Here is a 72,089-nt window from a genome sequence, read left to right as displayed (position 1 = left end):
GGATTAAACTCTGATGTTATTGAAACTGTGGTGACTACGTTAAGGAAGATGCACCTATGCAGGGGGAGCATACTCAAGATCCTACCACATCTCAAGAAACATCCGAACATACATCTGGCTCTTCAAGTTCTGATTCGTCAAGTTCTGATAAGCCAAGTTCTGATAGTGCTGAAAATCTAAATACTGAAGAATCCAACTCAGAGAGCATAGTTTCAGGGGGAGCATCAGAAAATGAAAATGAAGATAGCATGGATCATGGGGGAGCATCCAGTTCTAGAGAAAAACCTTCCATCTGCAAGGAAGTGGACAAAATCACATACACCTGATTTGATAATTGGAAATCCTGATGCAGGTGTCAGAACTAGAACAGGTACTTCAAATGAGTGTCTTTATAATTCTTTTCTCTCTCAGACTGAGCCAAAGAAAGTGGAAGAAGCTCTTCAAGATGCTGATTGGGTGCAAGCAATGCAGGAAGAGTTGAATGAATTTGAAAGAAACAAAGTCTGGACCCTAGTACCAAGACCAAAGAATAGATCTGTTGTTGGTACAAAGTGGGTATTCAGAAACAAAACTGACAGTGATGGCATAATTACAAGGAATAAGGCAAGGCTGGTTGCAAAAGGATATTCTCAACAGGAGGGAATTGATTATGATGAAACATTTGCACCAGTTGCTAGGTTAGAAGCCATAAGGATATTTTTGGCTTATGCTGCTCACAAAAAGTTTACTGTCTTTCAAATGGATGTGAAAAGTGCTTTTCTAAATGGAGAATTGGAGGAAGAGGTATATGTTGAACAACCTCCAGGTTTTGTAGATACCAAACATCCAGACTATGTCTACAGACTTGACAAAGCACTTTATGGACTTAAGCAAGCTCCTAGAGCATGGTATGAGACTTTAGCTCAGTTTCTTCTGGAAAGTGGATTCAACAGAGGGATAATAGACAAAACACTGTTCTACCTCAACCATGGAAAGGACTTACTTCTGGTCCAGATTTATGTTGATGATATCATTTTTGGATCTACAAATGACAAACTTTGCAAGAAGTTTGCCAAACTAATGCAGTCAAGATATCAGATGAGTATGATGGGGGAACTTAGCTATTTTCTGGGCCTTCAAGTCAAGCAGAATGAGGAAGGCACTTTTATTTGTCAAACCAAGTACACCAGAAACCTGCTAAAGAAATTTGGAATGCAAGATTGTTCAAGTGCATCCACTCCAATGGCCACTGCAACAAAACTGGATAAGGATACCGGTAAATCAGTAGATATTACTGACTACAGAGGTATGATTGGCTCTCTACTCTATCTAACTGCTAGTAGACCTGATATCATGTATGCTACCTGTCTTTGTGCAAGATTTCAAGCAGATCCAAGAGAACCTCACTTAACAGCTGTAAAAAGAATCTTTAAGTATCTTAAAGGGACAGCTGCTCTGGGATTATGGTATCCTAGAGAATCAGATTTTAAACTAATAGGCTACTCAGATGCAGATTTTGCAGGTTGCAAAATTGACAGGAAAAGCACAAGTGAAAGCTGCCAATTTCTTGGAGGCAGATTGGTTTCTTGGTACAGCAAGAAACAAAAGTCAATTTCCACATCAACTGCAGAAGCAGAGTATATTGCTGCAGGAAGCTGTTGTGCACAGATTCTTTGGATGAAGAATCAGTTACTGGATTATGGGTTAATATATTTCAAAATCCCTATTTACTGTGATAATCAAAGTGCTATTGCTATAACAGGTAATCCAGTTCAACACTCAATGACAAAGCACATCAGCATCAGGTACCACTTCATCAGGGAACATGTGGATGAAGGTACAGTGGAATTGCATTTTGTTCCCACAGATCAACAGTTGGCAGATATCTTCACAAAACCATTATGTGAAGCTACTTTTACAAGATTGGTAAATGAACTTGGAATTGTTTCAGGTTCTTTCTCTAAATCTGCTTAGACTTGTTCTGTGTTATCAGACTTTATGCTCAGTATTTACAGAATTAATCTCATTGTGTATTCTGTGCTTAATTGATAAATGTCTTTAAGTACTGACTGTTGTCTGATATATGTTTCTAAACTCTGATAAGTGATATATCTGTTCTAGTACATATTCAATCCTATGAGGATAACTGTGCTAGATACTGACCTAGTACTCTTCAATAAATAAATGATTCCATGGAAGAAGTAATTATTTCAGTGGAAATCTTATGACACTAGCAAATTCTGATAACTGAGCTTAGTTAAGTTCACTTTGTATATCTTATTACTAAGTCACAAATTAGAATAATGCTACTCATCTGTTAAGTTCTGATACTAGTAAAACTGCTGAATGTACTAAGTGCTGATAGACCTCTCTTATCAAAAGAAAAAGCAAAAAGATCAAAGATTAAAATCAGGTACTCCTTTGAGATCTAGAGTAAAAATATGGAAGGGACGACCCAAGTGCATTGCTGGTATTAAGTAAATATGCATCAGAAAAGCTAAATATTTTCTTGGTGACTTTTCACACTCTATGATTACTGGAGAAATACTCTGAAAATAGCATAAATTCTGATAAACATCCGTGACTCACTTACACTGAGAAGCCACTGTAAAATAGAATTTCAAAAGATGCATAAAATTAGCACAAAACAGTTGAGGTGGACTCAAGCATAAACTCATTCTTCAGTAGGTTTCAGGACAATGACAGCTCTTTAGCAAAATTTTAGTTATGCCTTATTTCTAAGATGTACTAAAGTGAATCAGACTTTACTCTTTGTCTGTTTTTTAGCTTAATGCACACACTAATCACTCCATCTGAATGATGAAAATTTCTGTGGTGGTCTATGTTATTTTAGATAAACAGTCATTGTGTCATTATTGCACAAATTCTGAGGACAAGTTCTAAGTTACACGTTCTGATGATTAAGTCCTGACGTCCATAACTCAGAACTTGTATGAGTATTTACTAAGATGGGCATTCCTTTTTCGAGTTAAGAAATTATGTTCTGATGACTGTTAAGTTCTGGTATAGGTCTAAGTTCTGATTTCTCAGTCTAATCCTTTACTTGGCTTCTCTGTGAATAAAATTTGATAACAGTCTCAAGTGGAAGATTAATAGTCACTATGATTAGGATTAATGGTATTCGTACTTGAACAGTCCACTGTTTCTTGTGTCTTGTGCGGTCTAGCCATGCTTCCTCTTTCCAATGACTGTTATTCTTTTTCAAAGTCTAGGGAGACGAGGTAGAATTAATTCTACCTGTCAGCATTAAATATCTTTGCGTCTCTTGGCATTCTCTTGCCTATATAAGCAACCACTTCACATCAGTCTTTCCATCACATTCTTCTCACACACTTATCCTCCTTCTTCTATCAAAAACACAATGGTTCGATATAACATGTTTTTGAACAACCAAACCTTCACAATGGAGCTAAGTTGTGCCGACTGGCAGCAGGAGTGGCATGTAACAGCCATTCCTGAGGAGATCTGGGATTCTGTCCCACAGGAGGTGCTAACTCACCTCCTATTCTTCTATATGGATTACCATCGCCATCTGGAGCGATTGGAGGAGGAAAGGCGGGAAGCTATCCGTCAGCAAGAGCGAATCATACGACTCGCCATCTTGTTCGTCGAAGATAGGAAGAGGAAGATGACTTAATCTCGTCTTCTTCCTGTTCTTCTTCATCCTCAGCTTTGTCAGGCTTCTTAGCTAGGACTAAAGCTGTTGATGTTAGGGTTAGAAGCTTAGGGAAAATCTTGTATTGATGTAATTTCCATTTCATAAATGTATTGATTTGATAAATTAATGAAAACTGTTTTTACTTCAAGATTTTGTCTCTGAGTTATTTTATCTTGTGTTGATAAATCCTGATTGATATTCTGATGACCATTTAAATTTTGTTTTTATTTAAGTTCTGATTCTCTGTCAGCACTTATTCATCGAAATTATCTCGGTCATTTTTAACATGATTTATTTTCAGAATATTAATGTTGCAGTGACAAATAATTCAATCAGTGATAACGAGTTAAAATTTGAATTGTTTCCCTTGATAAATGGAACAGTTTTTCCTTGAAACTCGGCAAATGGGTAAGTAATGATTATTGTTTTCTCGAGCCCAGTAACTATCCGTTATTACTGCATGTCTGACAGGTGTCCAACGGTAATATTTTTTTTGTATAAGTACAGCAGAGAGAAGATTTCTTTAATCTTTTTAATTTCTTCATCTTTTATCTCTCTTCTTACTTTTACTCTCCTTCACTTTACTATTTCCGTTGTTTTTATACAGATATTATATCAAATACCTATCAGGCATACTTAATTCTCAATTTTTTTTCACATGGCACCAAAGGATTTAATCATTGATGGAGCTAAGTTTGTTCCAAACAACTATGCTGCAATTCTTGATCATGCTGAAGCTCCATCTGAATTGCACTTTGTGCAAGATCTTCTTGCACATAGTGAGGTTGGGTACGCCTTAACTCAGCCTGAATTATTTTCAAGTCAACAAGTTCTGAGGTTCTGGAGGACTGGCATTTTTGATGATGGTGGTAACCGTGGAACTCCCAGTTTTATCTTTCAAGTGGGTGATTCATCTTTTGTAGTCACTCCTGGTACAGTACGCAGGGCTTTACATCTTCCAGAGGATTGTACTTTCTCAGTTCCAGAGGACTCAGCCCTTCGGGAGTTAATGGCTGAATTGGGATATGAAAAGAGTCTGACGAAACTTGGACAGTTGAAACGGGCTAATATCAGAAGAGAATGGAGTTTCTTCTTTGATTGCATCACCAAAGCCTTTGGGAACAAATGTTCAAATTTTGATGCCATCCCAATTCTGAGTCAGCACATAGGGTATGCCATTATCCATCAAACTCATTTTGATTTTGCAACTGGAATAATTGGTTTTATTGGGGATAGGATGACAGAGGATAGAGATGTTGTTTATTTTGCTAGATTCTGTCAACTTATTTACACTTACTGTACTGATGAACCTCATTTAGTCAGCACTCAAACCCCACCTTTTAAGGTTGCAAAAAGGTACTTTAATGACCTGGTAAATGCTGATACTAAGAAGAAAGTGGTTAGACCATTACAGATTCCTAAGTCTGTGAAACAGATCCTGGTAAATGCTGATCCTGATACTTATAGATCTGTTTACTCTGATGTCCAACCACCTCCAACCACCCAAAATCCATCAACCTCAGTACCTACCTCTCATTCTACTCAACCTACCCTCAGAACTTATCTCAAATCCTATCTCTCCACTTCACAGACTGCTCAACCTTCTTCTTCAGCACTTACTGTGAAGTCTCCATCCTCTAAGCCAAAGAGAACAAAAACTGTTCCTCAAACACCTCAAAAGAGGAGGAGATTTACTTTGAGAGATGAATCAGATTCTGAGGAACAGATTCCTTCTTCAGAACCTGTGGTGATTGAAGCTGAGAAAGCAACTTCTCAGAAGGATTCTGAAATTGGGGGTTCTAGGCTTCTCAAGAGGCTTAGACGTATGATAGTTCCTGAAACTCCCAAGGAATCCAAATCAACAAGGAAGTACAAGAAACAGAGGGCACAAAGGCCAGTTTCAGATGATGAGGAGGAAGCAGCTAAGGAAGGGGATCAGGAATCTCTGATCTCACAAGGCAAGGAATTTGCTCCAGTCACTTCTTCTCCATCAACTCCATCTCAGGAAGCTGTATCCGACAAGGCTAACTCACCATCTGTGTCTCTTGTTGATCCAGGCACAAGTGCTGAAATTGATATTCAGAACTTGGTTGTGCCTGCAATTCTTTTCTTAGAAGCTCCAACAGCAAATAATCCTTCCACAACACCTGTTACTGATGCTGTTCAAGCTCCAGAGTTATCAACAACACCTTCTCTGCATCAAGATGTTGATGATCAGATTTTAGGTGAGCATCAGGATATGGCTGTTGATCAGAACTTAGTCTCAGCTCAGCAATTAGAGGATGCTGAAGCCTCCATTGCTACTCACACTGTTGTTTTATCAGAAGATACTGATTCTTTAAGTTCTGATGCTGCAAATGTTGGAGATACTGGTGAAGCTGTTACAACTGTAGATGCTGATGAAGCAGGTCCTTCAGGACTTACTCCTCCACCGACTCTTCCTAAGTCTGAACTGGTAAAGGAGTTTGTTATCAGGGATGCACCAGTGCCTTGGAGTGAAACTCCTGCAGGTCAGGAGTGGACTAAGGAATGGAACTCAGTTTCATGTGTTCCAAATGCTTTACATCTTGCTGAGCACCTGACTAAAGCTGATGAAATGTTAAATTCTGATGATTTTAAAACCCAGCTTAGAGTCACTGCATTGAGTACTAAACATCTACAAGATCTTCATTCCAATACTCATGCCGAGCTACACAAGATTCAGGAGAACTTTATCAAACAGGAACAAGTTTGGAAAATTGATAAGAAAAAGTTCTTCCAACCTACCATTGACAGGGTTGCTTATATTGAGAAAACTCAAGAGAAACAACAAGCTCAGATTGATCAAATTCTGAAAAATCAAGCTTCTCAGCAATCGCAACTTACTGAAATCCAGACCTCATTGGAACTACTTATCTCTCTTTTATTACCTGCTGATGCCAAAAAGGGGGAGAAGGTAATTAAGTCCAAATGCACAACCAACAAGACACTGCAAGGAAAGGATGATGGAAAAGATGACCAAGGAACCTCTGGAATGGGTAGTGGTCATAGTCAAGGTAGAAGGTTTACATCAAGACAAACTAGTCACAGAACAAGTTCTGATACAGGGAAAAGAATAAGTTCTGCTGCTGGTAAAAGGATAAGTTCTGATGAACTTCTAGATCTTGATGAGGAAATGTCAAGACAGATATTTCTTCAAGAAAAGCCAGGGATGGACTTGGAAAGTTTAAAGGAAGAAGAAGCCAGACTTAAATCAGAGAAAGTCACATCTAAATCTGAAGCTTCTAGTAAAAAGTTACTTCCAAAACCTAAAGGCATTGTGATCAAAGAAAGGACACATACTGAAGCAACTTTGGCTAGATCACAACCACATATAGATCCAAGATCCAAGGGTAAAGAAAAGGTTGGTGAACCTATCAAGCCTTATGTACCTCCTATGGAAGAAGAAATTACTTATGGAAAAGATGATCTTGCTCTGACTACAAGAAAAGTTCTTAAAACAACCTCTGACATGGCTCAAGTTGTTCAGAGTCAAGAAATTGTAAGTTCTGATATTCAGAAGAAGCAAGTAACCTCTGACAGTGCTCAAGTTAACTTGATATCAGAAAATAGATCAAAGACACTCCTACTAGGATTCACTAAAGCAAAACAGACTCAATCTTTGAAGACTACTGCAAGTGGTTTTGAAGTAAGAGTAGTTACTGGAAAGGAAGCTAGAGATAAAACTGGATTGGGAAGTGCTGATGAAAGAAGAGTACACAACACTACCAATGATCCAACTTCCTTGAGTGAACCAGGTATTGGAGCAACTCCTGAGAGATTGAATCAACTGGAATCTGTACAGATGGTTTACCATACCTACTTGAAAGAATACATCATGTTGTATTTCATGACAGATGGTAGGGTTTATCATATAAGACAAAATGCCATTCCTTTGAAGGATTTTGAAGAATTGGAGCATGTACTTTTCTTACTTCAAGTGGATGACAGAATAACAGAGACTGCTGCAAACTACTTAAAAGAACAGATTCAGAGATAGAAAAGGCTTTATTCTGTTAAGTCTGACAGTAGATATGTTCCAAAGTACAGAGATCACAATGGTGATATTGTTGATATGAAGCCTAATACTGCACATATCAGAACGTATCTTGGTATTAAGGGACTTGAATTCAATCTTGAGTCAGACAAAGCTTATGTCATAAGACTAGATCAGGAGTTAAGAAAAGCAAAGATTAATGATCTCAGAGCTGCAATCTTTCAAACTGGTGAAAATACTGCAGAGCTTAAATGTGTTAAAAAGAGAATGATTGATGAACTAAGATATGCTGAGAAATGTTTGTTGAAGAACTATCTCAGAACAACTCCTGACATCAGAAAGATCAGAAAATGAAGAAGCCAAGTCGAAGATCTACAACTGCTTAAATTCTGATATTTATACAGATTGAAGTTGTTATCAGAAGTTGAAATTGGTAAAAACTTTAAGGACTGTAAGTTGTAGTTATCTAGTCTATTTCTCATGCATTTGTACTTAATGTTTTTGACATCATCAAATATCTTTTAAACTTGTATATTTTGTTAATTTACAAGTTGGGGGAGATTGTTAGATATATTTGATAATGTCATGGCTAATATGTTTTATGTTTAGCTTTCAGATCTTACGTGAACAGGATAAATCAGTACTTAACTATTGATCAGTACTTATACTGGAAGTCAGGACTTAAGGATATCAGTACTTATATTATCAGGAGATAATCATCAGAAGATAGATATCATAACTTAAGTGCTGAAGGACAATCAAATAAGGACAGTAGCTGGTTAAAGGAGAGAAGATTGAGATAAACATAAGAAGAGATATGCATGAAGAAGGAATTCCGTAAAGAATGGAATACTTGGAAGAAAAGATATTTGATTGATATATTTTAGGAAGCAGAATTATATTCCATATCAATTAGCGATTATCTTGTAACTGTGTAGTATATAAACACAGACATAGGGTTTACACTATAAGTGTTATCATTATTAGAAAAGATTATTCATTGTAACCCTAGCAGCTCTCGTGATATTTGTTCATCACTGAGAGGTAACAGTTCCATACTGTAACAGAGTTTATTGTTTCAATAAAGTTTGTTTTCTGTTACTTAAGTTCTTAAAGTTCGATTTGAGTGTACTATTCACTGTATTCACCCCCTCTACAGTGTGTGTGTGACCTAACAGACTGTATGATGAGAGCATTTCCTTTGCCCCTCTTTGATACAACCACTTTAGGAGCTTCCTCCTTAGCTTTAAGAGCAACTATCTTTGACTTTCTTCCATGCCTTTTGATCCTTTGATCCATCTCAAGTTCATGAGTCTTGAGCATACCATAAATTTCATCAAGAATAGTTTCAGTAAGGTCATAGTTGTCTCTTATAGTAGTAGACTTCAAATCCCAATTTTCAGGAAGAGCTAAAAGGAACTTTAAATTTGAATCTTCAAGATCATATTCCTTATCCACCAGTGACAGATCATTCAAGAGTTTGGAAAACATGTCATATAAATCAGTTAATGACTCTTCAGCTTTTGAGTCAAAGTGCTCATACTCTTGTGTGAGTATAGTCTTCCCGCTCTTCTTGATTGCATCAGTTCCCTGGCATCTTGTCTCCAAAGCATCCCATATCTCATTAGTAGTCTTGCATCCAATTACCCTGTTTGACATGACATTGTCAACTACACTATGAAGCAGATGCCTTACCCTTGCCTCCTTGGCAATAGATGAGATGTCTTCAGTTGTGTACTCACTTTTCTCCTTTGGAATCATCTTTGTTGGTTGATCAGCAACTGCAACAGAAAGCTTGGTAGGCCTCTTATCAAGGTATTCTGGATCTGTGGCTTCCAGAAATATAACCATCTTTACCTTCTATATAGGATACTCAGATGCTCTCATTATGGGAACCCTAATACTCTCATATCGACTGTGAGTTTGATTGTTTTGAGTATCTTGAGTTTTGGTGGGCTTAGGTGGGGTTTGTGTTTCTTCAAACATGATTGTAAACTGGATCCTACTGTTTGTAAATCAACAGAGAGGCTCTGATACCACTTGTTAGGTCACACAACACTATAGAAGGGGGTTGAATATAGTGTTTATACAATCAAATCGATTTCGAACACAAGTATGTAACAGTAATAAGGTATATTCAATATAATAAACTTTGTTACAATAAAACAGTTGTTCTCTCTCAGTGATGAACAATATCACTAAGAGTTGCTAGGTTACAATGTATAATCTTCCTCGTGAATGATAACACTTATAGTGTAAACCCTAAGCTGTTTTTATATAGTACACAGTTACAAGAAATCTTCTAATTGATATGGAATATAATTCTGTCTGCTAAAATATATCAATCAGATATTATCTTCTATAAGTCTTCTAGTCTTCTAACTCTTCATGCACATCTTCTATTGTTTTAGTCACGATTCTTTCCTGTAAGTCAGCTGCTTTCCTTATCTGAAGTATCCGCACTTAAGTCCTGACAAAAATCCTGACGGCCTTAAGTTTGGATATAAGTTCTGACTTCAGTAAATTCTGATTTCCAGTAAGTCCTGATATTAAATTCTGAAACTAAACACAACAGACTAGACATGACATCTCAAATATATCTAACATATACCTCATCATTAATCTACCGAAGCTCCTTATAAAGAAAGGCTAGAACAGTAGCCAATGAATAAACTCCCATACCAGTAATCAGTTGTAATATCCGGGATATATCGTGTAATTATTTTTGCTAATAAATAATTATTATGTATGTTCAGTATTTATTCTGTGAATTATTTGTTAAGTGTTAAATGTGTTTGGATGTTTAAATATAATATTAATTGAGTATTTTAATTTTTATATGTTCAAAATAAAATATAGATAATTGTCATATCTTTCTATTTATTTTTATGTTGATTTATGATTTTAGAGGAAATATATGGATTTTATAAAATCTTTTTCCGAGTATTTAAAAACTATTTCTATAATCAGGAACCAACCGACGTCATCCGTTTTTACGTTTTTATAACCCGAAACTCTTCCGAGAACTCCTTCCTAACCTAATTGCAATATTCCAAGCATTTTCCATGTTTCGACTTTTTCGATCCGGCGTACGGTTTGTCCTGTGCGGGTCCCGGCGCAACATTTTCGATACATTATCTGTTTTGGTAAATCAATAAAACTCGTATTTTCGATAAACGGGATCTTTTTATTAAACTATCACAATTATCACCTCGTAATACGTGTAACCAGACGCTGAGACCAAGACCGCAGTACAAATTGTACTGGTTTGGATAATTATCCCAAAAACCGGTACCGTTTGGATCAGTTTTTATAAATAAACGTACCATTTTATATCTGGAATGATCCAACGGGATACTAATTTTCCATAATTATAAATAGCCTTTACCGTATTTTATTTCGTACCGAAAATCATTTGCAGACAGTAATTATACAAATTTTCAGAGAAAATCTATATATTCATATAATCTTTTAAGAATCAAACAGCAATTTGAGGGTGTTAGTGATCTCTGTTTTCAAAGCTTGAGTAACCAAAACGAAGGTCTCGGAGTGTTCTATCAGTTTCTTCAAGTTCCAGAACTGCAGAAATCAAGGTTTATTTTCTATATTTTTATTTATTTTCGAAATATTTTGATAAAAATATGAATTTTTGTTCGGATGATTGTTTGAATGATTTGATGATTGCATGTTGTAGAGCTTGTTTTCCTGATGATTTTGATATATTATATGACTGATTTGGAGTTCAATAACATGTTCAAAATTGAGTTTGATTTTCGAATTTTGAAATTAGGGTTTATAATTCGTTTGAATGTTCTTAATTGAATTTGGGGGTTTCTTATTTCGGGATAACCACATGTTCTAGAGGGGTGGGTTTTGTTCCTTATGAAATTTGCAATCGAATCGTATAAGTCTTGCTAATTGACGAGATCTGTAGAGGAGGGAGTTGTGATTTTAAAGTTACGTCGAGTTCGCCGGATACCGGCGAACTTCCCGGCCATTTTCTGGCCAATTCAGGGATTGTTAGGATGAATTAATGGCATGGTTTTGTTCCTGGTGTTGTGTAGATGTAATCTGGAGGTGGTGGTGGCCTGAGCATCCTTGGATCGATTTCTCCGGCGAAACAGGGTGTTTTTCGGCAACCCCCCTGTAAAATTACAGTTTAGTACCTGGACTTTTGGGGATGATGCAGTTTGGTCCCTGAAATTTCCAGAGTTTGCAAAAATAGGATTCCTGTTTTAAAAAATGTTTAAAAATCATATTTTCTATTTATTTTAATTATAAAAATCCGTTTTTAATTTCTGAAAATTCTAAAAAATTATTATTTTAATTCCAAAAATTATTTTTAATACAAAAATAAATATGAATTAATTAGTTAATTAATTTCGGTTAATATTTAATTGATTAATTGGTCAATTAATTTGAAAATTAATTGATTAATTGATTTAATTAATTATTAATTGATTTTAATTAATTATTTAATTAGATTTAATTCTTTAAAAATAATTTAAAATTTCTGAAAAATAGTTTCGAGATTTAAAATATTATTTTAAATTGTTTTCAAGGCTCGATAATTATTATAAAATTGTTTTGAAGCCAGATTTGGCCAACCGAACCATGTTTATTACTCTGAAATTGATCCAACGACCCGTTTTAATTCCGAAAAATGTTTTAAAAATCATTTTAAATACCAGAAAGCCTGTTTATGACCCGAGACTTCTTTATAAATGATATATCACTGACTGTTTGACGTGTTATATGTTATATATGACTCGGTGGTTGACTGTCGGTCTATATGTTCGGTGTTTACTTGTTTATAGCGAAACTTTCAATCCGTTAATCGAATTTGGGTGAAACGAAGGGTAGATAGAAGTATGTTTCGAATAGAATCGTATAAGTTGAGTATTGATAGATGCTTATGATATGTGAGTAGAAGAGGCAAGGCGTAGGAAAGGGAAACAGATAGTCGAAGAGTAGACGGTTGTGATTGGAAGTTAGTGCTGTATAGCAAGCTAGTACCAGGCAAGTGTTCTGAACTTTCTCAAGATATATTGTAGTTGATTGATAATCCTGTTTTATATTGCAAGTGCTTTGAAGCACTGAACCCAAAACCCTGATTCCAGTTATTGATCTTGAGTCGTAAACCTTATTCTTTCTAAACCATTGATTGTTGTACACCCAAATACGAACCACAAATATACGAGACTACTCCACAAATACATACAAACTAAATACCAAACACTGAATCGAATTACTTATATATTCAAACTGTTGTACCTTATGCTTGAAAGACCAAATCCTTGTAACCCTGAATCATTGATTCCTTTGTTATACAATCTTTTATTACCCAACAGTCAAGCTTTGAAATTGCCATACTGATCCCTTGTAAAGATTGAAACCATTTCCTTATCGAACATCCAATGTTGTTTATGATTCTGTTTATTGCTTTACATTGTTTATTCTGTTATTATGTTATAATTGGATTGTTTTTATAAAATTGTGGACCAGATTCGTGGTCAGACCAGATTAATGGTCAAGTTAGGCCAATGTGTGCCTTGGATCCAGTAGTTAGAGCAGTGATGTTTGCTTTGCTCGGGGTTAGTGTGTGACTGATCAGCAGCCTAACCTTGGTTTTTAAAATGCAAAAATATAATATCCAATTCTAAATCATAATTCAGTGTTCACTTGATATCATAACCCTTTTCACTTGATGATCAATATTCTCAGTTTTGTCATTATGACTTGCTGAGCTAGTTAGCTCATTTGTGTGATGTTGTTTATGTTCTTTTCCAGTTAAGAAGGAACCAGTTGGTAGCGAGGATCCCCAGTTCAGCGCGAGAGCTAGGGGTTCAGGTTGATCGAGTTAAGCTAGTAGGCATCTTTTGGAATAATTTATGTTTGTAAAAGTTTGTAATAATGTCTAATACTCAGTTCTGAGTTTGAATAGTTGGGATTTGGACGGTTTGTAATATAAGTGTGTGGTTGGCTTGTGTGCATACTTTAATCTGTTGCGGTCCGTGGTAGTTGGTAAGTAGGGTCACTGAATATTATTATTATCTTTATTATTGTTATAAGAAGGTTATAAATAAGGTGTGTGTGTGTGGACCCCAAACTTCAGACCCGGGTTTGGAGGGCGCCACAGGTTTGGTATCAGAGCTACAGGTTATAAGTCACTGACACAAGCCTAGGTTGACGGGAATGGGTAGAGGGTTAGGATTAGAAGTAAGGAATAGAAAGATAGAACGTCGAGAGGTTGAGTGCTACGGTATAATAGTTATTAGTATGATTCGCGTCATGGTTCGAGATTCTTATATTGCGATATGATTTAAGATATCAGCGATGGCTGACTCTTTCATCCCCGTATCAACTGATCACTCAGAGCCCTCAGTTGGAGTACCATCCTCAGATCCACGTCCTGTTGTTCCACCAGTGTTGGCTATTCTACCTCCACCCGTGTTGCAGCCCGTACCACTGCAGGCTATTTCACCCCCAGGCATGAGGCCACCTATCAGAGGACCCCCACCAGCTGATTCAGATTCCACTGGACATTCAGTTGTGAGTGCCCCATTCCAGTCTACATTGCATCCAGTTCCTTATTACCGGTATGAGGCTCTTTTATTGGAACGTGATTCCTTGTTGGCTCAGATCTGAGAGCTACATCATATCATTAGGACTACATATGTTGATCATAGTGTGAGGGAGCTTCGAGAGGAGATCCATGTGACACAGAAGATTCTTGAGGCTAGGCTACATGGAGCTACACTACCTGGTCGAGGCTCTGATGCACTTATGGGATGGGCTAGTGAGGTAATGGAGGACTTAGAGAGGCTAGGAGGACCCGAGTTTCCATGGAGTTGAGCCAGAGATCCAGAGATAGAGATGATGATCAGAGCTGTTATGGTTGTGTAGTATGTACAGTTGTGTGTAGTATGTATCAATAGACTTTTGGGTTGTATTTATAGACTAGATCTGCTGACTAGTGAGTAGGTTTGTTGTACCCTTTTTGCTTTTACTTCTGAAGCGTCTTTACGCTTGTACTACCTAAAACTTTTGATCTATATATATCAGTACCTTTTCTTTTCCAGCATTATCATTTACTTTACTACACCTATTTTACTTTACCTTATATATTGCACCAGATTTACCTCTGTGATACCATGTACCCTATTCCCATGACTGTTTAGATTCTGTAAAGAAGCATGCAATTTACTTAGTTCAACTGTTACAACTGTTTTTAAAAAAAAGAGATATTTCTGTTTTACAAAACTTTTCTTTTATGCAAAGAATTTGATTTAAAAGCTAAATAAGTTATTTGATTCTTTACAGAAAATGCCTCCCAGAAAAAATACCCGCACCAACACACAGAATGAAGAAACCAACAACAACAACAATAACAACCAAGATGATACAAACCAGAATGCAAACCCAGGACCCATAGACCCAGCAATAGCCCAGATTCTCCAAATCTTGGCCCAATAAACAGTTCACCTAGCACAACAACAACAAAGGTAGACCAATCCCCAGGTAACTTTCAAAACTTTTCAGGCGGTAAACCCACCAGAATTCAAGGGTTCCTTAGAACCGATTAAAGCAAATGTTTGGTTAAAAGAAATAGAGAATTCATTTGCCTTAGTGAAGGTGAAGGAAGAACATAAGGTTGAGTTTGCAAGCTATTATTTGAAGAATGAAGCCACCTATTGGTGGGAAACTGTGAAAACATTGGAAGGAACATATGTTATTACTTGGGAAAGGTTTAAGGAATTGTTTTTAGAAAAATATTTTCCCCAATTTGTTCAGTATCAGATGGAGCTAATGTTTTTATAATTAAAGCAAGGAAATATGTCGGTGGCGGATTATGAGAGTAAGTTTGAAGAGTTATCAAGGTATGTGCCGTCATATGTGGATACTGACAGGAAGAAGGCTAAAAGATTCCAGCAAGGTCTGAAGCCATGGATCAGAGGAAAGGTAGCATTTTTGAGTTGGATACCTATGCAGGAGTTGTATAGAAGGCCATGATTGCAGAGACAGAGAGTGAGATGTCACAGAAGGAAAAAGAAAGTAAGAAGAGAAAGTCCGAAGGGAATGAAGGTTAGTCACAACCAGGGAAGTTTCCAAATTTTAAGAAGGGCAAGTTTCAGCCAGAGAGAAATTTTAACTTCAGAAGGCAAAATGCAGGTAACGGAGGCCAGGGCAACCGTCCATCCAATGTAAATCAGCCGAATCAATTAAGGTTAACTTTTCCAGATTGTCAGGTATGTGGGAAGAAGCATGGAGGAGTTTGTAACAAGTTGAATGTAGTTTGTTTCAAGTGTAACCTGAAAGGGCACTATTCGAGAGAGTGCCGAAATCAGCCAGTAAGAGAGCCAGCAAATGAGGATCAGCCTATCCGGAATCCAGTAGTGAAGGTTCCAGCCATTGGATTTATGTGCTTTAAATATGGAAAGCCAGGAATATAGCCAGGGATTGCAAGACACCAGCCTTAGTTAGTAATGCATTGAGGATTATGGGATCTACCCCAGCAGTGAATGAGACTCCAAAGGCTAGAGTTTTTGATATGTCTGTGAAGGACGCTATCTAGGATACTGATGTCATGGCAGGTACGCTTAATGTGAATTATTTATGTGCCAAAGTGTTAATAGATTCGGGAGCAACTCGATCATTTGTTTCACAAGATTTTGTTAGTAAGTTAAATTGTCAGTTGAGTATCTAAATGAAATAATGACTGTGGAATTAGCAAATCAAGAACGTGTATTTGTTAATCAAGTTTGTGGGAATTGTGAGGTTGAGATTTCTGGTAGTAAGTTTTGTGTAGATTTGATACCATTTAAGTTAGGAGAATTTGACATTATCTTTATTCAATGCTAAGACGAATAACAATTGGGTTTTTAATTATAACTAAGAATTAAACTAACAATTATAACTAAGAGAATAAGAATGGTTGAATTAATATATATGACAAACATGGGATTCTAGCTTTATTAAATACTTCATTCAATAGCCTTTTTGTTCTTAACCTTAGCATGTAATGGTGATGACACTAATCAGATAACACGAAACTGATAAACGCCAACTTTCGTTGCACGAATACCATACTACCAGACATCCACAAAATAGATAGAAGCTGAATAGACACCAATTATATTGAGACCCTATATATCTATATAATTTGACAACATAACGGTTTAATGTACAAGTTATCTACCGTGATTACATAGGGCAAGTAAGATGGTTAAAATTACCTACAAATCATGCATAACAATAACACATGAACCTATGCTAGCATGACAAGTTCTAAACGCTTAAATTCACTTTTGCTTCATTAAGAATTAACACACTATCTTATAAGTTTGCGACGCTCATAAGACAAATACGCACAACCAATACTAGGTTATCATACAATCACCACACACTAAGGTATCGAAACAAATTAACTAAAGAAATCCATAAATAAATCCGCTAGAATCCCACAATAATGATTAGCCCATAATCGGACTCATCATCAATGTGGGTTCCGATGAAAGCATGGTATAATAAACGTAGTCTTTATATTAAATAAATAATAAAACCAAGTACGAAAAAAGAGTAAGGTTCACGCATAAGAAAACTAGCATCCAAGTTAAAACTTAGAACAAAGATTCACAAGTAAAAACAAGATCTTCTTCGTCTTCGTTGAATCGTGCTAACACGGTCTTCTTACGACTCTCCTTGTGCTCTGATGTATCTGTCTCTCTAGAAAATGTCCTTTATTTAAGTATATATAGCAGCCCATGCAAGATAGAAGTCCTCCAATTGTAAATCAATTAAAATAAGGATTCCGGAATCTCGACCCGGCGCGGCCGCGCGATTCATCAGCACGGGCACGCTGGCTCTCTGATAAATGGGCGCGGCCGCGCGCAAGACTAGCGCGGGCGCGTCGTGCTTTTGGAAAAACTTCTGAATTTCTTTAATTTCCGCTGCAATCGAGTTGGCTTCCGAAGCTTTATTCTTTGGACATCATCCTAACACCATATTACCACCAAAACAATGTTAATTCACCTAATTCTTAGAATAATGCCTGAAATGCAAAAACACTAGAAAACACATTAAAATACCAACAACTTGAGCATATTTACACCAATTCGAAGCTTTACGGAGCAAAATAAAGTGTCATAAACGCCACTCAACAGTGTGGCCCTGATTGGTCTATTTCTAAGCTTAAAAATTAAAGAAACTAAAGTACATATCGACATCTAGGATGATATCATGTTTTTATCAATATATAGCTTATTTTTTTGATTTAATTCCAAGGCAATGTCGATGCCTAGCTCCTATTGGTCGATGCCTAGCCCCCTTTGGTCAACATATGATCAAAGCAACATGATTGGCTATTCAAATGAGTGGACTACTAGTTGTCACATCACCTTCCTTCTTCTTCAAGCTACTATTCAGATTTGAACCTACATAATCAATCAATCAGAAGCTAAGAAAATCACTTATTTTCAACAGCTTAACTAAACTCTGTTGTGACGCCCTCCAAACCCGGGTCAAAAGTTTGGGGTCCACAACACACACACCACAATATTTTAAACATGTATATAAGGTATTATATGCATTGACCCTTCTTTACACAACCACGGATCGCAACAGGTTAAAGTATGAAAATAAGCCATAATCTTAACTTTTATTACATCGTACCAAATCCCAACTAATTCAACTTAAAATGGCTAAGGATACCGTACTTACAATCTTACAAAACTTATCTATAATATAAAGCTTCTTCTAGCTCGATCCAACTTAATCGGAAATCCTAACTCGCACACTGGACAGGGAATCCTCGTTACCAACAATTTCATTTTCAACTGTTAAAAACATAAAAAAAAATGCAAGAGTGAGCTTACTAGCTCAGCAAGTAATAATAGCAGCAATTAAGGTTAAACAATCACCAAATTGAAATGATTCAGAAGAATCAAGTTTCTGAATAAGCAATGATTAGAATTGGATATTCACTTTTCATTTAAAAAAAAAAACAAGTTTAGGCTGCTGATCAGCCACACACTAACCTCGAGCAAGGCACACAGCTCTGCTCTCTATACTGGATCTAAGACACGCATTGTCCTACTATGACCACGAATCTGGTCCGACCACGAATCTGGTCCATATTTATAAACAATCCAATTCCAGGATAATAATATGATAAACAATGTAAATCAATAAGCTGAATCATAAACAACACTAATCTTGAAGCATAGGGTGATTTACAATACCATGAAGGTATAACAAGGAATTCAAAAAGATTGGTTTTCAATCCAGGAAAGAATCAGAAAGTAGAAGACCAAGGGTTCAAGGGTTCCAAGGATTGGTCTTCTGTTGAACAAGGAATAAGGGTTGGTATGTCAAGCAAATCAATATCAGAAATCAGTATGTGGTAGATATGTATTTGTGGAGTAGCATCGTATGTGTCTGACTCATGTTTGGGAATTTAACAATCAATGGTTTATGAAGAATAAGGCTTATGGCTCAAAATCAATAAGAATCAGGGTTCAAGGTTAAATAGTTTAAAGCGCTTGCAATATAAAACATGAGTTATTTTGAATAATAGCGACATGTTATGAGACAGTTCGAAAATATTTGTAATATATCTTGAAGAAGGTTCAGAAGTACTTGCCTTATCATCGACGATTTCAGCTTTACTTGTGCTCATCTAATAGTTTTACTCATCAACCACCTTCCTTCTTTTTTTATGCCTTACTTCTATTTATTATTCACTTGCCTTCCCTTTCTACGCTTCGATTCTATTTATGGATTACCGGTTTCTTTTTTAATGCCTAGCTGACTCTGCTAGGCATCACAAGTATCTATCAGTTCTCAATCTCATATCATTTTAATCGTTACATAACCTGATAAGCTTTTATCTACCCTTCGTTTTACCCAAATCCGATTTACGGATTGAAAGTTGTGACTGAAACAGTCAAACAATATCCACATAGGCATACAACACATCAATCAGATAGCACGTAGCACATAGCACGCAAAGTATTCGATCAAAATAATTTTTCAAAGAAGATTCGGGGTTAAAATGATCTTCCAGGTATTTAATACGAATTTTTGAACATTTTTCGGAATTAAAATTGGACCCCGAATCACTTTATAATTAAATAATAGGGTTCAAATACCCGATTCTGACTTTAAAATAATTTTATAATAATTATCGAGCCATGAAAATAATTTAAAATAATATTTTAAAGCTCATAACTATTTTTCGGAATTTTTAAATCAATTTTAAATAATTAAATCTAATTATTAAATCAATTAATAATTAATTAATAATTAATTAAATTAATTATTCAATTAATTTTAAATTAATTGATTAATTAAAATTATTAAAAACTAATTAAAATTAATTAATAAAATAATTTCGATTTATTTTTGAATAAATAAATATTTAAAATAATTTTCTGAATTTCAAATGATAAAATAAATGTATTTTTCTGATTTTTAAAATAATAAAAATACAATTTTTGAAAATTATTAAAACAGTAATCAGGTTTTTGTGAATTTTAAAAATTACAGGGACTGAAATGTAAGGGTTGCAAAATGACAAGGATTAAACGGAAATTGTTACCGTCTTCTTCCCACTTCGCCGTCCCCGGTGATCGGCCGCCATTGACGGCGACCACCAAGCTTTTCCGGCCACCTTGCAAAATGCCCAGAACGACACCAAAATCACAGCGAATGACGTAAAGACTTCCAGAAACATAACAGCCTACTTCAAATCGTTAAAAACTTTGTTGATTAACCGGAAAAAGACGCCGAAGTTTACGCCGCCGTTTCTCGGCTTTTTTCGGCAAACAACTTCCAGGCATCCTCGAATCAACTTGTACACACCAATCGACTCATTTTCAAACGATCTATACATTGGTACTACTCATTTGCACCCAGGTTCAATAGAAATGAAATACCCAATTTCAATTTAGAACATTCAAACGATTTAACCATAATTTAATAACCCGAGAATCAAACATCAATTTGTATATGTTATTAAACTCTATTTTTGACATATAATATACCAAATTGACCAGAAAATTATTATCTACACGATGGAATCATCAAATCATATCAACAACATCAAGAACGAAAATTCATAATTTAATCCATAATTAATTCGAATTAAAATAATTAAATCAGAAAAATACATTGATTCTTGCACAAAAATAGACGATTGATTCAGGAAGAGGTTTTCGAGAGCTTCATTTTAATATGTTGCACGCCTAATTCGGAGTTCGATAACGCCTTCATTCGTGCGTTTGATTTATAAGAACGTATCGTTTTTAGGGTTTTTCTTTGTAAATTACTGGTTCTGACTGACTAATTGTGATTAAACGATTAAAATGAAATAATAAAAGGACTATATATATTTTTGGAATATTGGTTCGTTTTGGATTGTTTTGGATCGTTAAATTAGATACTTAGCCGCTAAGTAACTGCAAAAACGATCCGAGTTGATATCCGTATTGGATAATTATCCAAACCGAGCTTTTTATAAAAACTTTATACGAAAATAATGTAATATTATCCCGTCTTTTGAAAATACGGGTTTTGTTGATATATCGAAATAATTATCGTATCGAAAATTGTGCGTCGGGCCGCGCACGGGTCGAACCGTAATCCGGATTGAAAAAGTCAAAACACGGAAAATGTCCGGAATTACCAGATTGGGTTAGGAAGGAGTTTTCGGAAGAGTTTCGGGTTGTAAAAATGTAAAAACGGTTGAAGTTGGACGATTTCCGGCTTTATAAAATAATTTTGTAATTATTCAGAAAATAATTAATAAATTCATAAATCATTATAAAATCATATAACAATCCAAAAATTACCAGAAAAATACCGTAATTATCCATATTTTATTCTGGTCATAATAAAATTAACATACTTATACTTTTTCACATATAATCATCCACATATTCACACCAATCATTAGATAATTCACCAAAAATCACATAATAATCATATAAAATTATTTATTGATAAAAATAATTACACGCGATATCCCAGATATTACATCCTTCCCACCTTAAAAGGATTTTGTCCTCAGAATCATACTAAGGATCAGATAATGATACATCCAAGTATCTCACTTTCTTTTTCTCGGGTTGATCTCTCAACCTTACAACTTTTCATAAACTTTTACTCACAACATCAATCGTTACTTAACAAACTCTCGCTGACCTCATATTCTATCTGTTGCTTATATAACTCAACTCAAGTCTCTATTTTATACATAATGGAGCTAAATTACTCTTCCTGAGTATACACGTATAAATACGTTAAGAATCTGCTAAAAGTGTGGCGGTGAAACCAACTTACTTACACTTATCCTGACTATTTTACTGTCTCAAAAGGACCAGCGTAATTCTTACTAATTATCTTTTCTTTGCAATTCTAGTAATTCGTGCTCATGAACGTTTGTAATAGCTACTTGTTATTGAACCCCATTCCCACATGTTTCTCTATTTAGTTAACTTAGTTCATAATCGCTTCCAATCGCATTCAGGCTCTTTAATCGTTCTTTTAATCCTCTCGTCCATCTGCAAATGATATACTAAAACCATGGCGTATTTGATTTCCAACATTTTTGAGATACTTCAGAGTTAAGAATTTACGAGAAAATCTCGATTGAATATGACTGACGCACAAACTTATCACCATATTTTATTTTCCTTGAATCACAATCGAGTATATTTATCGAGCGAAGATCTCTTACCATTTTGAAGAAAGTACACTAACCGGGAGGCATTACCGGCATATTTTTAACCCATATTATCATTTATTTTGGTTCTAAGGAGTTCCCATACGAAACTGACTGCAATGCTTTCCTTGACGCCTAATCACATATAATGTTTATTCTTTCTTTATGCCATACTAACAGAGAGTCTTCTTTAACATCTATGTTTCGTATCATACCCTCGGAGTAGCTTGAATCTCTTGAGTTATCGTTGTTCAACCAAATTCCTATCTTTTTAGTTCCGCCTTACTTAATATCCGTTCATCTAGGAGTAGTACATACCATTCTAGTTCGACATAATTCATCGTATTCTGAATACTCTTGTCAAATTTCAAATTACACAATATTGATCATCTACAATTAGTTTCTGGATCTGATGACGTACCACCATTTCTTCAAGCAGCAATTAACCCACTTATGGGATAAACTATTTATTACTAAATGAGAATAATCAGGTTTAAATAACCTATCAATAATAATGCAATTAACATTTTCCTCACCTTTGGTTCTCAAGCGGCATCACCATGACATTTCTTGGCGAAATATATCCATCTAGTCTATGTCCCGCCTTAACTCCTTGATACGTGTAACATTTGCTAATCTATCCCGCCATTTCTTTTTTCATATCTCGCCACCAATAATTTTCCTCTAAATCTCTATACATATTGGTACTCCATTGACGGATTTAATATCTTGAGTTGTGAGCTTCTTGTAAAATTCCATTCTTCAATTATGTCACTGGTGGAATCCCATATTCTGAAATAAAATTTGAGAATGCATTGATCATCCTTTTGAGTATATGTATATATTCTAACGATAATATCTTGATCTATTATTTCCCCTTGACGTTTCTTTACCTTCTTTAGCAATTATGGCTGAAAAGTCATACTATACATCTTTGCATTATTAGGTTTGCAAACTTTGGCTTCCAATTTTAACTTTTGAAATTCCTTGTATAATTCGTCTGACACTGTCAACACGTTCAGTCTTTCCTTTCTGATTAATGCATATGTTACTACGTTTACTTTTCCTGTCAACTTATGAAGTTTCTTTATCACCCTTTTGATTCCACTTCCTTTTCTATCTTCGTTCTTTATTCCCATAGCTTATTCAAAACCGAACTCTTGACATTAATACTCATTTTGTTGTCATATCAAATTTAGATATTAATACGAACTTTGATACTCACAACATCCCATTCTGAAGTAAACATCAATCATCTGTATTAATACCACTTTCGATATTTAACAACAACCTAAGTATCAACATCAATCGAAAACTGAATTAAAACTGTATCTCACACTTTATCCAAAACAGAAATACTTGACAAATCATTTATTGTAGGATTATCACAACCATTTAGAAACAAGATGTCCTTTGATAAAACTTTGTTGCAGATGATAACATCTCCTTGATTGTCTTATGAAATCCATATTGGTGTAGTTATTAATCTTTGCTTTATTCCATCTCCCTTCTTCCTTTCTTCTCGTTGCTTCATCTTAAATCTTTAGCTCTTGAAAATATTCTCCTCACTTGTCCATACAAATGACTTTTATTTCTCTTGTCCATTATGAAAGGCATATTCACCCAAGCAAAAACTTACACATTTGCAGTAATTTCTGAATTCTACCAGCGTCCTTACTTCTCCCCAATTTCTCATTGTTTTAATTTCTGATTTGAAAGTCACATCAAAATTTGACTTAATCTAATTGGAATCGATCTCCATGTAACTGGCCATTAATTGGTACAATTAGCCAATTAACTTACTTAATTGATCAATTACACCAAGTGATGACTAACTAAATGAAATCAAAGACCAATTATATATAGTCGAATTGGATGTAACAACCTCTTTCGAGAATCGAGATCACAATAAATTGGAGTATCAACATGAATATCTATAACACACAGAAGTATACTTTCCATTTTTAAGAGTAGGGTATTTTCCGGAAAATTTGGGCAGTATCTCCTTTATATTATTGACTACCAATCGGACTCAAACCGACACCAACAATTAATCAAATAACCAATAATCAACCCTCAAATATACCGGTCCACTTTAATTTTCTAAACTCACCATTTCACTACCTCATGTAATATTAATCAGTACAACCCATGTCTCTAATTCAACTTAAGATTATAGCGAACAATTCTTATTATACCATACCTTTTTCTCATATTCTCTGATTATAACAGAATATCACTACTGAGTACAATTACCATTTATTCTAAAATTCTTCTAGCTCATGTTTCAATTCAAGCTCTCTACTTAACAATTCATCCATCATTGGCAATATACACTTGTTCTTATTAATTAACTTGTTCAACCTCTGATGACCAACACCTGGTCTTAACCAACACTCTTATAATCTTGCGAATGAGTTCATTTAGTTTTAAAGCTTCACATCTTAAAAATTGTTGCAGTCAAACCACCATACCTTCATCTTCCTTTATGTCTTTCCATATTGAAGCTTCTTTGTCGACCCTGCTATAAGCATAAATTTTACCACAACTCACTTACTTGAGTGGGAAAACCCAACCATCCCTTGATGAACACACTTAAAGTTTATTCGTAACTAGCATTTCTTCGATCTTGAATCTTTATGACAAATATCTCCCACATGATTGAGATAAGCTTCATTTTCACAACATTTTAATCGATTATCTGGTTAATATTAAGAATTTCTTCATTCGCCTTCATTGTCCAATCGATCATTTGCCTCATCTGATACATGCAGCTTTACTTTCTTATTTCTCTAGTTAATTTGCCTCATACAGTTTGCTAATTACTCCAATTCACGCCAAAATCTCAGACTCGAAACGTATCATGTATATAGATTTTCCACCTTTGATTTAATATCATCGCAGCAATCCTGTTATCGGCATAATGATTCTTTTCTGCACGTAAATGTCCACCATTCTTCGGCTTGCAATTGCCCACATAACTCCCTCTGCTGTATGGGTTCATTTTACTTCCTTTTAAGATATTCAAAGAATAGATCTTATATAAGAAGAAATTTGTGTATCTAATTCTGATTGGAAATTTTTTGATAAGGGATAAGAGTACAAGGAAACAATCGGAGAAATTCATGAATCAACAAATTAGGATTTAAGAAGAAAGAATGAATAATGATTTGAATAGGAATGGGACAATCATATTAGTACTTAAGATGGCCAGTCTTTCATACCATAAGGCACACAACGCATGATTAGGTGGCGTCCCACCAGACTCTTTGTCATTTCGACAAATTGTCACACCATAACACTACTTGTCCCAAGTAGGAAACAATATTTTGAAGAAGGAATGATTTGAAAGGGATTCAACAATCACCTTATAAAACTGATCATGAAAGAAGTTCATACTTTACTCGAGATTTATAAGAATTATAGGAAAGAATGATAGCATTGGTCATTATCCACATTACATCTGTTTACAGCTTCAACGCTTGCTCGATCAATAGATCCCATTCCAAGTCATATATTAACTTTTGAAAGTTCTCTGAATTGCTTTTTTAAATCGATCAATAAAATAAATTTCCATGTACTGAGTCTTGTATCTTACGCGCTATGCTTCCATGTTTATAATTCGACTTTATTTGCAGTCTTACGAGATTTACACTCATAATTTTAAATTTCGCTTATGTTGCTGATCGTTCAACTTATCGCCTCTTTTGCTAGTAACGTTCTTCCTTTAGAAAGTCTAAAGATTTCCTTAATCTTCTTTGCTTGTACTCAGCTTCTCGTGGATTGACATATTCCTTGTACTCTAATTGCCTCAGAAATTGGATGAACAGTTTTTCCGTAATAGCGCTTCCACTTGGCCTTCTAAACAAACCATACTAATTTCTAAAACAAGCATTCGTCTGGATAATCTGAATCTTATAACAAACAAGAAACTCAAGTAGTAGTTTGACAACCAAGTTTTCAAAACTTGTTTTGTTCCAAGGAATTTTTAGAGAATTTTTGTGAAGAAAATCTCTTTTGAAAATTGTTTAAAGTTTTGAAAATCATGCACCTGGTCGTCGTTACTAGATGAGTTGGTTGTTGTCCTTCTTAGCAGTCATAGGGAATTTGACTAGTAAAACAGTCAGATAAGAACCCATTCATTTCCGTACATCTTCTACTCATTATTGGGTCCGTTTTGCCATCATTGGTCAACACAACTCCAGTTACCGCGGCATATTATCTTATTTGTAACTTCACTTCTAGACTTCCATACTGATAACATTTCCATCATCATCTCTTACGATTACTAAGTATAACAAATCTCTCCAGTAATCATCAGATCTATTTTATAACACAAGGTCGATTTATATCACATTAATTTTATACGCATCATGTTTGGTCACATCATCATCATCTACTTCCAAGAAAATTCTCGATTTCAAATTTTTTTAAACTCCATTAGAACCCATCTAGCTCACTTCACAAGATAATCATAGATGGCATACTTACTAGTAGCTCCATATAACCTAGTAGCGGCTATTTTCCAGAACACACACATCCTCACTCTAGGTTCTTTCTCACATTTCTTAATACCTAGTGCACTCACAATATATTATAGCTTTCGGATCCATCCTCCCGGGTGTTGTTACTCCATAAGATGAGTTTTAAACGGATGTTATAAAATAGGGTGTAAAGTAGACAGAAAAGTTGCACTCACCGTTGAGTATCTGGTAGAACCAAAATCAGCATGTGGGGGATTCTCAAATAGATAGCATTACATCAGGGGATGAGATCATAACGTGAAAAGGTGCCATCGCTGCAACAGGAAGTGACATGGCTAACAGCGGTGGATGAGCAAGGCATGAATCAGATGATGGTCCTTCGACTGAATGCTTCGATTGATCAGATGTTACCGAAATAAAAGAATCTGCCATTGCCGCTATCTGAAAATCATGTCGCTAGATAAGGATCTCGAATCTCATCATGGATCGCACTAAAACCTACTATTTGGTCGCACTCAACCTCTCGACTTTCTATCTTTCTGTTTCCTAATCCTAACCCTCAATCCATTCCCAACAATCTAGGCTTGTTTCAGTGACTTATAACATGTAGCTCTGATACCAACCTATGACGCCCTCCAAACCCGGGTCAAAAGTTTGGGGCCCACACAACACACACCACAATATTTAAACCTGTATATAAGGTATTATATGCATTGACCCTTCTTTACCCAACCACGGATCCCAATAGGTTAAAGTATGAAAACAAGCCATAATCTTAACTTTTATTACATCGTACCAAATCCCAACTAATTCAACTTACAATGGCTAAGGATATCATACTAACAATCTTACACAACTCATCTATAATATAAAGCTCCTTTTAGCTCGATCCAACTTAACCGGAAATCCTAACTCGCACACTGGACAGGGAATCCTCGTTACCAACAATTTTCTTTTCAACTGTTGAAAACATAAAATTTTTGCAAGAGTGAGCTTACTAGCTCAGCAAGTAATAATAGCAGCAATTGAGGTTTAACAATCACCAAATTGAAATGATTCAGAAGAATCAAGTTTACGAATAAGCAATGATTAGAATTGGATATTCACTTTTCATTTTAAAAAAAAACAAGGTTAGGCTGCTGATCAATCACGCACTAAACCCGAGCAAGGCACACAGCTTTGCTCTCTATACTGGATCCAAGGCACACATTGGCCTACTATGACCACGAATATGTTCCAACCACGAATCTGGTCCATATTTAAAAATAATCCAATTCCAGGATAACAATATGATAAACAATGTAAATCAATAAGCTGAATCATAAACAACACTAATCTTGAAGCATAGGGTGATTTACAATACCATGAAGGTATAAAAAGGAATTCAAAAAGATTGGCTTTCAATCAAGGAAAGAATCAGAAAGTAGAAGACCAGGGGTTCAAGGATTCCAAGGATTGGTCTTCCGTTGAACAAGGAATAAGGGTTGGTATGTCAAGCAAATCAATATCAGAAATCAGTATGTGGTAAATATATATTTGTGGATTAGTATCGTATGTGTCTGGCTCATGTCTGGGAATTTAACAATCAATGGTTTATGAAGAATAAGGCTTATGGCTCAAAATCAATAAGAATCAGGGTTCAAGGTTAAATAGTTTAAAGCGCTTGCAATATAAAACATGAGTTATTTTGAATAATAGCGACATGTTATGAGATAGTTTCGAAAATATTTGTAATATATCTTGAAGAAGGTTCAGAAGTACTTGCCTTATCATCGACGATTTTCGCTTTACTTGTGCTCATCTAATAGTTTTACTCATCAACCACCTTCCTTCTCTTTATATGCCTTGCTTCTATTTATCAATCATTTGCCTTCTCTTTCTACGCTTCGATTCTATTTATGGATAACTGGTTTATTTTTCTATGCCTTGCTGACTCTGCTAGGCATCACAAGTATCTATCAGTTCTCAATCTCATATCATTTTAATCGTTACATAGACGTGATAAACTTTTATATACCCTTCGTTTTACCCAAATCCGATTTACGGATTGAAAGTTGTGACTGAAATAGTCAAACAATATCCACATAGGCATATAACACATCAATCAGATAGCACGTAGCACATAGCACGCACAGTATTCGATCAAAATGATTTTTCAAAGAAGATTCGGGGTTAAAATGATCTTCCACGTATTTAATACGAATTTTTAAACATTTTTCGAAATTAAAATTGGACCCCGAATTATTTTATAATTAAATAATAGGGTTCGAACACCCGAGTCTGACTTTAAAATAATTTTATAATAATTATCGAGTCTTGAAAATAATTTAAAATAATATTTTAAAGCTTAAAATAATTTTTTGGAATTTTTAAATTAATTAAAATTAATTAATAATTAATTAAATTAATTAATCAATTAATTTGAAATTAATCGATTAATTAAAATAATTAAAAACTAATTAAAATTAATTAATAAAATAATTTCTATTAATTTTTGAATAACTAAATATTTAAAACAATTTTCCGAATTTCAAATGATAGAATAAATGTTTTTTTTCTGATTTTTAAAATAATAAAAATACAATTTTTGAAAATAATTAAAACATTAATCAGGTTTTTGTGAATTTTAAAATTACAGGGACTGAAATGTAAGGGTTGCAAAATGACAAGGATTAAACCGTAATTGTTACCGTCTTCTTCCCCCTTCGTTTTTAGGGTTTTTTCTCTGTAAATTACTGGTTCTGACTGACTGATTGTGATTAAACGATTAAAATGAAATAAGAAAAGGGGGAATATTGGTTCATTTTGGATCGTTTTGGATCGTTAAATTAGTTACTTAGCCGCTAAATAACTACAAAAACGATCCGATTTGATATCCGTATTGGATAATTATCCAAACCGAGCTTCATATAAAAACTTTATACGAAAATAATGTAATATTATCCCGTCTTTTGAAAATACGGGTTTTATTGATATATCGAAATAATTATCGTATCGAAGATTGTAACTCGGGCCGCGCATGGGTCGAACCGTAATCCGGATTGAAAAAGTCAAAACAAGGAAAATGTCCGGAATTACCAGATTAGGTTTGGAAGGAGTTTTCGGAAGAGTTTCGGGTTGTAAAAACGTAAAAACGGTTGAAGTCGGACGATTCCCGGTTTTATAAAATAATTTTGTAATTATTCAAAAAATAATTAATAAATACATTAATCATTATAAAATCATATAATAGTCCAAAAATTACCAGAAAAATACCGTAATTATCAATATTTTGTTCTGGTCATAATAAAATTAACATACTTATACTTTATCACATATAAGCATCCACGTATCCACACCAATCATCAGATAATTCACCAAAAATCACATAATAATCATATAAAAATTATTTATTGATAAAAATAATTACACACGATATCCGGGATATTACATCTGCAGAATTCAATTCTTGGAGAATAGTTTGATTCGATTTGTGATTTTTATCAAGAGATGTGTTGCCCATTGTTAGTCTCACCATAAAGTCTTACATTCTCGTAAACACTCATTAGGGCTAGCACCTATTACTTGTATTGATTATCTTTAACAAGAGCTTTATCTTTTTAGAGTGATATGAAGCATTAGATATTGTATTCATTGTGTGTAAGCAAACTCTCGTGATTATTTTTCTTTATATAAGAACGTAATCCCGGTTATTGTATTTATTCGTTTGATTTTAATTTCGCTGCTTAAATCTTAAAAAATGATTAAATTACATTCACCCTGTATGTTATCGGATTTTGGACCTAACAAGGGCGAATTCATTAATTTAGGCGACGAGTTTGTAAAATTTACAAATTTGTCATTAATTTTATATGTATATTTCAAGGTTATTTATTTGATTTCCTTCTATCCAACTTTCTTCGTAAAAAATATGTTTTTAATATTTATTTTCGAATATTAAACAAATTTAATTTTCTAATTGCATATAATACAGATTACCAACTCTAAAAATTAATGAGAAAAACTATCAAGAATTTCCATATAAATTTAATTTTAAAATATTTTAATAAATTATAAAGAAAACCAAGGGAAACAATTATATCCTAATTAAAGCTCGAAATTTTGTTATATGACATGTTAATATAGTACGAAATGACATGAATAATTAATGTTTGGGTGTGAAAATTTGGTACACGAACACAAAAAATACTAATATAATTAATTTCTAATTTGGAACGAAAGTACACATAATAAATAAATTTTTAATTTTTAAAAATATGTAATATTTTAAAATCAAACTTAAATATAATAAATAAATAACAAATACGACTAACCTATTTCATTTACGTATAACTTATATAGATACTAAATATACTAGCTTAGAACATGTGCGATGCACATACTTTATATTATATACATTTTGTAAAAAACTAATTTGAATTGAATACTTAAATCTGCTCACTTATATTTTTTAAATAATATGATTTCATGATAAATATATTAATACATGTATATGTTCATGATTTTTTTAATTAAAGATATTTTAAAAAGATAACATAATTGAATGAACGATATAATTTTATTTATATGTATATGTGTGTTCACAGAACATATTATGATTTAATTAAAAGTTAAGTTTAGTTCAGATCAATAGTATACAAATTATGATTAGTCTTATATTAATTTTGTTTAATCCCGAATCAAGAGTTTACATTATTGTGATTTATCTCACATCAATAGTTTACATTAATATATTATAACGAAGGCCTTGATCAATAGTTTGCATTATGGTCTTTTAACCCAAAGGCATGTTACACCGACCAAATTCAACTAATTATTTTTAGTTTGATTATAATTGTTTTAAGACCTGATTAATTAGATAAATAGTATATATATGATGTTGTTTTAGTTGGTCGAATTATATTTTAATTTTGTTTTTTTTAGTTTGGATCAATTATATAATATTTTTTTAGCCTGGATGAATATTTTATGTTATTTTGTTTAAATTCAGTTCAATATATTTTTTAGTCAGATCAGTAGTATTTATTATTTTGTCTTTTCTCAATACATATTAATATCAACCAAATACAACTAATTGTATTTAGTTTGCTTTAAATTTTGTTACATCTCGGATCAATGGTATAATTTTATTTTAACCCGAATAAAAAGTGTAAATTTATTTGTTTATCTCGAGAGAGTAATTCTCTTCCGATTGTACAAATATTTATAATTTCTAATAGATACTAATATCTATTTTATAGTCTCATTAAATATTAATTAAATTGGTTGTTATACTAATGATTGTTTTAGAATTTAATAAAATAAATATTATATTTAGGGAGTCAATTGACTTCAATATCAATTAAAATAATATATAGCATAATATGAATTAGAATTAAATTGATAAAAGAAGTTGACTAAAATATCAATTAGTTTAATATAGAGTTCAATATGAATTAGAATTTAAATTGGTAAAGTAAGTTAACTTCAATATACATTAGGATCGGAATTAACCGAATGACCAATTGACCAACCAAAATTTTAATATTTGTTTTATTATAATATAGTATAGATATATTATATTTTACAGTTGATATTTACGATTTTAAACTATTTAATTATCCAGTGAATTTTTTAATAATTGATATTTTTCACGATTTTCTGATAACTTATACTCCCGCCGTCCCAAAAAGGTTGACATTCTACACATTTTAATACGCATAGTTAAGGTAGTTAGAAGTAATATATTTCAATTTTTTTGTTTTTTATAACGGCATGAACTTTATATTTTTAAGCAAAACAAAAAAAATACATTACTTATAAGTAGCTCATCTGAAGACATTGGAATATGTGAAAAAAAACATAGGGTTATTCTTTTTGGCACAGAGAGAATATTTATTTTCATTAATAATTCATATACTTTCGTGTATCAAGCGGGTATACACAAATATATTAGTTTTGAATTAATATCAATCAATTGATATACAAATACAAACCTGGAACCGTTTCGATTTAAAGATGTTGATGGTGATGGCAAAATAATCCGATCAGACAAATATCTGATCCGGAACCTGATATTTTGGATTTATCGAACCCAATTTTTTGGATTTGGGTGTGGATATGGATTTAATTTTTAAATCCGAAACTTTTTGAATTTGGATTTGAATTATAGGTATATCGATCTCAAACTTGATACGAAATCCGAAACTCGATCCAACCCCGATCCAAACCCCAAATCTGAAAAAAAAACTTGAATATATATATATAATATTATAATTACATATATTACACATTATAATATATTATAGAGTTAACTGCACTTTACACTCCCCAAGTTTGATGAAAAAACAAATATGTATCAGGAAAATCAGATTGCACCCTTTAACTAATATTTAAGCAATCGTTATGCACCCTCTTTTATAATTTCACTAAATTGAACAAGGGTAAAATCAAAAAATTAGCAATAATATTAAGTAAATTAAATTTTATATCTTTTAAATAATGTTAAAAATTGAATTTTGATACAAATTGTAAGTTTTTATTTTTTAAATGATAATAGTAATTTCAGTTTTGATTTATATTTTATATTATTAATGTTAATATTTTGTAATTCTACAAAAAATAATTTTAACAACTAGTTTTGATTATATAATTAATTTTAATTAAGTAGAGTAATAAAATTTTGAAATTGATATTATAAAAATGAAAATCGAATTTAAAATTAATAGTGTTATTTGAAAATTATTTTTTTTAATTTTATAGTTGATATAAAAAAATATACAATTTTTAATATTATTTGAACAAGATAAATTTTATTTTGATTAAGTATATTGCTGAAGTTTTTACCCCTACTCAATTCAACAAAATTCTGGAAATGGGTGCATAATGAATCCCAAAATTGAAGTGTAGGGGTGCAAACTAAATTTCCCAAAATTCTGGTACAAATTTATTTTTGAAACAAAATGGTAGGCTGCAAAGTACATTTAACCCTATATTATAATATATATATATATATATTATTTTATATATACTATACATTATACAATGCACATATTATTATATAATTTTTAAAACATATATATTTTTATATTTATGTTCAAAACTAACTAATAATACATTCAAATAAATTTAATTATAGTATAATTTAAATGAGTGACAAAACGAACAAATAATCTTCAAGTTATAAAAGGTATAAATCTAGCTAATTGAGTTTTAATTGAGTTGATTTTTAGAACATTAGACTTATATAAACACAATTAATATTGTGGTGAAATGATTAAATATGCCACGTTAAAAAATTTCTTTTGTAAGTCGCGTCTTCGATACCAATCACATACAGTATTAGTAGTTAAACAAATTTTTGGATTTTGGGTATGAATATTCTTTTATCCAAAAAAAATTTGGTTTTGACCGATTCAAAATCTGATGAATCAGGTTTCGATATTCATTTTCAGATATTTTGAAGATTCGAGTCGGATTCACATATGAATAAAACTCTCGAAATTGAATTTGAATTCTGCGGTACCCGGCCCGATTTCCAATCACTTCACCCAAAAAATACGAAAATTTATAGTGCCCGTTTGGAAAATCTTAAAACAAATAACTTGTGACTTAAAATGAATAAGAGACTTATAAGTGATAAGTAGATGGATACTTATAAGTTAAATAAGTGTTTGGTTAAATGTCAGATTTTTTTTACTTAACTGAGCTAAAATAAATAAATTTTAAATATAATTATCCTAATTCGTAAATTTTAAATTAGAAAGACATATAAAAACATAAATTTTAAAACAAAAGTTAATAAAAAGACGAAAAATAAAAAAAAGTTGAGAAAAAGTACGTCGTAAACTTATCAGCTTATAAGTTATAAATTCGACTTATAAGCTGGGTCGGCAAACACTCGTCATTAAGTACTTACGAGTTACGACCTTATAAGCAAATAAGTAACTTCATGTATTGAATTGGGATTTTGAAAGATTTTTATAGATTTTAGAAATCACGGGGTATTCAATTTGGATTTTTAAATAATCCTTTAAAATCTGAAGGTATTCAACAAGGATTGGAAAAAGTCTTATAAAATCTGAGTGTATCCGATTTAGATATTAAAAAGTCAATCAAAATTTGGTGGTATTCAATTTGAATTTTAAAAAATCTATCAAAATCTGATGGTATTCAAAAGTCCGTGGATTTTCTTTTATTTAAAAAAGTTGTGGATTTTGATGGATTTGCTAATATATTATTAATATCTTGAAATCTCTTCAAAATACTTTTGATGAATTTCTAAAAAACTACAAAATCTGTAAGACTCTACGGGGGGTGTATTCAATTGGAATTTTGAAGGATTTTTATGGATTTTAGAAATCATGGGGTATTCAATTTAGATTTTAAATAATCCTTTAAAATCTGAAGGTATTCAACAAGGATTGGAAAAAGTCTTTTAAAATCTTAGTGTATTCAATTTGGATTTTAAAAAATCAATCAAAATTTGGAGGTATTCAATTGAGATTTTAAAAAGTCCATCAAAATCTGATGGTATTCAAAAGTTCATGGATTTTCTTTTATTTAAAAAGGTTGTGGATTTTGATGGATTTGCTAGTACATTTTTAGTATCTTGAAATCTATTCAAAATACATGAGATTTTGATGGATTTCTAAAAAACTTCATAAAATCCACAAGACTCTACAAGATTTTGGATCAACTCTATCAAAATCCACGAAAAATTAAAATCAACGAAAATCTTTTAAAATCTATAGATTATTAACAATCGTTTAAAATCTGAAATGAATACACCCCCCTACAAGATTTTAGATCAAGTCCATCAAAATTCATGAAAAATTAAAATAAACAAAAATCTTTTAAAATCCATGAATTATTAAATAAAATTTAAAATCTGAAATAAATAATTAAATAAAATTTAAAATCTGAAATAAATAAACCCTTTATTCTGTGCAGCCAAAGAGGCCCATAGTATATACGGCTTTCTAATCCCATGTTTGGTAAGAAACGCATTGTGTCATTCATTATTTTTAACAATTGTGTTTCCTCGTTTACATCTCCGTTAATATCGCCGGCCAAACACGGCAGATTAAACACACCTACAAACAAAAGTAAAACAACTGTTAGTAGGCTGTAATGAAGTTTCAATAATAGAGGACCCCATTATCTGTTTCTTGTTTCTTTAAGACTTTTTATTCTCTCCCTACACTCTTTCTCTCTCTACAGGTGGTTGTTGATCAAGATGAACGACCTTTTGTCTGTAAGTTTCAATCTCTAAGCACCCCTTTTGGTTATTGTATCTATAGATTTAAGTTGATTCTTGTATTTGTTGTTTTTTAAGTTAAAGATTGTGTTTTTAAGCTTGAAATTCAATTTATAATGCTGATGATTGTTGTTTGAGTGGTAGTGATTGTAAGAAATTAGTAAAGTTTTGATCTTTTTAAGGAAATAATTGGTTAGTAGTGATTTAGGTTGGTGTGTGTGTGTGGAAGGTTAGTTTGATTGCTTTGAGATCTGAAACAGATTGTAGCAGATTGCAGATATGGGGTTTTTGTTGTACACCTTTTGTGTGTGTAACTAAATTGAAGAAAGTAAAGATGTTTTTTTCTGGTCGTTTTTGTGTTTGATTTTGTTTAGTAGTGTGGGGTTTGAGCAATTCATGTTTGTAAACGCGATAATGTGTTGTTTTGTAATTTGCTGGAATTTGATAAAAACTAAAATATATAAAGCTTAGATGAATGAAATTTTATACACGCCTTTTGTCTTGGTTGTGTTGTGGAAAAATAGTTACCACGAGTCATATTTGGGTTAAAATTGAGTGGGGTTGTTAAGATATTGTGTTGGTAAAAATTGAGTCAAGTTTTGGGTCATGTTGGACATTGCCGATTCTACTACTATTTTTTGTATTTTGTAGCTTATATTTAGCTAGAAATTGTTCAAATTTATGACTTAATGTAATTTGTGTTTTTTTAGGATTTTGTCAGCGATTCCAGGAGTAATCCTCCCAGAGAAGCTGATATTGAGATGGGCAATCGGCTTCCAGAAAGTAGCTCAGATATGGGAATGGAAGCATTTAACAAACAGGTATTTTGTTAAAATTGTATGAACTGTTTGTACTTATAAATATACATTTAAGTACTATAAAGTAACTATGTTGCACAAAGGTGTTGGTGGGGGTTTGTGGGGATTGAGGAACATCTAGAAACATGAAAAATTGACAAGTGCATTCATAGATTAGGGATTTGGGATCCTGTGCAAACTTTTTAGTTCTTGCATCGGAAAACTTAAAAGTACGATTTTGTGCCTTGTTTCAATGAATTTAAATACTTGTTGTCGTGCTTCTTTAATGTATATTGGTCTTTTCCTTTGTCGCAGATACAAGAGGTGGATAAGCTAGTAGATAAGGTTGCTGGATTACTTCAAAAATTAAAGGTATCTGCATTTCTTAGATTGTTCCCTTTTGTTGTAAGAAATTTTGACAAGGGACGCGACATATGAATGATGAATTATATTTGTGAGGAATGTTATGACGGATATAGATATACACCATGCTCTTGGAGAATCACTATTGAAAACTCGTTTGACAATCCAGAATGTTGAAAATTTAAAATATTATGCCCGTGCGGGGCGGGGGTTGAATGGATGAATGTGACTGATATTAGTATGTAAAATCAAGTCCAATGCTAATGAGCTCATGCCTCATGTGCTTCCTTCCTCTTCTTTTTTCCCCATAAGTTTATAATGTGGCAACGGACACAAGGATAGCTATAGCTATTTTTGGTTCTATATCTATAATCAGTTATCCATATGTACTATTTCGTGTTCAACTAAAACTATTCCTCGGATTAATGAGTTCGTAACTCTGATTTATAACATAGCTATAGCACCGATTAGAGTTATGCATTGCACTTGTTCTAAAAGTGTTAGTGGAGGACTCATTGTCAGGAAATCAAGAAGATGGGATATCTAGCATTTTGTCATGATAAATTTTAATAGCATTGCTAAATCCAGTTAAAGAACTTTTGATTTTGAAAGCTGAAAGAGCAGCTTCCCGGAAAATACATAAAAGCACAAGCATCGTTGAAAATAAGCAGATGAATATAGAAAAAGCTAGAACAATCTAGAGCCCTTTGTATGTTGCATAAACCTGAGCCTAGAGCCTAGAAAGGTCTTCTATGTAAGTTTAAAGGTCTCGTTCTGCTATACTTCAGAAGTTTTTATTTGTTGAAGCTTTTTTAAATGTTCTAGAACTCTGTGGGGTGATTTTTTGTTTTTACAATATGAAGTGGAACTTAAAAAACTGAATCCTACTGTTTCTGTAACTTTTTTTTTCTATCCATGAGTTAAATATATAGATTATATGGTCATCTCTCCTGATTCAATATATGCACATCACGAGTACATGGCTTCAGTTCATTTCATGCCTTTAGTGGGCGAAAGTACCAAAGATTTTTTTCGTTCACTTCTGTGACTTGAGAGCTTGATCTTCAAATTTAAAACTTTTTTTGTTTAGGTTGCTCAATTGATGCAAGTAGTTCTGTCAGTTTGTCTAGCACCTAAATAGTGTTATACCTCCAGTTACATGCTGAGATTTTATTTTAATCTTTTTTCCGGAATTGATAAAGAAGTCTTATGCTATTACTAGTCTTAATACTCCAAGTAAAAAATGTGTATCATATTAAGTTCTCTTTGTCCATGGCTGCCTCTGTCTTGGTGTGTACTTTTCAGTCACGTTTGTCTCTTAAACCTAGCAACTGTTGTTATCAGAATTCATTGACTCGTATAGAGTTGTCTCACAGTTTTTATCTGCTAGTGAATATATAATTATTGATATGGTGCATATATTAAAGGGTGAAGGGTTGAAATAGTACGTCAGCCATTAAATTTTAGTAGGCAATATAAACTCCTGATGCCAGCTAATACATTTAAGCAAAGAGCTGATTTTGCAGGACTTTTATATTTAAACAAACTTATGTAAATGTTTATCGTTTCACTCTCAAACAAATCCTTATGTGGGGCATTTTTTAGGCTACTTGAAACATTATCAGTAGATAGAATTTCTGGTCCGAAAGAATAAGATGTGTCACTATGATTACTAGTATGCGTTGGTTCAAATGCTTCACAATTGTTTTGGCAAACCCTCAATGAAAGAGGTTGATATCTTTGAGGCTGACTCTGCATCTTTACCTGATGAAATACTTTGTGCCACTCGTAGTGGAAGTAGCCTGTGGATTGAGATAATTGTTTTAGAACACACACTTTAAATTAAAAAAAATGACGGATACAAATACTTTTCATCAAGGCTATTGTATTCCCCAACGCCCATTACTTAGGTGCTTATATCAGATTCTTCTTGTAGTTTTACATAAAAATGACCCTGCTCGGAAAGTAGAAAGTGTCTGACATGACACATATCCGAGTATCAAACTTAGAATTTTGAAAACGGGTGGGTCTTGTCCTATTTTTGGACACAACATAGTTTATTAAAAAAATAATTGACTTTATATGAAATCCTAATTTCTGACGATGTTTAAGTATGATTTGTTAAGGGGTTTGCAAATTACAAAGGTTTTTTTCCTTGAGCTATATTGGACTTCTATTTTATCTATGAACATAAAAAATGTGTTGGATCGTTTGACACCTAAATTTATCTCATGTGTGGGTCTTTGGTTAGTCAAATGGTCTAAATTTCAGTGGTCAAAGGATCTAGCACTGAGTAAGTGTCATGTCGTATTCAAGTGTCCAGTCTGGCGTGGTACGAAGGCCAAAACTGAATATTTTGAGTAGCATAGCCTGTTGAGAGAAGACTCCAGTTCACCTTGTTAGCATCTGCTTCTTGTCTGTATAGTTTCTTGATTTGTAGAGAAGTGGGATATAACCGGTTCATGAATATAAGGAGATGTAGAGAGTGCTTTTGCAAGTTAAATTGCCGTTAATAATTAGTTTAAGTATTTGTAAGGCTACAGAAAGATTGTAGTAGAAACACAATTTAATTTTCTGTTCTCAAAATTTACTGTTCTCATATGTGCACTTGTGTCTACAATCTCAATTTTTTAGGATGCAAATGAGGAGTCAAAATCTGTCACGAAAGCATCTTCCATGAAAGGTGAAATTCCTTAACTAATCTTCAAGTTGAAGGCAGAAAGAATTATAATGTGAAATGTCCATGTTGCTATTAGCAAATGGATTCTGATTGTGATAATCGGAAGTTGAATTTACATGCTTTTAGCCTCAATGTTGAATGTTTTTTTAAAAATCACTATAAAATTTAATTTAGCACATTGGCATCACAATTTGGTATGCTAAAGCTTTTGAAATTATTAGTTGTTCATCGAGCTATGAAGCATCTGTTCATGATGGTCCACCATCTGTAGCTAACATCAACTGTATTATGTTGACCCCAGGAATCAGGAAGCGAATGGAAAAAGATGTCGATGAAGTTGGAAAAATTGCGCGCAATGTAAAAGCAAAAATAGAAGCATTAAATAAGGAGGTACGCGCTATTCAAATGTTTCTTGCTCATAGTTTAGGAGAGTTTTATTGAAATGTTTTGCTTTTCAGAACTTGGCCAATCGGCAAAAGCCTGGTTGCGGCAAGGGTACAGGAGTTGACAGATCGAGGACAACCATGACAAAGTATGCTACTAATTCAGTTATGAATCTCATTTCAGTTTGTTTTGTGTCAGTACTATGGCCTCAGTTGCAGCTTTTTATCTAATTTTCAGTGCGTTGACCAAGAAGTTCAGAGATATTATGATAGAGTTTCAGGTATACTTATACTTGCCTAATCATTTAGATATTAACTGCATCCCTGTGTTTCTATCAGTAGTTACTGTATCATATGAATAACAATGCTTATATTGTCAGACATTGAGACAAAGGATTGATGATGAATATCGTGAGGTCGTGGAGAGAAGAGTGATAACAGGTTTGATTACTTCGATTGCTGTCAAGCAGAATCTATAATCATTATTAGGCTTACTGCTGCTATGATTCCATCAAATTGTCACCATATTTCTGACACTCTTTGTTCGGTTTCATTATTTTGAAGTTACCGGGACCAGACCTGATGAAGAGGTTAGTTCAAATAAAATAAAAAAATAATTGATTCGACTTTATAAGTGTAAACTAATTAGACACTGTTCATGGTTATTCAGACAATTAGCAACCTTATAGAAACTGGAAATAGTGAACAAATTTTCCAGAATGCTATGCAAGAAATGGGACGAGGACAGGTACTATGCTTGTTCACTATCCAAATTGTGAAGTTCATAATCTTGTTTGTCTTGTACTGTACAGGGTTGTTGTAGAATTTAAGATAATGAATTAATGGCATGTTTGTTTGAATTCATATGCCTACATCTTTGACAATTGTCTTTATCGTGTATCCAATAATTTTATAAATTCAGTGAGCGCCCATAGACTACAGAGTTATCTCGCTATCCTTGTGCATGTCTTGCCGTTGAGGCGCTGACACTGCAAAGTCAATTGTATTAACTTTTGATAGGCTGAGTGCTGGGATAATGTAGAGTGGATTTAGGACCTCACTTTGAACGTTTGGACACAGCTGGTCTCAAACCTGTAGAAAGTATATCGTTGTATAATGGTTTAGCTGTTTAGGTCGTATGGTAAATACTAAATATAAACTTATAAAGTAATGTGTTCTTCAAGCTAGGATGATTTAAATCTATATTAAATCACGGTTTTAAGAATGTAGAGTAATCTTGTGTTACAAGGGTCAATGGGTCAATTATTTCATTCGAGTATTTTTAATGCACGTGGATGAAATATTTATACATTAAGATGTTTATGAACTTTGATGCAGGACAGCTCTCAAAAACAACGATTTATTGAATAAAAAACAAGAACAATGATAAATCTACAATAGGATTTATGGCTACACAAACTATTGAGAACGGTTCTAAATCTCGTCCAAAACCAACTACTGTAGGGAATTTATTGAAACCACTGAATTCGGAATACGGTTCTGTTACGGAAAAGCTTTGGAATCTTCTTTTCGGGCACTAGAACGAAACCTGTTCTTACCACTTTAATAATATGTCTGTAATTACGTGCTACTATCTCCACTATAGAAAGAATAAAAGGAAAGAACTTCATTTTCATTTATACGAAAAAAATCTGAATTTTTTTTGAATGATATTCAAGAAAAAAATATTATAGAAAAATTCATAGAATTGGAGGAAATCCTTCTTTTGGAGGAAATGATCAAGGAATACTCGGAAACACATCTACTAAACCTTCGTATAGGAATCCACAAAGAAACGCTCCAATTAATCAAGATACACAATGAGGATCATATCCATACGGATTTGCACTTCTCGACAAATATATTATGTTTCTTTATTCTAAGTGGTTATTCAATTTTGGGTAATAAAGAACTTGTTATTCTTAACTCTTGGGCTCAGGAATTCCTATATAACTTAAGTGACACAATAAAGGCTTTTTCTATTCTTTTATTAACAGATTTATGTATCGGATTCCATTCGCCCCATGGTTGGGAACTAATGATTGGCTTTGTCTACAAAGATTTTGGATTTGCTCATAATGATCAAATTATATCTGGTCTTGTTTCTACTTTTCCAGTCATTCTAGATACTCTATTTAAATTTTGGATTTTTCGTTATTTAAATCATGTTTCTTAGCCCTTACTCGTTAGAGTAAGCAAGTAAACAACCTCTTGATGGTTTAGTGATCTGAGTTCTAGCTTTTGAGTTAGCTCTTTGTCCGGTAAGTTATATCCGTTACCTTTTAGTTGCTTGGATACGTAGTTAAAATAGAAATCATAATTATATTAGCTAATGGACCAAGTCCGATAACAATACGCTTATTATATAACCTATTGGCCCCGCATATAAAACATATTAACATATATTTGTTTGAATAGTAACTTATATGTTGGGGACTGTTGTCACAGGTTCTAAATACATTAGAAGAAATCCAGGAGAGACATGATGCTGTGAGGGAAATCGAGAAAAAGCTTCTTGACCTGCATCAGGTACTATTTGAATCTAGTAATATATCATGTCTAATGGTAGCTGAAGTAATATATAACGATATTTCTCGGCCAATCCGCTTGATTAAAATTTTACCTTGATATGGCAGATTTACCTTGATATGGCTGTCCTCGTTGAGGCTCAAGGAGATCTGTTAGATAACATCGAGAGCCAGGTTTGTTTTACTTAAATTGTTTCTATGTATAACCTAATTTTAGCAGCGCAGCATACCTTTCTTTGGGTTGTGCGTTAATGGGAATCTTGTTCAGGTCTCGAATGCAGTCGACCATGTCCAATCAGGGACAACTGCACTTCAGAAAGCAAAGAAACTTCAGAAGAACTCTCGAAAATGGATGTGCATTGCCATAATCATTCTTTTAATAATAATCACAATTATAGTTGTTGGAGTGCTCAAACCTTGGAAGAACTCTTGAGTCTTTGCTCCTCCCTCCTTAAGTTTCTCGGTTTACGTGTGTGCTAGACTTATAGTGGGGCGGGATATAGTTTACTATTGGATATATGGCATGTCTTAAAGTCTCCCCCTCTGCATTTTCATTGCATTTTTAGTGATATATTGGATATACTGGATTATAGATTTTTTTTTTGATTTTTTTTTCGTGTGTAAAGTTTGATTATTTTGGTTTTTTTTTTGTGTTCTAGTCTGAAAACTGAGGTCTGGGTACATTGATGTTGATATTATTGAGTTTCATAAAAGTATATTGTTACTACAAATCTCACTAGGTTTTTGATATATTTGTCGGCTTAGCTATATAGAAGTATAGACAAGTGATGTTATAATAAACCCAAATGTATATGGGATATTTTCATTGTTTACTGTATTACTCTATTCAACAGGGAAGTAGAGCCTGAGGTTTTTAGAGCTTGTGTTAGATATGTATACTGTTTTGTTTTCTTTAATGTAGCTTATATATATGCAAGTTATCATTCTTATTTTGATTTTATTTTGCATTGTACTTGTGTTAAAGTTGGCCCAAAAAGTCAAGCTTAAATGTTTTTTACATTATCAAACTTGACTATTATATTATCAAATTTGACCCTTGTATATTAAATGTAAAATTATATATTTTGTCAGGAAATTTAGAATTATATTAATTACATTGTAGTAGGACTATTCTATAGTTATTTTCTTGCCTAAACAATTTAATATATTAGCTATCATTCAAGGTCTCTTTTTTTTAAAGCATAAATTGAACAATTCAGTACGCTTAAAGGAAGGAGTTGCTACTATTTACTTCCTTTTTTTCTTTGTAAAGTTATAGTTATTTACATTTTTAACATATTATATTCTATTTATTAATATTAAATTGGATATAAGATTTTATAACTTTTAATATTTTAATATCATATCTAATTTTTTTTTTTTGTGTTTTAGTGGTATTTTTTTCAAATTTATATTGAAATATATATGTATATTTTATCAAAAAAATATTCTTAAATTATATTTTATCTAATATGTTTGTCGTATATTAAGAAATCAAATAGTATTAAAATTTTTTGAACACTTTTAGCAAATAAAACAATTTTTACAAAAAGAATAATCCAATAGAGTATGTGTGAGAAGTCATTAAATTTTATTTTTGTCTCTCAATATTATCTTTTTTTGTTTAGCAAAAAGAATATGCATATTTTTGGATTGTTCTAAATTCTATGTATCTTTTTTAAGAGCACAGAACACCAATTAGGGCTGTTAAACTGATTATTTCGATACAGATCTGCTAATATTTGTATCCGAATCCGAAAATATATATCCGTATCCGAATCCGGAAATATTTAAAGAATAATATCTGAATCTGGATCCGACGGATAGTATCCGGATACGGATAATATCCGGATCCGAATCCGATTTTCAATCAGATTTTTTATTTTATATTAAAAATTAAAAAATATTGAAAAAAAGGAAAAAAATATAGTAAAAATTAAAAATTAAAATAAGAGATAAAGTGATTTAATAATATTTTAATTTTTAAAAAAATTAATTTTATTAATTTATTCAATATAATCGTTATCTTTTAATTGTTTAACTCAAATGATTTTTTTCTATATGTCTATAAAATTTGTATAAACATAATTTTATATATATATATATATATATTACACATGTATATACACACACATAATCACATTATAAATATAATATAATATATTTTTAAATTATTTAAATTATATAAATATTTAAATATAAAATATATTTATTCGAATTCGGATTCGGATATTATCGCGTATGGATATATCGTATCCGTATCCACAATCGTCGAATTCGAATACGGATAATATCCGCTTTATTTTAAATATAAATACGAATTTTTCGGACGAATATCGAATTTTTCGAATTTTTTTAACACCTATTACCAAACCCAAAACCCAAGTAATTAGAAGGAAGGACTACATGGGCTTTACTTGATGCATCCTGTATCTAGTTATGTAACTTCCTCCCACTCATCCTAATTATCCATCTATTTTTCATTTATTTTTTTTAAATTATTTATATATTTTCAAATTTTCAAAAACAATAAATTTTAACATTTCTAAATTTTAATATAACCCATCGTCCTTTTTTATTTAATTTTAATTTATTTGTTGTATGTTGATGATTATTAATGCTATTTTATTAGCTTTTGCTCTATAAATCTTTGGTTTGAACTAAACTAATGGGGTGCTAACAGGTAGGGCATTTTGTGATTTTTAGCCTATATTTAATTATAAATACTCTATAACCCTTCGGACTATTTATTTTCCTAAAATTAATTTTTGTCAATTAATTAAATTTATAAATCTCTTTTCAAAATATTTTAGATGAGAGGAAGATGATTACAAAATTTCTTATCATCATAATTCACGGGGCCATTACTAATTTTAATATAGATGAAAAAAATTCCTAAATATTAATTAAGTGTATATTTGAAATAAAGTATTAGGAATAAATATATTTTATGAAATTAGAACATTTTTTACCCACTTATATATTAGATATTTGTTATTTAAGATAATTTAGAGTAGCATATATAAGTGACATAGCTCTTTGATTGAGGATTTTTTTTTAACAAAATAATGGATCTTTTGATTTATCCTTGGGAACATGCTCATTGTTTTTTATATATTTTTGAATTTTTTTAGACCGATTTATATTCAAGTTGTTTTGGTAATGTTATAATTTTTAGATTTAAATTATTAGGGATACTTTTCTCGATTATTATTGTTTGTTTCTTGATTTGGAGGAAAATTAGAAGCAGTTGGTGAAAAAATAATAACCATAAAGAATATATTATTTATCATTTACTTTATGAAAAAATGAAAAGACAGAAAGGAAAATTCATGCACTCATTCATTTCTCAGTTATAAAGATTCAAAGTGTTACAAAGTCATCTTGGTCACGTTATTCACCTTCTCTCTTTATTTCATTTATTTTTTCATGCACTTTTTTTAATATGGGGGAAACCCCCAATTTGATTGTGTATTAATTGGTTGTAAATGGATAGTAACATGTTTATTCTACAAAATATAATAGATAGAGTGGATTGAATTAATTTAATGTTTCCGTTCTTGTATAGCTATTTAGGATTCAATTTATTAGTGTACTAATATAAATACATAAAGTGCATTTTCAAAAATGTATATAATTATTTACCAACCTTCTAATTAAAACTAAAAATAAAAAATGATTATAAGTCATGATTATATGATTGTAAAATAATTTATTTACAAAAAAATATATTAAGTATTGTTTATATTCTTCTAACTAAAAGCAAGTAGGAGAAATGGTTATGACTTATGACTCACCTCTTTCTTTCTCTCAATCGCCTTCCTGATCGAACCAAACTTTTGCTATCTTAACTGATAATAAAAAATTAAAAAAAATCAATGAGTCAACATAAATTACAGCTTCTGTATACTATATTCTGTATCATACATTTTAGCACAATTTTTATGCCAAATAACATGCCAAACTAGAAAGAGATGATTGCAAATTTGCAATGGCATCTATCCTGTAAAAGAAAAATAAAGTGCCAGATTAAAACTGTGGGCCTGTGGGCCTTTGGACAAATCTTTAGATATACCGTGAAAGACATGGACCCTTTTTAAGTTCTAACTCTCTTTTATGAAAATGTACAAAACATAATGACACGAGTGAGATAGCCCATGTATTTATATCAACGATTTCAATTAAATATTTCATATCAATTATCAGTATAAATTTTTTGTACACGATTCTATATATCTAGCAATACTCACTATTCATTTTTTAAAGTGTAATGTTAGAGATACAAAAAATTGTCACAAAGTGATTTGTCACGGTGATGTGGCGGTACCAAATATTTTAATTGGTGTTATTAGTGTAAACATAGGATTCATTTACATGTATCCAATTTGTGAACTGATTTGGTACCTAGCATTTACCTTTTCCTTTTTTAAATGTGTTTATTATTGACCTTGGTTGTAGGTGGCAAATGCTGTAGACCATGTGCAATGGGGAACTGATGCTCTTAACACTGCCAAGAGCTTGCAGAAGAATTCTAGAAAATGTATGATGATAGGCATTATCCTCCTCCTCGTCATCGCCCTCATCGTCGTACTTTCCATAATGAAACCATGGAAGAAATGAGATTTCTGAACAATTACACAAACTTCAAGTGGTACAAATCTAGTCCATGTTTCCAATAAGCAGAATTGTTTATAACAACTGCATTACAGCTTTCCTGTTGATTGATCGCAGATCGGAGTGTCTGTTTCAAACTACTTCTTGATTCTTTGTAGGATCTATATTTTTTTGTGCATGTCTACTGTCTGAAGTGACCATTGTCAGTTAATGTAATACAGGATCTTACACCACGTAATGACGTAATAAATACATTGTTAGTTGCAGAGTTCGATCATGGAGTTGGGTTTCTTTTTTCCTTATATTTCATTTAACAGATTTTAATGCAGTGCTACATAGTGAAGGTTGATGCATTTTGGGTTGAGGTGCATATGCCTTTTGAGGTAAGATTTGTGTTTTTTAACATTTTTAGATAGTTCATGACTGCTGAGCACATGGAGTCTCTTTGTGCGCATTGTTATTGGAAGTCTGAGGATGCAGAGTCTCGGCCTGGATTCTGCGAGGGGCTGCAGGGTCAAGGGGCAAGCCATCCTTTGCCCGATTTTCCAGAGGGTATGCTAAATATTAAGATTATGTGTGAGCGACTGACTAAACTAGTTTAAGTTTGTTATCTTGTTTAGTCGTCACTTACTATTATCTTATTTGATCGTCGTTTATTATCTTGTTCTTAATTTTGATTTCACTGTTATTATTTTCAAGATCAGGCATCTACCTAAGATCGCAGTGATGGAATCTCAGATAGCAGCATCTCTATGGCCAAGTCCTCCATTTTACATAGCAAGATACGCGAAGTGTTAGGATTCTATATATCTAGAAGCATCAAATTTAAGGTAATATCTGCTTAAACAAACATGTTCCAACAAATTCGTTTTTGTACACAAAATGAGGAGAGGGACAGAACATGAAAAAATAAACCTGGTAAACTGCTGGAACATGCAAGTCTTGTAACTACTCAATCTTCCAAGCATAAAGAAAAAGGCATAATTGAGTCTCTTTTGAATGTCCGGCTGCAGAGTAATACATGCTTTCACCGCTGCAATCACTGCCATTCCCGTGGACGCTACAGTTGCTGTCCTTATCAGTCTCTGTGTCCGTTACACAAGGCTTGAATATGAATAATCCATGACTAGATCCCGGGTCACAAAATAGCCATCCATACACATCCCAGAAAACTTGAATAGGCTGCTGATTTATTGTGATGGTCTCGTTTCCCCTAAATTTCCATTGCAAGTTCTTGATGTTGATCAGCACAATCCCGTCAACACTAATCCACATTTCAGGATCTTTAGGCCCATGTGTGGAGCTTTCAACAACGATATCGTGTTCTTTTGTTCTATGATCAAATGACGCCTTGGTTGAAAAACTCTTCTTTCCGAATACATGTTCTTTTTTGTAAAACAGAAATGCATCATGTAAAGCAGGCCTTGATTTAGTCTTCTTATACGCCTTTTTCTTTAAATCCCCTAATAATAAAACCACCTCTTCATCAGAAACTAACGCAACATAATAATCCGTGCAAGGCTCAGGACTTCCAGAAAATCTAGCTGCCCGAAAATCCCAATATGCGTCCAACTGGTAACCATCTACGTGAATAGATTTGTACCCTTTCCTCGACCAAAAATGCCAAGGCTTTAATTCAATCTTGCAAGTTTGATGTTGATTATTTTCCATACTATCAACCGACAATATTAAAGAATAGTTCATCATGTTCTTGGTCCATAAAACGGTGACACTTCGCCAGCATCCTCCAATATGCGACTGGTAAACGCAAGTTACACTGCTCTGTGCATTTTTATGTGTTGCAGGATCAGATGTTGGCGATTGTGCTAGAGGTGAGGAAGATGCCATTGCAACAAAATTCTTTTCGATCCGTTATATACATAGAAAAGGTTTCCTAAATTTACATTTCCAGACAACATGCTCATCTTACATTATGAGAAAATAAACAGCTTGCTACCAGCATTGTTCATCTAGACAAAATCCAGAGTCTGTGCATTTACCTTGTACAAACAACTTTCTCAGGAACTAGATTAATCTGAAGGCTACACTTACTGTCGAATCAATAAGCTTTTTATTCTCCCAGAAGATGGTACAGCGCGAGGAAAATTAATAATTAATGATCCAAAAAACAAGAAACAAGTTGGATTAGGATAATAATTTGACAGAGATTTGTTGCAGAATTATTTGGACAATGGAATTTCAGACATTAGAGTAAGTTTGCGGAGGAAATATCTCAAGCTAGAGGTTGTGGGGCAAAGTATTCCACAATATGAGGGCCTATAATTAGTCACATTATCATCCAAATTTCGAATTATTTTTTCATTAGGCTGTGAACACATTATCATCCAATAATACAATTCAGACAGGCTTATAATTTCATCATATATTGATTACTTTTTTTGGACAAGTTGTACAGTGCTTGTTTAAGAAAGAAATAGACCAATGGGGCATTGCTCTGAGTTGAGTTTCTGATAACTAATAAAAAGCAAAACAGGGAAGATAGTATACAACTTGTAATCCACATAAAAGAGTCTAAAAATTACTGAGTGCTAACAAATTTAGTGCTTTAAATAGTTCTTGTGTGTAGGGATTACTCGAAACATATATGGAGTCTATCTGCAGCATATGTTAGAGGAATCCGACGAACTTGAAAAATATTGAGACCATACTTATAACAAGATGTACGGAGAGTGCAATTTATATGTGTTTCTGCAATGAGTATTTGGATGATAATAAGCACATCTTATGTAGTAAAAATGGCAGGCTGGTTGAGCAGTGTTGATTTCAACAAACATGCATGGAGTCACTTAGAACGGGACCAACACACTTGAGTAGTGTTGCCGAATAATGTATAACTTTAATAGTTGATGTCTGGTGTTTAATGACCTTTTATGCTGTTGATTGGTGACCATGTGCTGTGGGGAACTGATTTTCAATTGCGAAAAGCTTGAAGAAAAAAAATCCAGAAAATGCAGGATAAGCTATTATCCTGGTCCTGGTCCTCATAATGCAAAAAGCTTGCAGGAAAAAAAAACAAAAATATGAGGATGCAAAGTCTAGGCTGGATTTTCCAGAGAGCTTCTTGAAGCAAAATGATAATATAGACTTGAGCTCACTTTATATTGTAGTTCTAAAACACCAAAAATTAAGATTATGAATATTTATGTGAGTGCTGCTGGATTGAACTAGGTTAAGTTTATTATCTTAGAATTGCAAATTTTCTTTTCACAATTACTATTTTTTTTACATCAGGACACCTACGGAAGTGCTGTTGGGATCTCGATTGCAGTGTCTCTGATCACTCTCTCTGCAAAGTATTTCTCAGAACATTAAATTTGAGTTAACATCTGCTAGTGGACTTGAGACTCAACATGAGAAAGAAAATGCATAGTATGATAGCAAGCCAAACAGACACTAATCACTCTGTACCCTCAAGCATACATGTTCCAACAATTTGGGTAAGTGAAGAACATGATCAATTTGCTAACAAGATCTGTGCATACTGAAACTGTTACTACACAATTCAATAGAACCTATAATTCCTGTCACTACTCAATCTTCCAAGCATAAAGAAATAGACAAAATTTCTCTTTTAAATGCCCCGTGGTAGAATAATAAATGCTTTCAGGGCTGCAATCGCTGCCATTGCCATGAACACTACTGTTGTCATCCTTGTCGCTCTCCTGTTCTGTTGCACAAGGCTTGAATATGAAGAATCCATGACTAGACCACGGGTCACAAAATAACCATCCATAGACATCCCAAAAAACTTGAACTGGATGCTTATTTATTGTGATGGTCTCGTTTCCCCTAAATTTCCACTGCAAATTCTTGATGTTGATAAGCACAATCCCATCAACAGTAATCCACATTTCAGGATCTTTAGTCCCGTGTGTCGAGCTCTCGACGACAATATTGTGTTCTTTAGTACTCTGATCAAATGATGCTCGTGTTGAAAAACTCTTCTTCCCCAGTACATGTTCTTTTTTGTAAAACAGAAATGCATCATGTAAAGCAGGCCTTGCTCTAGTCTTCTTATACGCCTTTTTCTTTAAATCCCCTAATAATAACACCACCTCTTCATCAGAAACTAATGCAACATAATAATCTGTGTAAGGCTCAGGACTCCCGGAAAATCTAGCTGACCGAAAATCCCAATACGCGTCCAACTGGTAACCATCTACATGAAAAGATTTATACCCTTTCTTGGACCAAAAATGCCAAGGCTTTAATTCAATTTTACAAGTGTGATGATGATTACTTTCCATACTATCCACATACATGATTAAGGAATAGTTCATCATGTTCTTGGCCCAATAAATGGTGATATTTCGCCAACATCCTCCAATATGCGCCTGGTAAATGTAAGTTACACTGCTCTGTGCATTCTTATTTGTTGCAGGATCAACTGTTAATTTTTCTGCAACAGGTGAGGAAGACGCCATCATAAAAAATTTCTTCTCGATCCGTTATATACATCGAAAACGTTTCCATAATTTACGTTTCTATACAACACATTCATCTTACATCCTACATTGCTAAAAGCAATGTACATGCAAGTAATCATTGACCATTGCAATAACCAGAATGGACGCAATTATCCTGCACCGACACTTTTTCTGGAATTTTAATAGTCCTAGGGCCACACTGTCTGTTGATCGATAACCTTTTTCATGCACCCTGAATAGCACAGTATCAGAAAGGTTAACAATTAATGATCCAAGATAAAAGAAGCAGATTAGATTGGACAAATGATCTAACAGAGATTTGTTGTTGAGTTATAAAGACGAGGAACATGGAGACATGTGGTGGAAACATCTCAAGCTTGAGGTTGTGGGGCAAAGGTTCCACATTATGAGGGCCTATAATTAGTCACATTATCATCCAAACTGTGGACTTTATTTTGGTATGTAAACGCTCTTATCATATACAAATAAATTTTAGGCAGCCTCATTATTATTATTTGACATCTTTATGGACATGTTGACAAAGAAAGAGACCAGTCCAGAGGGGCATTGCTTTGAGTTGATGATTGATTGAAAGCGAAACAGTGAAGATAGTATGAAACTTGTTATGATCCCCAAAGAAAGAGTGTAAAATTTTCATAAATTTAGGAAAGAACATGAACCAAATTACAAGATTTATGAACTGAATGAAATTTTTCTTTGACAAGGCCTCGGAGAGCTGTGGTAGTAACAATACAACCTGCTTGCAGCAGTTTGAGGACCATAAAAAAAAATGCCAAAACTACACAATAACCATTGTTTACTTGTTGAAATACATTATTACAGATTCAAAGAACATTAAATAATTTTTTCAAGCTGCTTTTTCCATCATCCTTAGATAGGCAGTGTGGATTACATTCTTGATTTTGCAATCACCACAGCGCTGCCGCCCATGTTTGTAGCCCCTGACCTGGTCCATGTTGCTCCGAACTGATCCTCTGTTACTCCTGCAATAGCAATTTCACAGGTTAATCACTAATGTTATTAGAAAAGATGTTTAATCAAATAATACATTGTCAGGTTAGTTACCTTTGCCCATGGCAGCAGTGGAAGTGATGCCTCCCTGCACAGTCCTTAGAACCTTGTCGTAGTAATTAGCACCAGACCATTTCTGATGAGCCAGGGTGTCAACACCATGGTTTCTTTCCTCTCTTTGTATTTTCTCAACATAAGCCAGCATTCCCCTCTTTGCAAAGTCTTTGGCAAAAGTGTCCACAATTAAAGCGTCCGCGTGGAAACCAGCAAGTGTTATGAACTGCCAACAATAGCCTAACTTTGCAATTCTAGGAATGAAATCCATCATTTGCTGGTCATTCATACCCGATGCATCCCAGTTAAAAGAAGGGGACAGATTATAAGCCAACATGGTTTCAGGTGTGACAGATTTCAACCCATGTGCAAACTCCGTGCACTCAACCAAGTCGGGGCTTGAGGTTTCCATCCAAATGATGTCACAGATAGGTGCAAAAGCCCAACCGCGAACAATTGCTGCATTCACACACCCTTGAAACCTGTAAAAACCTTCTCTGGTTCTAGGCAAATCCCAGTCCCAGAAAAGATTGACTAGTCCCAATCTGTCAGCAATTTCCCGGCCTTGTTCATTTGACAAACACTTGTCATAACTTGCACAGTTCATCCATTCATTCAATCTCCTCTCTTTCTCAGCCTCCCCAACATTCAAATTCTTGATTGCATCAACTACACACTCCGAAAAGGTCTTCAAATGTGCCATTGCCAACCACTTATCCTCAATAGCTTGAAGCTCAGGCCCAGTTTTCCCAGAAGCCATTGCATTTGCCAAGAGTGCAGCCAAGCCTTTACCCTTGAGGTTCGGGTTAGTAACACCCAAAATAAACTGATGATCCCTAGTGTCAATATTTGACTGGATCAAAGTAGCTGCAACAGCATCAGTCCTGGCCACCAAAACGGTCTCAGTCCCCATCACATCGAATTGCAATCGTGCTGCTACAAGCCTGTTTATATGTTCACTCACTGCAACAAGAACTTTTCCAGCCATGTGACCACATTTTTTAGTCACGGAGGACTGATCTTCAATATGAACACCAGCAGCACCACGCTCCACGAAAAGTTTGCATAGCTTGACAGTAGCAGTTGCGCCACCAAAACCTGTATCACCATCAGCAATAATAGGCTTCAAGTAATCAATAAAAGGCGTTTTAGCACGTTCTTCACGGCTCATACTCATCCGGGCCTCTCTTTGCTTCCTGTCATGATACTGCTGAGCCATAAAAAGGTGTTCCACCTTATTAGGCACAGTATCATAAGGATAGTCAGCCAGGTCAGGACCAGGCTCATTGGTGGAGGTATGAGTCGACGAACATTGCCAACCGGAGACGTAAATGGTGTCCAAATGCTTAGCCATCATAGTGACCTGGACAGGGTCAAGTGCTCCAAAGGTCCTTGATGTTGTGCCATTGGCCTGGTGAGTCTTAAGAGTCCTCCATAGCTTCTTGGCTAGCTCATCAGATGCATAGCTTTGTTTAAGGTGGCCACGAAGCGAGACGATGTCACGGGCAGAGTATGGACGACGAGTGAGCTTGAATCTGTCAGAGTTCCACCATGCTTGCACTTCAGCTACCTCTGCTTCAAACCTTCCTTCTTCCTCCATGATCTGTAATAAAATGCATGTAACAATAATTAGTATCAAGAACAAAAACTATAATCATGTCACCTATATGCATTAAATATTAACTAAAGATTTTAATGTACCATTGAAGGGTTTGAGAAAGATGCAGACATGGCTAGAACTCTAATAATGTTTTAGTAAATATTATGTAATATGAATGTCGAATGAAAATATTATGAGGAGTGCCCTCATTTTATAGGCCCTGTGATGACACTAGTAGATAAGAGCAAGTATGATCAGCGAGATCCAAATCCCAATAAATTTTATCTCAAATTTTTTGACTGCGTTTACCTTATGACGAATAGTAACTCGAAAGTTAGCCATGTAGCCATTTTTACAAGGCACGGAGAATTATATGACGTTTGTTTCTTAGCTCATTAATTTTCTGTTTTCTTGTAACTTATTTCAAGTATGCGTTACCTACAATAACAAGTTTTTTTAATTTCTTTTTGCGTGTTCGAATATATATAAAATTGTTCAAGTTATTATCATTATGGTTCATTGCAAAAATATATATACAAGGACCCGAAGATGTCAAATATTAATAAAAAATTGTGAGGTCTTTGTTTCTTCTGCACCTCCATCACTTTGAATGGTAGTTGCAGAATTAGCTAGGATTCTAAGACTTTTTTGAGGTTAGATGAGCCTTCTTGTCTTGAGGGCAAAAATTAGTTATATCTAATGTGTTGAATTTAGTTTGCACCTTGGTAAAATTAGATTAAACGGCACAGTGATCTTATTTATAAACTTGGTTTATGTGTTTATAAAATTTGGAATTGTAAATATTTTGTGCATAGGCTAAAATGATAAACGGTAGGTAATATATTTATTTTTTGTCATGTATGTAGTGAAAAATTTATGTACATGGCGATCCTATGTTTATCTTTAAATTTAAAATATATTTTTATATTTTAATCACAAACCATAAAATGTATACATTTACTAATTTCTAAATTTAAATGAATTGGTCATATTTTTTCTCTCAGCTTTGTTGATGATTACTATATATATTTTTAAACCCCAAAATGAATTATGAAAATATTTGGACACTAATGTTGTATTTGGCATTAACACTTATAGATAATATTAACTTATTTCTCTAATAAAAGAAATTTTGTTTTTACAAAAAAATATATTATTATTTAGCTTAGGATTTTTTAATCAAACTTTTTTAAAAATAAAATAAGTAACTCATTTTCAAAAAGAAAGATACATGAGGATAAGTTTATTATCCATATAGCCAAACAGGCTTGGGATTTGTAATTTTTATTCCCCAATCTTAATCGAACAATAAATACTATTAATTAATTTGTATATTTCACTAACAAATTAGTTCAAACATGTACAAGTTGTAAATTTATAAAAGTATTATAAAAGTTGTGAACTTACTATACATCATCACTAATTATTAGACCGTCAGTACACCTAATAATTTGATTGATATAACTAAGCCTGCTCCGTATAGGGTGATTATTGGAAGTTGTTAGACTTTTTGGTGTTACATAACAACTAAAATTATTAGAATGAAAAAGTAACCTATAGGATTATAAACTATATCTATGATACATGTCTTTATAATTATGCAACATGAGATTTAAAAAAAACACAGATCCCCAGTCCACTTGGCAATTTGCACACATCATCCACATTCGGTTCCTCAGGGCTAGGACTCAATGAGGAGAGGCTGCTAATCTGGAAATAAACAAACAATAGAGTACCTGTTCACAAAAACAATGCATGTGCGTTATTTCCTGTTGCAAAGGTTATCAACTAATTATTTAGTACATGTGACACATGTGTGCTGTACTTTAAATTTTTATATATTTAATTATTTTTCAATTTAATAAATAAAGTAAATAAATGCATTTATAAGAAATTACTTCAGTGATTTTAATAAAAAAGTTCAGGGTTACTTGGTTGATGTATACGTTCTAGCCTTCATGTATATACTTTGTATTTTATGATGTTTAAATCAATGCTTTAAATTAATTTTAAAACTTGGCATGGAAAATTATGTTAAATGGGTGTTGACCTTTTCTATAACAATTTTAGAAAAATAGTTAAAATATCACAATTTGTAAAAATGGCCTTTTATACCAGGTGAAGATACATCTTTTTTGACAAAAATAATTTTTAATTTATAATGTCATTATTTTAAAATTTATAATTATATTTTAGAAAAAAAGAATCAGAAAAAACATCTACAGTGCATTTATATTTCTAAACACGTTATATTCATGCTCCTTTGTACTGTCAACAAAACAAATGAATGTGTTTTAATAAATTTTTCACACGCACTTTTGTTCATTAAAAGAGCACTAGTTTCAAAATTTGTATAAACATATGTTTATTTCTTACACTTGTGAATGATACTTGTGTAGTGATATTTTATACATTTTTTATAATTATGAGATTAAGAAGCCTTATTTCATTGTAAATCAACTATAAGTGAAATTGCTTAAACATTATAGAAAAACTCTGGCAGCCTCTGGAAGGACTGAGAATTTTGCGATATAATTAAGTGAATAAAGTGTGATTTATGTGACGTAATTATGATTGTGTGATTAAGTGTTGATTAATTGTCTTTACTATATATTAGAATCTAGGAGCTCAAATAAAAGCGTTCCAATTTAAAGAGTCAGCTTAGGAGTTAAGCTGTGTTGTCGGGCCGTTAGGTAGAACAGAACATGTCCTAAAAAGGGGTTAAGATATTTAAAATGTGAAGTATGTGTTTTTATGTGAAATGAAATGTTTAAGTAAAGTATTTCGTCCTAGTGACGTGTCGGTCGATAATGATAATGAGAAGCGTAATTGAAACGCTGAGTGTCGGGCCGTCAGGCTGAACGTGACCTGGTACGCATAGAAAAGGATAAGGATTAAAGAAAGATAAATTTTATGATCAGACATGAGTTGAGACGTGTTCGTATGTGTGCTTACTTGTGTGTATGCATGATTACGTGATCTGTTGACATTTTTATGGATTTAAGGGAATTATTTTATTTAAATAAAGGTTTATTTAACCTTCGCGCATTTTTATAAAATTATCTGAGTAAGATAAAAACATGAGATTTGTTCTGTTATCTTCATAATAGTCCTAGAGACTTTCTAAAAATGATGAACGGATTTATTTGGTGGTCATTGCGTTTTAAATTGATTTTTATGTGGAAAAATGTTATAATTAAAGCGAACTTGCAAAAATCATATAAAATCAACCGTACGTTCAAAATCTTATTATGAGTAATGGTTGGAAAGCTAATTTCGAGATCTACGTTTTAAAATTGTCAATCGCTATAATTTTCAACTTTATGAGAGAGATATATTTATTATTCCACCAATATTCTATGGGAGTAAAAAGAGAAAGGAAAATCAATTTAAAAAGGAAATTAGAGAAGTACTAAATTGCCCTTGTCCTTATTATTTATAAACTCATCCTCCCCCTTCCTTTTCTTTTTTCCCCCGTGAACACCATTCTCTCTTTTCTCTCTTTCTTTCTCACTCTCTCTCGGGGCTACTCTCTCTCTCTCGGCTCTCTTTTCTCTCTTGGTATACTACTTGTTCCATTGATAAATCTCACCAATTCTTCTCAAAATCTCTTGATAAACACATATAAGTAGGTATTAGAGTGTGCATGTGTGTATATCCACTTGCATGCAAGCTCGATGTGTGTGTGTGTGTTCATACTTGATGCGTGTGTACGTATGTATATATGATCCAATATGTGCTTAAGGAGGTGATTTTATGATTGAAAAATGATTTTCAAAGCTAAATGAGTCTTGCATGTGCCTTGTGTGTGCATAAGTCAAGGTTGGAAACCCCGAAATGGGGCACCACCGAGAAACCACCGCCACCGGTGATGAACTCCGGTGAACCGGTGGTGAGTTATGATGGTAAAACTGAACTCTAATTCCACAAAACTTGATTTTTGGTGTTTGCATGCTTGGTTTGTTTGGATTTCAAAAAGGGTTTTGATTTCTAAAAGTAAGTTGATAATTGTTTAATAGGAATGAGTTGTTAAAGTTTAAGTCTATGAATTATGATTTGATTTGAATGATTAGATGAATTTAAAGCTAAATTAGACCATGCGTGTGTTTATTTGATGTAAAAGCCGCATAGGGCTTTGGTTTATCAAAAAGGGATTGATTATAGTTGATAAAAATGATTGTTTGATGGTTGTTTGAAAATGATAAGTTAAATAGAGTGTTTAATGGAATTAGGGATGAGAAATTCGAATATAAATATAAGATTATAGGTTGCCTTGATTCGAATTTTTATTGATAAAGGAAGAAGAATTAAATTGGTGTGTTGTTCTTGCTTGGATTCATTAGAATTTAGGATTAAACCATGGAAAGATGCTTGCATGCTATGTATGAGATCAAAAATTGAATGCATGTTGGTTGTTCTTGAAAATCCGAATGGTATGATTATTTTTATGAGAATATTAAGTTGGATTAAGTGAATGTTTGATTGATTATGTGTTATATGGATTTGGTATAAAAATTTACTTGATTTTGGGTGATGTTTGTAGAATGGCCGAATGGTTTATAGTAGCTAAAAAGGTCAAATTCTAATTTAAGTACTTGAAATGATCATGAAGATTAGTTAAGGATTGTATGTAAGATTTTGCTTGATTTGCTATGTTTGGTTCGAATTAAAGTATAAAAGAAAGGGGATGATTGATTTGTGTTAACTATGGTTGTCGTGTTGGTTTAAAGATGACTTTAGGGTCGTTATTATAAGTTTTGTCGTTTGTTTATTCGTATAAGAATTTCAAGTATAAAGAGCTATGTGTACTAATATAAAGTATGATTTGACTTCGAGTTGAGATAAGGATGTTTATAAGTCGATTGTCGAGTATATAAAGGTGTAAAGGTTAAGAGTAAAGTATATGACGTGTGATGTGTTATGTGCTTATGTGTATAAGCTATACTCGTATATTCGAGTCAAGGGTATAATCGAGCTATCGTATTGAGTAATCGTTCCGGGAACGAGAGTTGAGATCCTGATTAAGATTTTGGTTTTATTGTAGATTCGGAGCGTGAGGGCATTCAGGCTAGGAAAGGAAAGGGTATACTAGGTGGCAGTAGTTCAACCTTCAGGAAAGCGAATTCAGGCAAGTAACTCTCATTACTTGTGAGAATAGTTATAGAGAGGTTATTGTTCATACCATGTAGAGTATGGAACTGTTAATGATTTGAGATACCCTGTTTCTGATCTTGATAAACTGTTATTAATAAGCTTACCGATTCAACCCTTTGGTAACATGTCCTTTCTGTTCAAGTTATTTGTTAAGCCATGAATTGTATTGAACCCTATAATTACCTTTACAAACCCTTTTATAATGATACCTTATTTCTTGATCACCCTATTGATCCTTGACACATATATTGATCCTTCTGATTTAAGTACATTGTTATCCCTGATTCAGAATCCTTAGAGTTGTTCCTTGTTTGTCTTTGAATCACTTCCTTAACTTTATTTTCTTGAAATTTGACTTAAGAATGAGTTTCGAATCAAAGGAGTCTGGGTGATTTCATATTCTTGGTAATGATAAAATGAATTTAGAAAAACCTACTTTTTCCAACTCAAGTATTTCCAAACGAATTCCTGATGGATTGGATTGGGACGTAAGAGGCTAGTGGGACTAGTCCAGTCATGGTAAGAGGCTAGCGGGGCTAGTCCAATTTAAGGCTGAAATTATGTTGATTGGTACCTTAAAGACCGGATGGAGGTCGGTACGGGCTGATCACCCGTATTATAATGAAATGGAAAGATAAAGTGATCAAATCAAGGGTTCTATATTGATTATTTAAAATGGAACTGAAACATCCTGTTCAGTAATTGATTCTTGAAAACGAAAATGGTTTATATCACTTTGAAAAGAGTTGATTGTGATATTGTGAAACTTAAAGCTCGTGAACCCTGATCTTAATCTGTTGATCATATAATTGGTTTCATATAATGAAATACTGTTGCTTTCCTTTCTGAAAGATCTGTTCCGATCCTTTAATGATTTGTGATGAATGTCGGCTTTCACCCTGCTTTGAGCCTTTTTCCTTGAAAGCCCCACATTTTTCCTTCATAACCCTTCCTCAACCCAAAAGATGGAAATCTGCCACCTAGAACAAATAAAGTAGAATGCCCTGAGATTGGTAAAATATATTGAGGATTTCATATCGTAGAACTGCTTTATAGTTACTTGATGAGTTTTATACTCATATATTTTGTTTCAATCTAACCATGACAGTTAAGCAAGAAGATGGTCAGGCTTAGGCGCACTGCTCGTAAGAGCGTACCTGGTGGTCCTATCGTGTTGAGGGCTTCCGGTTGCCAGAGCAGGTAGTGGTATTTCTGAGTGAGCAAGCGCTTAGCCAGAGAATTGTAAAGATACAATGGGTTATCTGTCGGTTCCAAGCCGGAATCGATTATGTTTATTTAATATTATTTTGGGGTTGTAAGTTATATTTTATGATTGGTAGTTATAATCATGTCTCATACTTTATCCTGTTTGATCCTGTTAGTAGTTAATCGGGGTTTATGCTTATTCAATTATTAGATTAAAGGTGTGTGGGTCCTCATTTCCTAACCCCGAGATTGAGGGCGTCACAGCCTCCTTCCTCCTTTCGCATTTTATCAAGGTGGGGAGTTCACCTATGTTTTAAATGTAAAACCCTAAATTCTTTATTTTATTTTATTATTTTTTTTCTCCAGTAGTCTTTTGTGTTGGGAAAGAATTTCTATCAATTTATTTTATTTTATTTTTTAAATCTAAATTATCCGAGTATCGGAATTTTGATCTTTAATTTTAACGGAATTTATTGAATTTAAGAGATAATATTTTAATGTCATTTCGCTTTTAAGATCTAAGAGTTTTGTTTGAATTTTTAGTTTACAATTTCAATTATGGTTGCACTTTGGTGAGAGGTTGTGTTCAATCCTTTGTTCTGATTTTAATTTACCGATAAATGTTAGAATTGTAGTTATGGTCTATAATTCAAACAAAACCTAATTAAATATATCATTTTAACCTGTTACTTGATTGTCTTCATATAAAAAATAATTATTTGATCTATATTTGTTCGATTAGGTCATTTTTATAGACATAATATTATTAATTATTATTATAATATCTCTATTTTTCCAAAAAAAAACTATATATATGGCAATATGATTAGTTGTATATGGACGTGAGGGTACTGTAATGGACCCTATAAGAAATGTTTATTACTCAGGTTCGGGAACTCAAGACCTTTAATTGTTGCTCTATTACTAATGTTCGGGAACTCAATCATAGCTTAACTCTGTCTTTACGAGATGCCTACGTATCTCTGTGAATTAGAGAATCAAGCCAAAAACGTAGTTCTGATGGGGTGACTCCCTTTATATAGATATTGAGAGTCTTTGAATTTGACTAGGTTAGGAGACTTGTTGAACAAGTTCTCAGATTTTGGATAGACTTTGAAATCCTAGAATAAAGAGATTCCTAGTCGGTGTAGTTGCCCTTGAGGTTATCTTTTATAGAATTACATCATCGTTAGGACTCATTTAATGAGCTGGTAATTCCCCTAAATTAATTATGAAATTAATAAATAATCAGGGCATTATATTTCAACATTGATTATATTTCTAGGCTAATTTTAGGCCCATATCATAACTCTATTTCTCTTTATAATCCAACAAAATATTATATTCAATAAATTGCTTTTATATAAAATTGTACATTTTTCTGGACTCTCTGTTCCTAGTCCAGCAATGGACTTGTCGAACTATTTCTGTACAATACAATAATCTGGCTTTACCTAACATTTTCTTTAAAAAGTCTATCTGTACTATATCAAAATCCCCGTACTTTTTCACCCTGAATCGTACATATTTTTTTAATTGCCAAGTGAATCGTACATTTCAAAAGAACTATATTTTCCTTTTAAAGCACGCATTTTAGTTTTTAAAATAAATTATATATATCTTTAATTTTTGCCAGAAACGGCTAAGGACGACGATGACTGGGTGCCTAGAAACAATTCGATCATACGTGTGATTATTGATAAACCAGCCACTATTTAATATAGATAAATGTTAAACGTCAGCGCTCTTACCTTTTAGCAGACTGTGAGAGTGTGAGAAGGTATTGGTTCTCATTCATGTATCTCGTACAAATGTTAATTTAAGTGCAATTATACAAGTGTGAGCTGTATTTTTCTAAAATGATTTATAAAATCCACTTAATAACACCAATTAGGTAAAATAAAAGAGTGACGATCTGTACGTGACCTTTTTACCCGACATATATATATAGAACACCCCTCTTCCTTATTTCGAAAATCGAAACTAATTGATTGATATATGGTTGAGCACAAAATCGCATAAACCGCCCGCAGCGTACCAATTTGCACCGCAAAATGCGGTTTTTAATTTTCGTGATACGGTTGCGGTTTGAATTTTTAATAAACCGCGCGATGCGGGTTGTGATTTTAAATTTCTGAAATGTGGTTCAAACTGCACCGCACCGCAATATTTAATATATTATAAATAGTGAACTCATTTAATAGAACTTAAGAGTTATAATAGACTTAAGGTATTTTTCTACCTTTGGTTACTTGCTCTCGTACAAGGAGATCGGTGGCTTGGAAAAATGACTATTCTATTGCATTAGCTATCAAAAATATAAAACATATAGACTTGCAATTAACCACTGTTGTGCACTACTTATTTTTCAACCAGTTGTAAAAATCATAACTTGGATTTTTTATTAGAATAATTATAACTTATAATTTATAAGTTATTTTTGTTTTGTAATTAAATTCCTAAATAAGTTAAACTTTCCGGTATGTAACTTCTAATTTGTATTATTGAAGAATATTGGCGATTTATGTTATATTATTCAGAAATTTGATTAAATTTAAGTTTTGTATTTTATTTAAATTTAAGTTTTGTATTTTATTTATTTTTTTCAAACTTGTAAAGTGTAAACCGCAGTGAACCGCACCACACCGCACCGCATTTCTGTGGTGTGGTTTATGCGGTTTTTTAGGGTACGCGGTGCGGGCGCGATTTGGAAATTTGATCAAACCGCATACGCGGTTTGGTTTGTGGTTTGAGGAAAAAACTGCACCGCCCGCACCGCGCTCACCCCTAGATTGATATACTGATTTATAATTTATTAAATAATATTTTGAAACTTAATAATTTATTAGTAATTAAATTAGTAAAATATTTTGGGTTTTTTTGAAAAATACCTAAGTCTAAAAATATTTTTGTAAAAATACTGTCATTTTTTAAAAAAATTACAAAAATATTTTTTTATTTGCAAAAATACAATTTTTGGCAACTGGAATCAACTGCATGCAAACTTTAACGAGTTTATGCTACTACACGCAACCTCAAATCAACCAAATAAACTTTATTCAACTAGTTGCATATGTGGTTGATTTTGGTTGATTTCCGTTTATTCCGTATTTTTGCAAAAAAAATCAGAAAATAATAAAATCGTAAAAAAATTAAAAAAATTGGTATTTTTGGTAAATTCTCAAATATACTTTTAATCAATTTATCGATAATTTTTGAAAAATATGTCAATTTCTATAATACAGATTAAGACTTGTATTTGACTTATATTTATAGTCTACTTATAATAGTGAAAACTGAACAGCTACCACGATCATCATTTTGATGTGAAATCTCAACTTACTTAATAATCAAATACACAATGATTACAGATTATTGTTTGGTAGTTTACGTTGTTAAGGTCTTGTTTGATTAAAATCAAGTACAACATTATTAAAAACTAATAAGAATCTTATAAAAGAGATTCAAAAATTTAATGATCATGTGCAAATGGATCGAGATCGAGCAGTATTACTGTAGATTTATAATTAATTACTACTTGAAGTTCTTTCGTGCAAGCTAAGAATTTCTGTTTCTGAGTAGGGTATTTTAGACCTTAATTGTGATGGTTACAGAAAACGCCAGTTTCGCAATCCCAAGAAATCAAAGTGATAAGCTTATCCTACTCAACTTGCGTATAATTTATCGTACAAAACTAAGACTTGGATCTAAGCCGGTTTTATTTATTGCAGTACTTGAATTTTTTAATTGCAGATGCTTAGCATTGTTCACAAGTTAATCTCAATTGAATCTTTCATATATAGCATAATAATGGCGTTCTTGTGTGCGGACATGGTTAGGTGAGATCAGAGGTATATATGAAACCAGGAATATCAGATGAAAGGCCGATAAAGTCATGTTTATTTTAAGGGTTTTTCAGATGGGGGATTAACATTATGGACGGATTTTAATTATTCTTTCCGTTCCACCGGATTCTTTACATACTTTTGTCTCCTACGCACGCACTTTAATGCTACTATAAAATATAGTTCTATAATTTATTTTTAGAATTTTCTTTTTCTGTATAAAAATTTAAACATTATATATTTATTTAAAAGAAAAAAATATTTAAAATTATTTAGAAAACCGTATTTTACCAGAGTCTTAAAATGCGTGCCGATCCCCCGTCCCCAATATAAACAACCCACCGGGACGGAGGGAGTAGTTTTTATCAACAATTACAATGGCCCATAAAAATTATTATCAAAAAATTACCTAATAGTTGTTGTCTTGTTGGAGTGTGATCGTGAACACGATAATTTTTCTTTTTCTTCTTTTTTTGCTAAATACTTATTTTAAATTAAGTAACAGCAATAATGGATATAAGTGTAAAACCAGAAGAGTACGGTAACGATGTTATATAAATTTAAATTTTTGCTAGCATGTAAGCTTTTTTTTCGTTAATGAGATTAATAGATCTTCGGGATCGTTTGATTAAATGGGTAGTATTGGGTTAAAATGAAAAATTGAGTTAAAGTGATAATAATGTTAAATATATTAAATTGGTAGTCAATTAATCTGTCACATGTCATATATTAATCGGCTACCAATCAACTAATAACAATGAAACTCTGCATTCACACAAATTTTATCAATAATATCATTCTAATTGCAAAGTCACCGATATCACATTTTTCAATACCAAATTTTGATATCAAATTCGATATATCTAGAATTATTCTAAACTAATATTTGACTGAATTATCATTTCTGACTGGTGTTACTCCTGACAAATACTCACTCCTTCGCAAGAGTCAATCTATGGGATTATTTGGCTTGTGCGCAACAATCAAAATTTTCTTGACAAATACACGATTGGTGAGACTATTATTGTGCGGATAGTTCTTTTTCTTGCAAGCAACTTATTTTGAGTTGATTATCACTTTCACTACTACTTTTTTAATTAATATATAAAATATGAAAGACATGAAAGTAAATGAGATTTGGGAGACTGCCGCCTCCAACTAACCTCTCAAATATTCATTAATGTCTATATATATTAAGTGTCAATGTAATTATGATATGACGCTCTCTCTATATTATATTATGTTTCTTGTAGTTTAACGTGTTCTCGATCTGTATTAGTATTATGATAAGTTATTAGAGCTATCATATTATATGTAATCGCAGCCACATGTTAGGTACATATATAAGTTAACTTCTACTTCTTTTACTAACAAGGTTTATTAATGTAGCAAGTAAGAGTACCCGGACTAAATTGAATATTATTCAAACATGTCATGATAAATAAATTACAAAAGCAAATCGATATTGATGAATAGAGGTGTACATGACATATTTGGACGAATTAAGATGAACTTTAACGGAGTCGAACGAAATTTTAATATATCGAATAATATTATTCGATAATTTTATTGGACAAAATTTCTTATCTACATTCGAGTTCGGTAATTTTCGAACCGAAAATGAACTGTTTGCGAACTTATCGAACCAAATACAAACGAACACCGGACTTTTGTGAACATTATATATCTTTCTTCAAAAAAGCAATTTTAAATTTATTTTAAGTTCAAAATTGTATCCAGTAATTAATTAAATATAATTTCACCAATAAAATTTTTATTTGAAATAATAATAAAATATAATTAATATATTTTTTTAATAATACATATATTATTTATACATATAATATTATAAATACACTAATTTTCTCAAACCGAACTTGAGCTTAACGAACGAACCAAAATCGAAACGAACACCTTAAAAATTCGAATTTGGACGAATCGAATGATATTAACAAACAATTCTATTCATTTACGATCCTATCGATGAAATATCACACACATGGTAAAAATGTTTATGATACATGTACTTGCACGTCGTTAGGTTAGGAAGACCCGCGAGAAAGGTGCCATCACTGGAATATTGTATTCCTAATACATGAAACACGCTGTATAACAGTTAAATTTTATTTTTTAAAGTAATATTTGTCATTTTTTTAATTTATGAGTACGTATATATATATACATATACATATTTACATCCTATCTCATCATCATCAAAATCAAAACCTATTTTATTTTACCAAGGTGCATGTACGTGGCAAACATATATACAGGCATGAAACATGGCGCCACTGGGTATGGGGAGAAGGAATGGTGATAAGACGACGTCAGGGCGGCGTGCAGGAGAAGATAAACATGCATGGCAGATCAGTTCCTATCTTTCTATCTTTCAGTGACAAGTTATGTATTTAGTCATAGCTCGCAAACTTATGGAGAACAACAAAACAAAACACATACATGATGAGGTAGGTATTCGAGGACGCTACTCAACGTCAGTCTCTCATTTATATTAGTATTATATATGCTTGTCTATTGATTCAGTTCTCTACATGATTTGGCTCGTCCATTGATGTGGGTGATCGATATCTACAAGAGTTGCAGTTCTGGTCTACTGGAAGTGGTATTTGAGCATTTCAAGACAAGAAGGTTCCATACTTGGAGTTTATTATTGCCTGATCATAAACTTTATCTTCAACATCTATTTGGCATTTATATACTACCTCCTTCCTTGTAATTAAAATATTCATGTCTTGTTCCTGTTTATATAAGAGAGCGAAATATTACGACTCTTGTCTATTAATCAGTTGACTCGATCCTTCTTTAGATCCTATTCAAATATTTACTCCCGGTCACTGTGTTATATTTTGGTGGTGTTTGGTTGATGATTAATGTGCTCGGTTAACAGGAACCTTAAACTTAAATGATAGTGTTTGAATTACCAATTTAATGGGAACCCCATTCCTTGTTGATGGGTAAATTAAATGCACCATACCCATTGGGTTCCCATGACCATTAACCCTCGTTCTCGTACCCTCCATTCCCATTTCTCCGGTGCATCCAAATGCCCTTTATGATTAAAAATATTTTCAGGACCCGTTTGATAAATTCGATTTCGTTTGAAATTCTGAATTTGATCAAATAAGCTGTTTAGAAATTTGGATTTTGATTTCATTTAAAATCCAAAACCTTTAAATATTAGTATAAACATGAGAATTTTAAATGACAATTCAAATTATGTTATTTGAAATATCTCATTTAAAATAAAATGTAAGTTTTGAAACACACTTTTAATAAATTTCATTTGTATTCACGCAAATATTATCGATAGATCTTTCTTATTATATAATGTCACGTTATCTAAGTTCATCATTTTCTATAATTATTTAAACCTAATTTCAAATTTCTGCCATTACTTTTAAAATCTCCTCAATCATGCATTTATTATATATTTTTTTTACTAATTTTCAAGACATATCAATTATTGTTTTGTCCTATTCACCACATCAACATCATTTTCTTTAATAGATATGTTTCTGAACCTATCACAATGGTGTTATATAGACTTTATACTTCTAATTACTTCTTGTGTTCACATTTTTGGCCTAAATAAAATATTAGTCATTTGAATTCTTCATATATAAAAACTAGCAAAGAAAAGTCTTTAAATAGATTATACATTCATCTCAAAACAATCTTTCAATACATCTTATATATTATGAATAAAAGTCGCATAATATTTTTTTTATTGTAAAAACAAAGAATTTCGCAACATTACAATTCACTTGAAGTTAAACTATTTTAAAAGCATACTTGTAATAGTGAGGAGACCATGGGTAGGGCCGTAGGGGGTTCAGTGCAATGTATTGGGTCCTCAAGTTATGCTAAAGTATCATTAATTATACCTCCAAATATCTACAAGTACATAAGAACTTTGGGTCCTCAAGTTCTAATTTGATTATGAGTTTAAAGATGTTTTCCAAAGCCCAAAAGAACAAATGCTTTAACAACTCAAACGGGCTAAGAATCCATTACATCCACCTTATCGCTGTAATTCATCACGGTGACTCAGAATTTCTTGGATCATCTTAATTGATATATTTTCTGAACTTAAAAAATTAGCCAAAATTTATATATTACTGATTATAAAAATTTATATTGACTAAATATCATTTCAGGGTTATGGTTATAAATTTACAAAGAAATGCTGTGACCTCAACAAATCTGAGGCATCTACATGATAAGCCATTAAGAATTACATTAGGATGATAAAATAAGTGTAGCTAGCACATTAACAATAGTATAAGATTTTACCCTTCTCCTAGAAACAAGCAGAGGAGAAGAGCTTTAGTTTGAGGATGGCTATCCTCACTCTTTTTCATCTTCTTTCTTTTCTTCCTGCTTGGTGGCAGCTTCCTTGGCGTCATCAGCTGGTCCATCATCCTGCATTTCGTGATCGGCCGAATTATGATTAGCAGAGTTTTTTTATGACCATGTTGTAGTGACTAAAAGATTGTAACAAGGAAAAATTTAGCACCTGCATATCGGATGTCCAGAGAGTTAAGTTATCGCGAAGAAGTTGCATAATCAACGTACTGTCCTTGTAGGATTCTTCACCTAGGGTGTCCAGTTCAGCAATTGCTTCATCAAAAGCCTGTTAAGCAAGTCATGGAGAACATCAACAAAGTTTAGGAATTTCAAGTTTATGCTTTCATAAAAGCAGTTAATCAGATAACTCATACAGAAAGTTAAAAAAAAATCAACTTGGTGGACTGTAATTTATGTATATTTGTGATCTATATCTGGTTAATTAATATTTTCATCTAAAAATGCTATTTTTACGTCAATTTGATCTACATCGACAAGACATGCATGCTGTACACAGAATTAGAAATGCTCACCTGTTTTGCAAGACTACAAGCTCTGTCTGGTGAGTTCAAAATCTCATAGTAAAAGACGGAGAAGTTAAGAGCCAGTCCAAGTCGAATTGGATGTGTTGGGGCTAGTTCTGCAGTTGCAATATCCTGTAACAGAGTAAAAGTTATTTATTAAAGGGCATTCATAGTCGAATTGGATCGTAGAACTACAACCTCTGTGCTATGTCTCAGGGAATGCCTGCAATTTAGGAGTCTTATAAAAGATATTGTGATCATAGCAAATTTAATTATTTTTATTTTATTAATCGGATGTTGCATGATATATCCACCCCTTCATGCTACATTCCGCATTGTATATTAGACGTATGTGTTCATTAGCATGCTAGGTACCGCAAAAATTTTCCCAAATGACAAGTTCATAATGATAATACGAGACAACGTGTATAAATATACGCCCACAAATTTAAATATGCCACTTGTAAATTTGAGAAATTTGTTGGGATACGTTGCACTACTTGTGTAAAATTACCTGAGCAGCTTTGTAGGCATTAAGAGTGCTCTCAGCGGCGTCTTTCCTATCACCTCCAGTCCTAAACTCAGCAAGATAACGATGATAATCTCCTTTCATCTTCAAATAGAACACCTTAGAATCCCCTGACAAAGCAGAAGGAACGAGACACGAATCAAGCAGCTTAAGAATCCCATCACATATATCTGATAGCTCCTTCTCAATCTTAGACCTATATTCCTTGATCACATTAACATGATCTTCACTGCCTCGGCTCTCTTCCTTCTGCTCAATGGATGATATGATTCTCCACGAGGCACGACGAGCACCAATCACATTCTTGTAAGCAACGGAGAGGAGATTTCGTTCCTCGACGCTAAGCTCTTCTTTTTCAGCCAACGAGTTGGAGACTTTCTCCATGAACTCGACCATTTCTTCATATCGTTCGGCTTGCTCTGCAAGTTTTGCATTGTATACATTCTCTTCGCGTTGGGAGGACATGATTTCTGTGATAAAGTGAGATTAGACAAAAAAAATTCAAGAAGAAGGAAAAGTGGATGGAGGAGAAAGAAAAACGGAGGAAGAGAGATGTGAAAGCAGGTCATTGCGAGGTCAGGGTAGTGATGATCGGAATAAATATGAGCCGCTGAGTATGAATATTTTTGGTAATATTGAGTATCACATGTTACGTTTTAATTTACTACACAAATCAATAGACATTAATTTAATATCACACTACTAATCACACATTTTGTAACATTGATAACGGATGACATTACAATGAGCAAATTTCACGTGCATGGTGTTCTATGCCCGAATGCAAATAGGGTATTGCAAGGGGCTCATTACACTAATATTTGGCTTTTAGAATAATGCTATATTTACAATTTTTTTGTAAAATATACTTGGTGATAGATATTGATTGAAATGGTGTTGTGCAAGACATGTTTTTAATATAACAAGATGAAGTTAAATTGACATATCTAATATTTAGTTGATTTGTAATCTTATGTAAGGTATAATGATATCTATTGAGTCTATTAAAATATTTAAATAAACTAAACTGGAATATTTTTCGGTAAACAACCAACAAGGTAGTAATATAATTCGGATAAATCCACTGAATTTTTTGGGTCGAATTTAGCTCAATTTTTTTTATATATGTATATTGATTGATTATATAATTTAAAGTCCGTTTTGAGCTCCATTAATAACAATTGATATTACGTTTTTTAACAATAAAACACAACTTAATATACGTTTTCATTAGTTTTATTATTATTTTAAACTTTTACACATTTTTATTAGATTTCAAAAATATTAATTTAGAAATAATTTTTTAAAATTCAAGCACGGGTCATAATTCAACAAATTTTTAATTTTTTAGATTTTAATAATCCTCTTTTGGGTTTTGAAAATATTAAAAAATTGAATAAAGACACGTCTGATTTAAAAATTTTATATTTTAGGGTTTATTAATCCCCTTTTGGGTTTTATAAATATAAAAAAAATAAATTATTAAAAAGTAGATCGATTTAGGATTTATGCCTAAATTCTAGAGTCTAAACCGAATTTAATCTCGAGTTACTAAACTCTAATTATTAATTTTTTTTAATATTTTAGGGTTGACCGATTCTCAATTTAGATTTTAAAAATATTAAATATATATATATATTTATATATACACTAATAATATACCCTTTAGAATAAAGTTTTAAGATTAAAAATATAATATTATCTAATATTTCGAGTAAAAAAATAAAAATAAAATAAAAAATACTGAAAAAGGTAATCCATATGCCATTTACCTTGAAAATCAAACATGTAATCCCGTTTTGGCAATAAAACTAGACACGATACTATGTTTTGCTTATTAAAAAATAGGG

General features: G+C 32.8%; 5 protein-coding genes across 5 annotated transcripts; 1 reads left to right on the top strand and 4 right to left on the bottom strand.

Moving 5' to 3' along the window:
* Positions 1–35,849: 35,849 nt before the first annotated feature.
* On the top strand, positions 35,850–43,439 carry LOC141706993 (syntaxin-132-like). The gene is made up of 13 exons (XM_074509927.1): positions 35,850–36,114; positions 36,828–36,938; positions 37,230–37,286; positions 39,912–39,960; positions 40,259–40,347; positions 40,416–40,489; positions 40,579–40,621; positions 40,721–40,781; positions 40,905–40,930; positions 41,011–41,088; positions 42,789–42,869; positions 42,977–43,042; positions 43,137–43,439. The coding sequence occupies exons 1-13, from the start codon at positions 36,097–36,099 to the stop codon at positions 43,299–43,301; spliced, it is 918 nt and encodes a 305-aa protein (XP_074366028.1). The 5' UTR covers positions 35,850–36,096; the 3' UTR covers positions 43,302–43,439.
* A 4,747-nt stretch (positions 43,440–48,186) lies between these two features.
* On the bottom strand, positions 48,187–50,053 carry LOC141706992 (uncharacterized). Its single transcript, XM_074509926.1, has one exon. The coding sequence runs from the start codon at positions 49,328–49,330 to the stop codon at positions 48,431–48,433; it is 900 nt and encodes a 299-aa protein (XP_074366027.1). The 5' UTR covers positions 49,331–50,053; the 3' UTR covers positions 48,187–48,430.
* A 908-nt stretch (positions 50,054–50,961) lies between these two features.
* On the bottom strand, positions 50,962–52,214 carry LOC141705818 (uncharacterized). The gene has a single exon (XM_074508706.1). The coding sequence runs from the start codon at positions 51,928–51,930 to the stop codon at positions 51,031–51,033; it is 900 nt and encodes a 299-aa protein (XP_074364807.1). The 5' UTR covers positions 51,931–52,214; the 3' UTR covers positions 50,962–51,030.
* A 391-nt stretch (positions 52,215–52,605) lies between these two features.
* On the bottom strand, positions 52,606–54,871 carry LOC141706991 (isocitrate lyase-like). The gene is made up of 3 exons (XM_074509925.1): positions 54,718–54,871; positions 53,017–54,619; positions 52,606–52,934 (listed from the first exon to the last, which is right to left on the bottom strand). Exons 1-3 carry the CDS (start codon positions 54,745–54,747, stop codon positions 52,840–52,842), a joined length of 1,728 nt encoding a protein of 575 aa, XP_074366026.1. The 5' UTR covers positions 54,748–54,871; the 3' UTR covers positions 52,606–52,839.
* A 14,087-nt stretch (positions 54,872–68,958) lies between these two features.
* LOC141705817 (14-3-3-like protein B) lies at positions 68,959–70,710 on the bottom strand. The gene is made up of 4 exons (XM_074508705.1): positions 70,225–70,710; positions 69,720–69,842; positions 69,356–69,472; positions 68,959–69,261 (listed from the first exon to the last, which is right to left on the bottom strand). The coding sequence occupies exons 1-4, from the start codon at positions 70,702–70,704 to the stop codon at positions 69,187–69,189; spliced, it is 795 nt and encodes a 264-aa protein (XP_074364806.1). The 5' UTR covers positions 70,705–70,710; the 3' UTR covers positions 68,959–69,186.
* Positions 70,711–72,089: the final 1,379 nt, after the last annotated feature.

Source organism: Apium graveolens, chromosome 2 (assembly GCF_009905375.1).
Source record: "Apium graveolens cultivar Ventura chromosome 2, ASM990537v1, whole genome shotgun sequence".
Lineage (NCBI taxonomy): Eukaryota > Viridiplantae > Streptophyta > Magnoliopsida > Apiales > Apiaceae > Apium > Apium graveolens.
This window is presented reverse-complemented; position numbering and strand designations above follow the sequence as displayed.

Bases quoted from the DNA above. Each gene is read 5' to 3' on its own strand.
- LOC141706991 (XM_074509925.1), bottom strand. From the start codon at position 54,747: ATGTCTGCATCTTTCTCAAACCCTTCAATG. The intron at 54,620-54,717 runs GTACATTAAAAT...ATTTTATTACAG, and splicing joins CTTTCTCAAACCCTTCAATG to ATCATGGAGGAAGAAGGAAG. The intron at 52,935-53,016 runs GTAACTAACCTG...TTGCTATTGCAG, and splicing joins CACTGCTGCCATGGGCAAAG to GAGTAACAGAGGATCAGTTC.
- LOC141706993 (XM_074509927.1), top strand. The intron at 36,939-37,229 runs GTATTTTGTTAA...CCTTTGTCGCAG, and splicing joins TGGAAGCATTTAACAAACAG to ATACAAGAGGTGGATAAGCT. The intron at 40,622-40,720 runs GTATACTTATAC...TTATATTGTCAG, and splicing joins ATATTATGATAGAGTTTCAG to ACATTGAGACAAAGGATTGA.
- LOC141705817 (XM_074508705.1), bottom strand. From the start codon at position 70,704: ATGTCCTCCCAACGCGAAGAGAATGTATACAATGCAAAACTTGCAGAG. The intron at 69,843-70,224 runs GTAATTTTACAC...ACTCTGTTACAG, and splicing joins ATGCCTACAAAGCTGCTCAG to GATATTGCAACTGCAGAACT. The intron at 69,262-69,355 runs GTGCTAAATTTT...CACGAAATGCAG, and splicing joins TCTGGACATCCGATATGCAG to GATGATGGACCAGCTGATGA.
- LOC141706992 (XM_074509926.1), bottom strand. From the start codon at position 49,330: ATGGCATCTTCCTCACCTCTAGCACAATCGCCAACATCTGATCCTGCA.
- LOC141705818 (XM_074508706.1), bottom strand. From the start codon at position 51,930: ATGATGGCGTCTTCCTCACCTGTTGCAGAAAAATTAACAGTTGATCCT.